The following is a 72,089-nucleotide window of genomic DNA, read 5'->3' as shown; positions in this document are numbered from 1 at the left end:
AACACTGGATGACTGACAGCTGTCCTTCATCACAACAGAAGCCACAGAAATCCTCCTCATCAAAAACATGACTTTGATCTGCGTCCTCATCTGGACTCTCCTCTGCTGCTGCTTCACAGGTAAAGTCCAGAGAATCAAACTCCTCTCCTCTATCAACATCTGTCCCTCTGAAATGAAGCCCACAAAACCATGAAGCTGCTTTATGTTTTTGTCTCTGTGTCCTCAGAGTCCAGAGGACAGATCACAGTGACTCAGCCTGGAGCAGTGAGCTCTGCTGTGGGAGGATCTGTGAACATCAAGTGTACGACCAGTCAGGATGTTCGTGTTTGGAACAACAACCATCTTTTAGCCTGGTACCAACAGAAAGATGGAGGAGTTCCTAAACTGCTCATTTACTTTGCTAGCACTCGATATTCAGGGATTCCAGCTCGTTTTACAGGCAGTGGATCAAACTCTGACTTCACTCTGACCATCAGTGGAGTCCAGGCTGAAGATGCAGCAGTTTATTACTGTCAGAGTCAGCACTACATTAACAGCCAGTATGTGTTCACACAGTGAAAAGCCATCATACAAAAACCTCTCTCAAGTGCAGAGACTGATACAGTTGACTGAGTACACACACTCAAAGAAATACACTGGGTTTCATATCTTAGTGAGGACATTTAATTGACTTAATGCTTTCCCCAGCCTCTTACCCTAACCTTAAAAATGAATCCTGAACTCTAACACCTAGCTTAAATCTTAAATTAACTGTATACCTGACACTAAACCCACATTTTGAGCCTTGTGGCTATTTAATAATAGGAGACCAAAAAAAAAAAGGTGACTTGACCATTTCTTCACCTGAGAAAGTCTTGGGTTGTCAGTGTTCTTTGGGTCATTATCTATTTGCACTGTGAAGTGCTGTCCAATGACTTTCCAACTACTCCAATGAGTAACATTGGCTACAACATCTTTGACAGATGATGTGATATGCTTCAGATCAGTTTTCCTTCTTCATCATTTTCTTTTCCAATTATGCTGATAAAACTTCATCTTGGAACTGTTCCTGATTTTTCTGTGTTTTTCTGGCAAAGTCTAATCCAGTCTTCCAGTTCTTGAGTGTAACCAGCAGTTTGTAACTGGTAAGAGTTTCCTTTCATGAAGATGACTCTTGATCTCTTGGTAGTAGACTTAGACTATGATACAGCCACCTGGGGCTACTGTAGCTCAGAAGCATCCATCTGATGCATCCATCTCAGTCTAAATGTGTTTGAATGTTGTATAGAAAGCATTCCAGTAGGAAAAGCATACAAATTGTTCTTGTATTTCTTTATGGATGAATGAGCAGAAAAGCACTATAGAAAAACCAGTCCATTTCCCCCTTAGAGAGTATTTTAGACTAATGAATATGACGTGTAAAGTACTCAAAATTAAGCTGTGGTAGAGTTTTTTTCCTTAAACTATGAATTCTGTCCTCATTCGTTTCAGCTTTCTTCTGTGGTCTTTTAGGCCTTATTTGTGTTGTGCTGGCCAATACAATCATTCCTTTTAAAAATGAACCAGGTTGTTGATTTTGATAGTTCATTTGACTTCATATGCAGGGCTCTAATTAACAACCAATAAATGCAATCACATAATTTGAAATCAAGTCATCTGTTTAATTTGTCTTGGAAAAATGACGGGACAGGCTTTATCTGTTGATGAAATGGCTTGAAGACAATTGCTCAGTTATTTTTGAGCCTCTGAAAAAAATAAGTAAAAAAAGGAGTATCCTTGTGGCAAAGACGTCCACATGTTATCTGCTCCAATACAGGACCAAATTTAGAGAACTTACTTTGAATTTCAGTAAAATGTTAATTTGATTGATCCATTACTAAACAGCATTATTTGACTGATACAAGTCTGTGCTGACTTAGAGTCACAGCAACCAAAACAAAACTAGACCAGGGGATGTTAAAATATACTTTTCTGAATAAATATGAATCATATCATTTAGATGATTTTACAAATGACTCTCAAACAATGTTGACTGATCGAAATGACACCTGTGAATTCACAATGTGATGACTGCTTGTGATGAAATCCTGTTGAAGTCAGTCAGATGATTTCCATAGAGAGGCACTTTGCATCAGCAGCACCATGCTCCAGTGCTCTGGGAGAGTTTATAGTCCTGAGAGTTGAACACTGGATGACTGACAGCTGTCCTTCATCACAACAGAAGCCACAGAAATCCTCCTCATCAAAAACATGACTTTGATCTGCGTCCTCATCTGGACTCTCCTCTGCTGCTGCTTCACAGGTAAAGTCCAGAGAATCAAACTCCTCTCCTCTATCAACATCTGTCCCTCTGAAATGAAGCCCACAAAACCATGAAGCTGCTTTATGTTTTTGTCTCTGTATCCTCAGAGTCCAGAGGACAGATCACAGTGACTCAGCCTGGAGCAGTGAGCTCTGCTGTGGGAGCAACTGTGAGCATCAAGTGTAGGACCAGTCAGAATGTTTATGTTTATAGCAACAATCACTGTTTAGCCTGGTACCAACAGAAAGATGGAGGAGTTCCTAAACTGCTCATTTACTGGTCTAGCACTCAACAATCAGGGATTCCAGCTCGTTTTACAGGCAGTGGATCAAACTCTGACTTTACTCTGACCATCATTGGAGTCCAGGCTGAAGATGCAGCAGTTTATTACTGTCAGAGTTTTCACTATCCTTTGTTCACACAGCGAAAAAAAGTCGTACAAAAACCTCCCTCAGTCAGACTGAACAGAAACTGAAGTGACTGCTGCAGCTGGAAGATACTGCAGAGACTGATACAGTTCACTGAGGACACACACACACACACACCCACCCACACACACACACACCTATACGGGTTTCTATGTATTGTAAGGACACTTTTCCCAAACCAGCCCAGGTGGTGGTCTATGGGGACACCACTTTCCGCTTGTCCCTGAGAGATGCTGAATACGTCAAAAAATCAGTTTTGAGCCACAGAGCACAGATCTCACTTCAAAGTTCCTATACACGCAACACAACTAGAGATATAAGAACCTGTTTTTTTGCAACCTTATGAGGACATAGATAATTAGGTGAGAAGCCCCGCCTATGAAAATATTAGACATTTTAACACCCAACACACACACACACACACTGAAAATGTCATTGTTGCTAAAGGAAAAAAAAGTTGGAAATATATCATTTTTTTTAACAAATCATTTGTGACCTTTGACTTCTGCTTCATACCAGCTCAAATAAATCTCAATTTCTAAATATCGATCATTATCAAAAATCATATTTCTTTAAGAAAAAAAATCTAACACTAAATGAACTCACCAAAAGTCAGTGAGTCATAATTATCTGCACAATTTAGCAAATACTTCAAATAGAAACTTTAAGTCCAAATCAGTCAAATGATCAAATTTCCATCTTTTCTTTCTCAGGTTTTTAGATTTTCTCTTTTTTACTCTTCAACACTGCCATGGTCCAAAGACCTGTTGACTTCCTATTCATGTTTTTGATTATTAATATAATTCGTTTCATTTATTTTCTGTTTTCCAGTCGCATCTCTTCGTCCCTCTGTTCCTTATGTTCTGTCAACCCGTGTCTCAGAGCTATTCTCTGGTTCCCTGTTTTATTTGGATTCTGCGTTCTGTGTGAGTGTATTCGTCATGTCTGATGAGGTTCAGCTGTGTCTGCCTTCTGTGGTGTATTCCCTCGTTACCCTCTGTGTATATTAGTATGTGTTCTAATAATAGCACTGACACATGTTCACATTCCTCAAATTGAGTTATTAATATTTAAACAGGTTATAGTCAAAGGTCAGCTGCCAATCTCAGAGTTAACCAACTCTGACTTTAAACTTAGGAGTTAAAACTGCTTTGTTCCTGAAAGCAGTTGAACAAATTGAGTTGAGCTGGAATCTTGAGCTCTCAGTTTGAGAACAGATGAAGGTAAATTTATTGAACCGTTTACCTCGACTTAAGCACATACCTGTGTACTGAACAGCCCTCGTCAGTGGATCCCAACACCAGTATTTGACAGTAACAGGTGAGCCTCAACTTTAATTGGTAAAGAGACACCATGAGAACTGACAGTACAATACTTTTATTTTACAAAAGTCAGCGTCTTTCAGTTCAAAGTTTGTTAGGCAGCTATTGTACATTTAAAACAACAACACAAACACAACGCAGCAACAAGAAACTATGCAGTATATTATAACCGAATACTTAAACATGACTGCACAACAACCTTTCAAAAGAACATTTCTAGATGAATTGTTATTTTCCTTCCAATACTTGAAGCATTTTCTGAGCATCACTTTTTGGTGCATGGCTTGTTGCATGCATACCCCACCTGTCTTAACGGGACTATAAATACAACTATATACAGTCACATTTGTAAAAACAAACAACTTTTATACTAAACACTTTTAAAATGTACAATTTTGAAGAAGCCCAGGAGCAATCCCATTTCAGAACACTTAGAATAGCACAACTTCCTCCCAAAAGGCCACAGGTTTCAACCACAGCATTCCAGCATCAGTTCATGTAAATGCAGCTACAGCTTTCCAAATCACAGGAATCCTTTTAATGCAGTGTTCATAAGATCTTTAAATTGATCCTCGTATGCAACACGTCTCGGAAGATACAGGGATAAGCTGCACATCAATGCGTATCCCCGACTCCTGATCATAAAAGTCTATGTTGCAGGACCCCAGTGGTGGAAGTAAGTCAGCCCCAGTTATAAAGACCAGCAGCTCTTCAAACGTGTGGTCCACCTCTTGCTCTGTTAAAATACATACAACTAGTAAATAAAGCGTAATGTGTAGGTTCATGAATAAAAGATTTCTAATCAGTTACACTGACTGTTATGTAGAGCGGTTGCATTAATGACAATTTAGGAGTCAAAAACAGGTTGTTAGGCAAAACGAATACTGCGAAGCATCGTATAAAGAAAAAGCAAAGCAATCCTGCCCTCCTAAGACACAGGACATTAATTTTTGTCCTCCGAGTCGGAGACCTGTATGTCAAGGACCCTTGACAGGTATTCATATACCTAAATGCCAAGAGAAAGAAAATATGTGTGTCGTCATTAGGATAGGGATTTATGTTGGTGTGAGAGACTGTAGCCTACAAGTTCATATTGTTCAATGACAGTTATGACATGTTGTGTTTCAGGTGATTTTACAGAAAAAAAAACACACCAAAATAACGTACTGAATACTTTTAACAAAAAAACTCTGTATATTAAATTACTTCTTAAAATACCTGCCCCAACACTGATCACGAGAATAGACTCATTCTTATACAGCGCTTTTCTGCTCCACCTGCGCAGTCAGTGTTTCATACAACAAACTGCAACATGCTGAAACATTTCATTACTTTGCTTTACTTCATGTATTGAAAGTGGCTTAATTCTACTGACTCATATTGACTACAGATAGCACACTGGTTTCCAATTAGAACCCTGGAAATCATTATTTAGAGTTTAATATTGACATCACCACAAAAGTAAGAGAAACACTCGATTCTTATTTAATGTAGATATTTTTTTATTCTTTAAAACTTTAAACAAACTTTAAACTTTAAACAAAGCAATGAAAAATGAGAGAAGAAATTCGATTTTTTTTTTTTAAAGCTACAGAGTGCAGACTGAAAGTAAGACCAGCATGAAAGTCACAGTTAGTCAGGTCAGGACTGGGAACACTGGTCTCTCATCAGTGGCTCTGAGACCAGAGTGTGGGAGCCCCTCGTGGCCTCACAGGTCACAGAGCCCACCTTCATCCAGTGGTCTGCAGGGAGCCTCAGGGTGCTGCTCCAGCTGTAGAGGCCGTCGTTCTCCTGCACCACGGGGCTCCTGCTCTCCTCCCAGCTGATGCTGCCACTGCCATCCACCTTCCAGGACAGACTCCAGTCTGAGGGGAAGCCCTTGTTGGCCACACACATGAGCGTGGCCTTCCCCTGTTTCAGCTCCTCACTGGAGGGACCCAGCACCTTCAGGGCGGGGCGGGCATCACCTAGGAAACACCAATCAGCTTAGAGGACAGGAACCACAATTTGATTTTCTCCGTTAAGAAGTTTCTGTCAGGTGTTTTTTCTGCTCCACCAGTCATTCACTCACACATTGTTTCACTTCCCTTTCAGAAACCTCTCATGCATATCAGCACAGAGAGAATCATCACACAGTTTGAGCTGAAATATGTTCAAACTACACTGGAAATAAAAACAAAACAAAACAAAGATGTGTCAACACTTTTAAAAGATGTTAAGCTTCCACATCATCAGTTCTTCATAATAAACAGCTTGTTCTGGATAAGAAAGTCAATACCACTACTTACCTAATGTGGTTTTTTTATTGCTTACATTGTTTTAAATGATATGATACAATAAGAACACCAGATATCTTTATCTTCACTCTGTGCAGTTTAACTTTTTTCAGTGGAAATTGTCCTGAGTGTCTGAATATTCATTTCCAAAGCTGACTTTGTTTCTTAGGACAAAATTTATGAATAAAATAATTAATCAGTTACACAAAAAGTTTCCTAGCCTTTCATATTAAATGAAATTAAAGAAAAGAGAAGAAAATTACATTAAAAAAAAAAAGCTCTAAGTCTGACTTACTTCCAAATTCCAGTCTGGTTCCTCCACCAAAAGTCCACCACAGTGATACAAACTCATTGAGGCGCCGTACAAAAACCTCTGACTGTAGAGAGACACGGCTCTCTGACTCTGTCAGACTGGATTAAAAGTAAAAGCTCTCGAGACTTAACCAGATGTATGTATATGTAATATATCTTCAAGTCCACTCTGATGTTTCATATTGTGTTTAATATTCATTTTAACATTTATTCTGAAGCTAACTTTGTTTCTTCATGAAAATTTATCTAAAAACTATTTTCCTGAGGTTTCTTCTGGCACACTGAACAGAAAAGTTAAGATAACCACAAGAAAGAAATTTGCTAAAGTAAATGAGGTTTAAGTTCGACTTACTTCCAACATCCAGTCTGGTTCCTCCACCAAAAGTCCACCACAGTGATACAAACTCATTGAGCCGCCGTACAAAAACCTCTGACTGTAGAGAGACACGGCTCTCTGACTCTGTTAGACTGAACTAAACCTACAAGCCCTCAAAATACAACTTTATCATCAGAACTAGAAATAATAATTAATAATATGAAACATCCCACAATTTCATTGGAAATTGTCCTGAGTGTCTGAATATTCATTTCCAAAGCTGACTTTGTTTCTTAGGACAAAATTTATGAATAAAATAATTATTCAGTTACACAAAAAGTTTCCTAGCCTTTCATATTAAATGAAATTAAAGAAAAGAGAAGAAAATTACATTAAACAAAAAAGCTCTAAGGCTGACTTACTTCCAAATTCCAGTCTGGTTCCTCCACCGAACGTGTACCACAGTGATACAAACTCATTGAGCCACCTTACAAAAACCTCTGACTGTAGAGAGACACAGCTCTCTGACTCTGAAACAAACAAACTCCATCCATCCAACCATCCATCTTCATCCGCTTTATCCGAGGCCGAGTCGCGGGGGCAGCAGCCTAAGCAAAGAGGCCCAGACCTCCCTCTCCCCAGCCACCTCCTCCAGCTTATCCAGGGGAATACCAAGGCGTTCCCAGGCCAGCCGAGAGATATAATCTCTCCAGCGTGTCCTGGGTCTGCCCCGGGGCCTCCTCCCGGTGGGACATGCCTGGAACACCTCACCCAGGAGGCACCCAGGGGGCATCCTTGTCAGATGCCCGAACCACCTCAGCTGGCTCCTTTCGATGTGGAGCAGCAGCGGCTCTACTCTGAGCCCCTCCCGGATGGCCGAACTTCTCACCCTATCTCTAAGGGAGAGGCCAGCCACCCTTCGGAGGAAGCTCATTTCTGCCACTTGTATCCGCGATCTCGTTCTTTCGGTCACTACCCACAGCTCGTGGCCATAGGCGAGGGTAGGGACGTAGATCGACCGGTAAATTGAGAGCTTTGCTTTTACACTCAGCTCCCTCTTCACCACGACGGACCGGTGCAGCGTCTGCATTACTGCAGCTGCAGCCCCAATCCGTCTGTCGATCTCCGGCTCCCTTCTCCCATCACTCGCGAACAAGACCCCGAGATACTTGAACTCCTCCACTTGGGGCAGGAACTCATGCCCGACCCGGAGTGGGCACTCCACCCTTTTCCGGCTGAGAACCATGGCCTCAGATTTGGAGGTGCTGATCCTCATTCCCGCTGCTTCACACTCGGCTGCGAACTGTTCCAGTGCGAGCTGGAGGCCCTCACCCGATGAAGCCAACAGAACCACATCATCCGCAAAAATCAGAGATGAGATTCTGAGGCCACCAAAGCAAAAGCCCTCCGCCACTTGGCTGCGCCTAGAAATCCTGTCCATAAAAATTATGAACAGAACCAGAGACAAAGGGCAGCCCTGGCGGAGCCCATCACCCACCGGGAACGAGTCCGACTTATTGCCGGCAATGCGAACCAAGCTCTTGCAACGGTTGTATAGGGATCAAATGGCCCGTAGCAATGGGCCAGACACCCCATACTCCCGCAACACCTCCCACAGGACACCCCTAGGGACACGGTTGAATGCCTTCTCCAAGTCCACAAAACACATGTAGACTGGTTGGGCAAACTCCCATGCACCCTCAAGTATCCTGGAGAGGATAAAGAGCTGGTCCAGTGTTCCGCGACCAGGACGAAAACCGCATTGTTTCTCCTGTATCCGAGGTTCGACTAACGGACGAACTCTCCTTTCCAGCACCCTGGCATAGACTTTCCCAGGGTGGCTGAGGAGTGTGATCCCCCTGTAGTTGGAACACACCCTCCGGTCCCCCTTCTTAAAGATGGGGACCACCACCCCGGTCTGCCAGTCCACAGGTACTGCCCCTGATCTCCACGCAACATTGCAGAGGCGTGTCAACCAGGACAGCCCTACAACGTCCAGAGCCTTCAGGAACTCGGGGCGGACCTCATCAACACCAGGGGCTCTGCCACCAAGGAGTTGTTTAACTGCCTCAGTGACCTCGCCCCCGGAAATTGGCGGGTCATTCCCCTCATCCCCAGACTCTGCTTCCTCCGTATCAGTGGGATTAAGGAGGTCCTCGAAGTATTCCTTCCACCGCCTGACAATTTTCTCAGTCGACGTAATATTTAAAACTAATATTTATTAATAAACACAGTTTAATTAACTTACTTCCAACATCCAGTCTGGTTCCGCCACCAAAAGTCCACCACAGTGATACAAACTCATTGAGCCGCCGTACAAAAACCTCTGACTGTAGAGAGACACGGCTCTCTGACTCTGAAACAAACAAACTCAACTAAATAATTCACTGTTTGCACAGCAGCAATGACTCAGCTGATATGACTTCTTCAAAAACCATCATACAAATATGAGTTTAAATACAGTTAGATCCAAACATGTTTGGATGATGACACATTTTTACAATTTTACTTTGTACATCAACAGAGTGAAATCTGACTTGCAGTTTTTTACAGACGCTAGGACACATTTCTCAATACTTAGGTCACGTTTGCAAAACTCCTCACACAGTGAGCACAACAGAAGTCTATGTGGGCTAAACTGAGGACCAGTTATCATTGTTTTGGCACAAAATGCATTCAATGACTACATCTCTCAAATTTCATGAATTATCTTCTCACTCAGACACAACAACTGCCAAAAATCTTTGTACATACAGGACATTTTGCATGTGCTAACATACTGTTTTCAAAACTGTTAAACTTATGGCCAAAACAATAACACAATGCAAAACTTGAAAAGACAGCAAAATCCAACAGCAATATTTTATTGAAACATATTTTAAATCTAAAAATGCAGTTTAACCAGCCACAGCTTATTCTCATTGTAGATGAACATCTACACAGGTGTTACTCCTTCAATTGTTCAACTCCTTCAATTCTGGCATGCCAGAAGATTCTTTCCTAGGTGTATTGCCCTAGATGACATAAGATGTGATGTGGATGATAACCTGTGGCCAAATAGAGAAGACCGAGTAGAATAGCATTACTATTGTATGTGTATCAGTGGATGGTGTGTATACAAATTCTTGTATTTTGGGATTACTTAGTGCAAAAAAATAAAAATACAGAAACAAATATTAACGAATTCTGCATGATGTCTGATTCATTCCAGTAACATATATTGAAATTATAAACAGAGATGTGTCCTTGTTTTACACAAGAAAACACTGTGTAATGCTACATGTTGTTAGTGTTTTTTAGGTCTTTGTTTTGTGGGTGACAAAGTGTGTTTGTCGGTTGTCAACCTTTGCTAGTGTTCTGGAAGAATGAGTTTATTTGAGACCTGAATGAAGTGTTTTGGTAGTTGTAGTGCATTTTGAATGTGAAATGAGCTGCTTTGCCAAGCTGACGGTCAGTTAGGAGGATTGTGTGAAGAGTTTTGCAAAAGTGACCTAAGTATTGAGAAATGTGTCCTAGCGTCTGTAAAAAACTGTAAACAATTCAGACTTGACTGAAATCCAGACCTTCAAGGCCCATAAAGCTCCTTATCCACGTCGAGTTTTGTATCAGCTGTTTAGGAATCTCAGCCATATTTAGACATTGTCCCACATTTTCAGAGGCACACAATTAATTGGACAAACCGAGATAATTGTTAATAAAACAGTTTTTAATATTTGGATGAAAATCCTCTGTAGACATCACTACCTAATGCCTTGAATACATGGAGATCACCAAATGCTGTGTCCTTCTTTGAGATGCTCTACCAGGCCTTTGCTGAAGCCATCTTCAATTTCAATTTCTGCTTCAGTTTCAATTTCTGACTTGACCATTGAAGAATATCCTATTTCTTTGCCAGAGTAAGTCGTGGGTGTTTTTTTACAGTTTTCTTTGAGCCATTATCCATTTGCACTGTGAAGGGTTGTCCAGTGATTGTGCAGCACTTGGTTGAATGTGAGCAGAGAGTAAAGATGTGTACACTTCATCCTGCTACCTGTATCAGCATTCACATCATCAATAAACACTAGTGCCCCAGCTACACTGGCAGCCATACACATCAGTGCCAGAACATTGGCTCCACCATCTTTGACAGGCGATGTGATTTGCTTCAGATCAGTTTTTCTCCTTTGTAATCCAATCGTGCTGAAAAATCTTCATCTTGGAACTGTTCCTGCTCTTTCAAATGTTTAACTGGCAAAGTCTAATCCAGTCTTCCAGTTCTTGAGGGTAACCACTGGTTTGCAACCAGTAACAGTTTCCTTTCATGAACATGACTCTTGATCTCTTGACAGTAGACTTTGAGTATGATACAACTACCTGGGTTGGCTGTAGCTCAGAAGCATCTGTCCAGTGCATCTGTCTGAGTCTGAATGTTTGTAAGAGTTATATAGAAAGCACCTACATAAGAAAAGCAAAGAAACAATTCTTGTATTTCTTTGTGGGTGAATGAGACAAGTTGTGTAAAGTGTAGCCCAAAGCTCAGATAGAGGTCTGAGTGCTCAGACTACAACACAAAAGCACTGTAAAAGAACCAGTCCATTTCCCTCCCAAAGAGTGTTTTAGACCCATCAATGGGCTCCATAGTTTGTACATCAGGAGAAGACTTAACGTCGACCCCACCCCCGAATTTTTTTTTTTGCAAAACACGTTGGCCGATTGAAATGACACCTATGAATTTACATTGTGATGACTGCTTATGTAATCCTGTTAGAGTTGGTGTGAAAAAACACAAACAAAGGGATGAACTGAAAAAAGGAGCTTTATTTGCTAAAACACAAAACTCTGAAAATAGGAACAAGGAGTAAAGTGGGTGTAGTGTGGGCCTCAAGGAAACACGGCTACAAGCAGAAATAAACTGAGGATTTAAATCAGGATAACGAGGGGATGGGCAACAGATGGGAACACAGGACGAACAAATGAGACATAAGCTGTGTCCCAAAACATCGGCTGCATCCTTCGGAGGACCCGGCCTTCGCGGTCTACGTGGGCCGGGTCCTTCAAAGACCGAGAAGGCCGGAAGTGCGGGGCTGTGAAATGGGACGATCTAGCCTTCAGATTTGCGTCACCGCTGTGTCGGTGGTGTTTAATAAACCAGAAAGATTAATAAGAGTAATTTTAAAACTTAGTGCCATTGTTGGCAGCTGAAATTTGGCTGGGCTGCGCTATGAATTCTGGGATATGGCGGGCCACGAAGGACACACCCGACCCATCCTTCAAATTTGGGGAAATGAAGGACGCATTTGAAGGAGTTGATGAATTGGGACAGCCTTTGTCGCCTGGCTGTGACGTAATCGGCCTTCAAATGCGGCCTCCGGAGGATGCAGCTGACGTTTTGGGACACAGCTATAATGAGATGAGGGGGAAGCAAAACTATACACAATACCCGTTGAGACAAGGACTACCAAAATAAAACAAGAAACACAACATAGAGACAGAGAGCGAGGGACAGCGAGGGGGTAACATGTTGGGCTGGAGAGAAGACACAGATGAGACCAAGACAACCAGGACACGAAAGAGAACAGACTAAATAAATAGAAATATAAACAATTAAAGTAGGAAGCACAAATCAAGACTAAGAAACAAAATCACCACAATAATAAATGACCAAGTCCAAAATAACACAAAAACACTGGGTCAAAGACACATGACACTCCTGAATAGTGGCGCTTGACAAGACCATCAGGCAAGTGTGTGATTGCCAGCAGGTGTTTGTGGCCCAGAAGTGGAAACTCTTCTCAAAGTCCTGATGCTGCACAAAGACGAGAACACCAGAACACACACACACAGTGATAGTGGAGGCAGAGAGAGAGCTGGTGGAGGAGAGAATGGCAGAAATAGCAGGTCAGACTGACTAGGACAGAAGGACCATGACAGTCTGCACGGAAAATCTACAGGGGTGTCGACCTGCAGGCCTCGAGGGCCGGTGTCCTGCAGGTTTTAGATCTCACCCTGGGTCAACACACCTGAATCAAATGATTAGTTCATTGCCAAGAATCTGGAGAACTTCAAGACAAGTTGAGGAGGTCATTTAGTTATTTAAATCAGCTGTGTTGGATCAAGGATACATCTAAACCCAGTAGGACACCGGCCCTCAAGGCCTGGAGTTTGACACCTGTGATCTAGACCTTCAACTTTCTTCAGATGTTAAACAGGAACCAAACCAAAACTTTAATTAGAAAAGTGAGAAGAATAAACTACGTAACAGAGCAGATAAGAGAAATGGAAACACTGGGGAGGCTATAATACTACTACTACTAATAATAATAAAAATAACAAAATCACCACAAGGTCCAACGTGAACAAGACCTGAAACATATCACGAGGATAACTAAAGTCAAAACAGGAATCTAAAAACAAACACAAGACTCCAACAAAGTTCATAAGCACTAGCACAGTAATAAAATCAAAGCAGGATTAAAAGTGCAACTCTGGGAACATGAAAAACTCAACATTGATCATCTCCTCTCATCACAAGAAACGACCAAGGTCCAAAAAACATAACCAGTATTCCTGTTCCTTTAAATCAGGGGTCTCAAACTTAATTGAGCTGTGAGCCACTGCTGGCACTGTCATCTCATTGAAGGGCCAATTTAGTGTTCAAGCAGTGAAAAAACACCAACCAAACAAGAAAACAAATATTTCTGAAAATGTAGTGTTTTTTTATTTTTTATTTTTTTTTATGTCTAATAATGTTTAACAAGACAAAACTGCAAACGTGAGAGCAGTACTTCACACTCTTAATGAACTGAAGCCTTTCATTGAACTACAAAGTAAACACATTGGTGCTGTCTTTCTGGTTGTTTTAAAGAACTTATTGTAACATTGCACTCAACAGCACACAAACCCTCCCTAACAAAAAAGGAGGAGCTTCAAGGGCCAAATTGTGTTGTAATTCTTCATGTTAGTAAACGGGCCGCAAGGTTGAGACCCCTGCTTTAAACCATCACCTGATGAAGAATTGAAGGTGATTTTTTTGGTTGGTTCTACTCCACTTTTAAATGCACAGAATTCAAGGGCCCTTTGCACATCTCGTTAAAAATGATAATAAAATTTTCTTTGTACCTGAAAAATGCATCACTGACAAAGAATTATTTAAGGATTTATAATTAAATATTCAAGGACCTGTTTTCACAGTGATGAAAGGGCTCTATTCTGTTTATTTGTACTGAAAAACTAAACTTTTTAATTTCAGAAGCTGAAGAAAGCAAAACTGTACAAAGAACAAATAATTACATGTCCTTGATTCAGATGATTTCCATAGAGAGGCACGTTGCATCAGCAGCACCATGCTCCAGTGCTCTGGGAGAGTTTATAGTCCTGAGAGTTGAACACTGGATGACTGACAGCTGTCCTTCATCACAACAGAAGCCACAGAAATCCTCCTCATCAAAAACATGACTTTGATCTGCGTCCTCATCTGGACTCTCCTCTGCTGCTGCTTCACAGGTAAAGTCCAGAGAATCAAACTCCTCTCCTCTATCAACATCTGTCCCTCTGAAATGAAGCCCACAAAACCATGAAGCTGCTTTATGTTTTTGTCTCTGTGTCCTCAGAGTCCAGAGGACAGATCACAGTGACTCAGCCTGGAGCAGTGAGCTCTGCTGTGGGAGGATCTGTGACCATCAAGTGTACGACCAGTCAGGATGTTCATGGCAACCACTATTTAGCCTGGTACCAACAGAAAGATGGAGGAGTTCCTAAACTGCTCATTTACCTTGCTAGCACTCGACAACAATGGTGGGCCTGATCTCTGATAACAACGAGACGGCCTACCTGAAGGAGATTAGGAATCTGGAGAACTGGTGCCAGAGGAACAACCTCCTTCTAAACGTCAGTAAGACAAAGGAGCTGATAGTGGACTTCAGCACTAAGCAGGAGAGGAACTACCAGACCCCCGTCATCAACGAGTGCCCAGTGGAGAGAGTGGACAGCTTCAAATACCTCGGAGTTCACATCACGCAGGACCTGTCATGGTCCTGTCACATCAACACCGTGGTGAAAAAGGCCCGACAGCGTCTCTACCACCTCAGACGCTTGAGAGACTTCCAACTGCCCTCCAAGGTGCTCAGGAACTTTTACTCGTGCACCATAGAGAGCATCCTGGCGGGAAACATCTTAACCTGGTTCGGGAACAGCACCATGCAGGACAGACGAGCTCTACAGAGGGTTGTGCTGTCAGCTGAGCGCACCATCCGCTCCAAGCTCCCTGACCTGCACTCAATCAGCAGGCGGTGCTGGACCAAGGCCAGGAAGATCGTGAAGGACCTCAGCCATCCCAACAACAGACTGTTCTCTCTGTTGAGGTCAGGAAAGCGATTCCGCTCCCTGAAGACCAACACAGAGAGACTGAGGAGGAGCTTCTTCCCGCAGGCGATACGGTCTCTCAATCACACCCCCACACAGTACTGACCCACACATGCAGTTCTTACACACACACTGGACTTTCTGGACTTTGGTTTTGCACAACACTGGTCACTATATTCTTCATTTCCAGTTAATACTTGTACAGCTGCTGTTATTGTGTATATATTTATTTATATTTAGATTTCTTCATACATTCTTATATAGTTCTATATTGTGTATTTTGTTGTACAGTTATTTTATTTTCAACTTTAATTTATATATTTTATCTTATTCTTCACAGTTAAATTTACCCTTCATTCTAATTTGTGTTGTACAGTTATTTCATTTTTAACCTTAATTTATATTTTATTCCTTCCTAGTTAAATTTACCCTTTTTAATTTTTCATATTTATTTCCTATCTTATTCATAGCCTTTCCTTTTTTTGTTTTCTTTAGGTCACGAGCAGTTGTCCAAGCATATCGTACTGTGTATGACTGTGTACGTGACAAATAAAATTTGAATTTGAATTTTGACAATCAGGGATTCCAGCTCGTTTTACAGGCAGTGGATCAAACTCTGACTTCACTCTGACCATCAGTGGAGTCCAGGCTGAAGATGCAGCAGTTTATTACTGTCAGAGTCTCCATAACATTAACAGTCAGTGGGTGTTCACACAGTGAAAAACAGTTGTACAAAAACCTCCCTCAGTCAGACTGAACAGAAACTGAAGTGACTGCTGCAGCTGGAAGATACTGCAGAGACTGGTACAGTTCACTGAGGACACACACACACACACACACACACACACACACACACACACACACACACACACACACACACACACTGTAATGAGAGATAATATAACTTGAAATAATTGAAATACAGACACAATTGAATACACAAACAAAAGGTATCAAGCTGTGTTGACTTTATCCCCAAAATTTGAATCTGTTCATCTGGTCATAGCGTCACTCATCCAAGTGGCTTCTTCAGTCTCAGCTGACTGCAGGTTTCCCCAACCTTATAAACAGGACATTTCCACAATGACTGAAACCAGCACCACTGAGTGAAAAATGGGCTGTGAGGTCAGTTCCTTGATCATTAATATGCAAATTTTCATGGCCATTGATCAGTGGTCTTTGATTATACTATAGTGTGGATGGAGGAACCAGGAGTTACACAGAGTCAACATGAAAAACACACTAACTTCATTTTCTTTTCTTTCTTTCTTGAGGTGAAACGTCTTCAAGCAACTCAAAGAAGTCCAGACGCTTTTCTTTCCAAGCTCCTTAGACCACGATGACCTTCACAGACATATTTTCTTTCTTTTCCATTTCTAACACAGGTTTACAGGCCCGGAGCGAGGCTCCTCCAGAGGAGAAATCCTGAAATTATTTAAGAGACTTAGCTTTGTCCCTTTTCTTGTTCTGCTAATTAAGTTAAATTGATGCATGGCAAGGACCTTTAACACCAGAGAGTGTTACAGCAAGAAGTCATCCCAAGGTGGAAACTCCAGACTGAGACTGGATGAGAAGTCATGAAAGAACCAGTGAGAAGCAGGGACCATTCCAGTCACAGCTGACAACCCAGACAGAGGTTAAGGTGGAAAGTTGTGCCACTTGAGTTCCTAGCAGTTGTCACAAGAAGTTTTCAGAACCACAATAATAATCCAAAGGTCAAATTCAAATTCAAATTCAAATTTTATTTGTCACGTACACAGTCATACACAGTACGATATGTAGTGAAATGCTTGGACAACTGCTCGTGACCTAAAGAGAACAAAAAAGGAAAAGGCTATGAATAAGAAAGGAAATAAATATGAAAAATTAAAAAGGGTAAATTTAACTAGGAAGGAATAAAATATAAATTAAGGTTAAAAATGAAATAACTGTACAACACAAATTAGAATGAAGGGTAAATTTAACTGGGAAGAATAAGATAAAATATATAAATTAAAGTTGAAAATAAAATAACTGTACAACAAAATACACAATATAGAACTATATAAGAATGTATGAAGAAATCTAAATATAAATAAATATATACACAATAACAGCAGCTGTACAAGTATTAACCGGAAATGAAGAATATAGTGACCAGTGTTGTGCAAAACCAAAGTCCAGAAAGTCCAGTGTGTGTGTAAGAACTGTATGTGTGGGTCAGTACTGTGTGGTGGTGTGATTGAGAGACCGTATCGCCTGCGGGAAGAAGCTCCTCCTCAGTCTCTCTGTGTTGGTCTTCAGGGAGCGGAATCGCTTTCCTGACCTCAGCAGAGAGAACAGTCTGTTGTTGGGATGGCTGAGGTCCTTCACGATCTTCCTGGCCTTGGTCCAGCACCGCCTGCTGTAGATTGAGTGCAGGTCAGGGAGCTCGGAGCGGATGGTGCGCTCAGCTGACCGCACAACCCTCTGTAGAGCTCGTCTGTCCTGCATGGTGCTGTTCCCGAACCAGGTTAAGATGTTTCCCGCCAGGATGCTCTCTATGGTGCACGAGTAAAAGTTCCTGAGCACCTTGGAGGGCAGTTGGAAGTCTCTCAAGCGTCTGAGGTGGTAGAGACGCTGTCGGGCCTTTTTCACCACGGTGTTGATGTGACAGGACCATGACAGGTCCTGCGTGATGTGAACTCCGAGGTATTTGAAGCTGTCCACTCTCTCCACTGGGCACTCGTTGATGACGGGGGTCTGGTAGTTCCTCTCCTGCTTAGTGCTGAAGTCCACTATCAGCTCCTTTGTCTTACTGACGTTTAGAAGGAGGTTGTTCCTCTGGCACCAGTTCTCCAGATTCCTAATCTCCTTCAGGTAGGCCGTCTCGTTGTTATCAGAGATCAGGCCCACCACGACGGTGTCGTCAGCAAATTTGATGATGGTGGTGGAGCTGGTAGTGGCCACACAGTCATATGTGTACAAAGAGTACAGCAGGGGGCTCAGAACACACCCCTGGGGGGCTCCAGTGCTGAGAGTGGTGGAGGCTGAGACATGTCCGCCCATCCTTACTGCCTGTGGTCTGCCAGTTAGGAAGTTGGAGATCCACTGACACATAGATGAGCTGAGTCCCAGATGCTCCAGCTTGGTGGTGAGTGTGGAGGGAATTATGGTGTTAAATGCAGAGCTGTAGTCTATGAAGAGCATTTTAACATAATTCCCCCTTCTAGTGTCCAAGTGAGTGAGTGATGTGTGGAGGAGATGAGAGATGGCATCGTCTGTGGAACGATTTGGACGGTAAGCGAACTGTAGTGGGTCCAGTGTGTCTGGTAGTGAAGAAATGATGAAGTCTCTGACCAGGCGTTCAAAGCACTTCATCACTACTGAGGTGAGGGCTACAGGGCGATAGTCATTGAGAGAAGCAGGGTGGGGTTTCTTCGGGACAGGAACAATGATGGACTCTTTGAAGCATGTGGGGATCACCGACTGAGATAAAGAGATGTTGAATATCTCAGTGAACACAGGAGCTAGCTGGTATGCGCAGTCTCTTAGGATACGACCTGGGATGCCGTCTGGTCCTGCTGCTTTCCTGGTGTTCACTCTCTTGAAGGCTCTCCTTACTTCATGCTCGGAGATGACGAGCACGTTTCCGGTGCTGGCAGTATCTTCCTGTCTGCAGCCGTTAGCGCCGCTAACACTAGCATTGTTGGAGACCTTAGCTGCAGCCTCGAAGCGAGCATAGAAAGTGTTCAGCTCGTCTGCCAGAGTCACGGCCGCGTTCGTCATACCGGTTGTTGGTGCTTTATAGTCCGTTATTGTCCTTAGTCCCCGCCACAGGCTCCTAGAGTCACTCTGTTGGAGTTGTGACTCTAGTTTCCTCCCGTAGCGCTGCTTCGCCTCTTTCACCGCCCTCCGCACGTTATATGACGCGGCTTTGTACGGGTCCATGTCCCCCGTCTTGAGTCCCGTGTTGTAGGCAGCGGTGCGGGATCTCAGAGCGTCGCGGATGGTTTTATCCACCCACGGCTTCTGGTTGGGAAACGTTGTGATAGTCTTTGTCTCCACGGTATCATCCGTTAGTTTCCCGATGAATCCCACAACCGCTTCCGTAAACACGTTGACGTCATCGTCGGAGCTGTTTCTGAACATGCCCCAGTCTGCGTCATCGAGTGCGTGCTGTAACGCGGCCACCGATTGATCCGTCCAGCGCGCGACCTTCCTCTGAACCGGAACTTCCTGTTTCAGCCTTTGTTTGTATTTTGGCATGAGGAAGATGGCGGCGTGATCAGATTTGCCAAACGGGGGGCGGGATTGTGCCTTGTAGCCGTCCTTGACCGTAGTGTAGCAGTGGTCCAGTGTCCTTTCACCTCTGGTGGGGCAGGTGATGTGTTGATAAAAGTTCGGCGCTGCGCGTTTGAGGTTGGCGCTATTAAAGTCCCCCGTCACAATAAGCGCAGCGTCCCGGTGTTGTGTCTGGTGCTGTGTGAGTGCCTCATGCAGCTCGCATAAGGCGGTGACCGTGTCCGCTTGTGGTGGAATATAAACGGCACTTACAATGACCGATGTAAATTCCCGAGGTAGATAAAAAGGACGACACATGATGGACAGTAGTTCCAGATTTGGTGTGCAGGAGCGTGTGAGAGGAACAACGTTCGCACTGTTGCACCAGTTGTCGTTCACCATTAAACACACGCCGCCTCCCCTTGACTTCCCCGAGTCCCGTGTCCTGTCCATGCGGTGAACCGAGAAGAACTCGGCTGGCTGGATGGCGTGGTCCGGCACCGCTGGGTTCAGCCATGTCTCGGTGAAGCAGAGGAGATTGCAGTCCCGAATGTCTCTCTGGAACTTTATCCTGGCCCTGAGGTCGTCAAGCTTGTTCTCCAGTGACTGAACGTTGGCGAGCAGGATGCTAGGCAGAGGTCGAAAGGATTTCTGTGTTGATGTTGAGGAAGACAACAAGGGTCTATGTATTTTGCCCTTTCAACCTAAAGCTGCATTGGAACAGAGTGAGGGGTGAAAGAGCGCCCTCCTCCAACGAGAGAGTGCCAAGCTCCAACTGAGTAACGTGCAGAGAGGGATCAGCGATGGAATGTGGATAACACCTGATTAAACAGTCAGGCTGGTCTTGCCTGAAAGGTTCAGTGTGTTTTTAAGTTCTGGTGGTCACTGGAGTGACTTTTCTAGTCATTTTACAAATGATATGCATTTACATGATTCTCCACACATCACAAATACAGGGAGTCGTGATCCTGATTAAAAGTGACCGACAAATTACTTGTGCACATTTTGTATGACAGCTAGACTGTTTCTCTAGTACGCCAGTTATCTTAGCCACAGTTTCTCATGAATGAACATCATGTTTCCATGTGTAATTTGATATTTTTGGAAGTTTTTTCTTTTTATCATTATTGTTATCTTTTGCATATGGAAGTTTAGGCTATGATGACGATTGGAGATGAACAAAAGGGTGGAGAGGAGAATAGTGAAGTGAGGATGCACATAGTGAAATCTCTTTGAGTGTACAATGTAGTTGATGTGATATACAGAATGTCAGAAAAGAAAAGTCTGTTATTGATGTGATTAGCAGAGTAATCCAAAGAGTGGGAATGTGCTGGAAATTTCACATTTGTCACATGTTTTAGTAATATCACTTTTGGGTCACTTCAAGGTTCACATGTGAAGAAGCGTTCAGCTTTAACTCTATTACACAAAGTTAGGCGAGTTAACTTTCGTGAGAAAGTTGGTGACACCCAGAGGGGGAGGATCCAACAGGTGGTGAAGTCTTTTGTTAATCAGGTCTTTGAGGATGGGGTGAAGAGGCAAGGAGCAGTCTCTATGTGACACTGGAAGAGGAGACAAGGTTGTAAACTCTCTCTCTGAGGGTTCAAGGGTGTGAACAACAACTGTGGAAATGCCTTCTTCTTGACTGTATTTAAAGAGGGCTGCTATTCATCTTTAGGCTACGTCCACACTAGCCCGGATAGATTTGAAAACGCTCTGCGTCCACACTAGGGTTTTCAGTCGTTTTCACAGAGTTGTGCATCCACATTGAAACGCTTACATTCCAGTACTGTGCATGGGCTGAAGGAAGGACAATACTCGGTGTATAAATGCTCAATCAACAATCCTGTATTCCATACAATTCAACACTTTAAGAGCACAAACCATCCGGATGGGGAGACATGCATGAAGAGGGTCACAGCAAGTCTCAAAATGGTGGAGCGTTACCCAAAGCTTTTATAGCCTCTGTTGACCCCACCTAGTCGTAAAAAGCTCAAACTTACCCTCTAACTCTCAGTGAGCCTGTGTTATGACCTTGGCTCCCTGCCTATCTGCTTCCAACAAGGGGGTGAGCTCCTGTGGAATGTGCTCTGTGCTCTCTGCACACAGTATTCTCTTCTTAACTCAGCAGTATGAAATGCCATGAAACAGTGTAACTCATACAAACCTATCTAATGAATCTAATGATTTTCTAATGATTCTTTTGTAATTCAGAAGCATAGTGCAAACTAGAACTACAACTACATACTAATTATACTCTCTATAATAAGGAGTATGGTGTGGCTTACAGCAGTACAATGATTCACTCATTTCGATTATAGACACATGATAAAATAATAATCTCACAGCACACACACAAAGGAACCCTCAGACCAAACATACTTCAAAACAAACATCACATTGGGAAGACAGGTCAGAGAGGTAGGCTGATAAGAAAAACAACAAAAATACACAACATGAGGCGAGAGGAGGAAAAAAAAGCTCCACCCAGACTGAGCTTCTGATGGGAGAACAACAAAAAACACCTCAGCACAAAAGCACATGAATCTTAATACACCATAGAAGCACATGACAAGCAACAGGTGTGAGTAAGGGGTGAGAGTAAGTCGGTGTAGACAGCACATCCGGTCCTGCAGCATGCGCTGGGACTAGACCCGCCGTCTGACCTCAGCCTTGGAGATAAGCGTTCAAAGGTGTTTGGAATCCAGGATGGGGGACACAGGATGGGAACGAAGAGTTTACAGAGTCTGTCTTCAGAAACAGAGTTTTTTGTTGGTCATCTCCAGCCTTGAGACCACAGGTGGCGCCGATATGGTGGCCACATGAAATGATGGTGGTTTCCTTTAGTGCGAACAAGTGCATGTCAATTTTACAGTCGATCTAAATGTCCATCACGGGTCTCTCAATCTCCCATTGGAGATTTTGCGCTCAAAGACCATTTGTTAACTGTCTATAAATTCTACAGGGTTCATGTGTGTCACATGCTAAATATGCTGTGAAAAACTTTTTTTTAAACAAGTCCTGCTGGAGTCAGTTCATTTCCATAGAGAGGCACTTTGCATCAGCAGCACCATGCTCCAGTGCTCTGGGAGAGTTTATAGTCCTGAGAGTTGAACACTGGATGACTGACAGCTGTCCTTCATCACAACAGAAGCCACAGAAATCCTCCTCATCAAAAACATGACTTTGATCTGCGTCCTCATCTGGACTCTCCTCTGCTGCTGCTTCACAGGTAAAGTCCAGAGAATCAAACTCCTCTCCTCTATCAACATCTGTCCCTCTGAAATGAAGCCCACAAAACCATGAAGCTGCTTTATGTTTTTGTCTCTGTGTCCTCAGAGTCCAGAGGACAGATCACAGTGACTCAGCCTGGAGCAGTGAGCTCTGCTGTGGGAGGAACTGTGAGCATCAAGTGTACGACCAGTCAGAATGTTTATAGTAATTGGTTATCCTGGTACCAACAGACAGATGGAGGAGTTCCTAAACTGCTCATTTACTATATTAGCAGTCGACAATCAGGGATTCCAGCTCGTTTTACAGGCAGTGGATCAAACTCTGACTTCACTCTGACCATCAGTGGAGTCCAGGCTGAAGATGCAGCAGTTTATTACTGTATGGGAGAATTCTATGTTAACAGTCAGTGGGTGTTCACACAGTGAAAAACAGTCGTACAAAAACCTCCCTCAGTCAGACTGAACAGAAACTGAAGTGACTGCTGCAGCTGGAAGATACTGCAGAGACTGATACAGTTCACTGAGGACACACACACACACACACACACACACACACACACACACACACACACACACACGAGGTGATAGAGTGAAAATGTTATTGTTGCTAAACAAAAAAGAAGTTGGAAATTTGTAACTCAGTCAATCAAATTTTGACCTTTGACCTCTGCTTCATAGCAGCTCAAATACATGTGAACCAGTTCCTGAATATTGCTCATTATGTAAACATTTCTTAAAGAAAGAGAAAAAAACACAATAAATCACCAAAATCAGTGAGTCACAATTGTCTGCATAACTTATAAAAATACTTCCAATAGAAACTTTAAGTCCAATTTTCTCAGGTTTGTAGATTTTTTTCTTTTTTGCTGTTCAATACTAGTCTGATAACTTTGTCTTTGACATTATGTTACAAATACCTATCTATATTACACCTGGCAAAATAGCACAATTAATATACAATGTGAAAACTACCACAGTACATACCAAAGTTCACTATCAGTCCATTTACTGCACTCTTCATGTAATAATGCAAATATTTATTGTGATGCTTTCAGCAAGAAGGGAGAAACAAGTTAAACCTGACAGACAGTTTATGTTATGATTAGAGATGGACCGATCCGATATTATGTATCAGTATCGGTCTGATACTGACCTAAATTACTGGATCGGATATCGCCTTTATATACGTATGTATAAATATGATACAATAGTACATATATATATAAATATGATATATGTACCTGTTAATAAAAAGCAGAAGAAAAAACAGAAATTATATGCCACACACACACACACACACACACACACACACACACACACACACACACACAATGAAAATGTCATTGTTGCTAAAGGAAAAGAAAGTTGGAAATATATCATTTATTTTTAACAAATCATTTATGACCTTTGACTTCTGCTTCATACCAGCTCAAATAAATCTCAATTTCTAAATATCGATCATTATCAAAAATCATATTTCTGTAAGAAAAAAAATCTAACACTAAATGAACTCAGCAAAAGTCAGTGAGTCATAATTATCTGCACAATTTAGCAAATACTTCAAATAGAAACTTTAAGTCCAAATCAGTCAAATGATCAAATTTCCATCTTTTCTTTCTCAGGTTTTTAGATTTTCTCTTTTTTGCTCTTCAACACTGCCATGGTCCAAAGACCTGTTGACTTCCTATTCATGTTTTTTGATTATTAATATGATTCGTTTCATTTATTTTCTGTTTTCCAGTCGCATTTCTTCATCCCTCTGTTCCTTATGTTCTGTCAACCCGTGTCTCAGAGCTATTCTCTGGTTCCCTGTTTTATTTGGATTCTGCCTTCTGTGTGAGTGTATTCGTCATGTCTGATGAGGTTCAGCTGTGTCTGCCTTCTGTGGTGTATTCCCTCGTTACCCTGTCTTAACAGGACTATAAATACAACTATATACAGTCACATTTGTAAAAACAAAAAACTTTTATACTAAACACTTTTAAAATGTACAATTTTGAAGAAGCCCAGGAGCAATCCCATTTCAGAACACTTAGAATAGCACAACTTCCTCCCAAAAGGCCACAGGTTTTAACCACAGCATTCCAGCATCAGTTCATGTAAATGCAGCTACAGCTTTCCAAATCCCAGGAATCCTTTTAATGCAGTGTTCATAAGATCTTTAAATTGATCCTTGTATGCAACACGTCTCGGAAGATACAGGGATAAGCTGCACATCGATGCGTATCCCTGACTCCTGATCATAAAAGTCTATGTTGCAGGACCCCAGTGGTGGAAGTAAGTCAGCCCCAGTTATAAAGACCAGCAGCTCTTCAAACGTGTGGTCCACCTCTTGCTCTGTTAAAATACATACAACTAGTAAATAAAGCGTAATGTGTAGGTTCATGAATAAAAGATTTATAATCAGTTACACTGACTGTTATGTAGAGCGGTTGCATTAATGACAATTTAGGAGTCAAAAACAGGTTGTCAGGCAAAACTAATACTGCGAAGCATCGTATAATGAAAAAGCAAAGCAATCCTGCCCTCCTAAGACACAGGACATTAATTTTTGTCCTCCGATTCGGAGACCTGTATGTCAAGGACCCTTGACAGGTATTCATATACCTAAATGCCAAGAGAAAGAAAATATGTGTGTCGTCATTAGGATAGGGATTTATGTTGGTGTGAGAGACTGTAGCCTACAAGTTCATATTGTTCAATGACAGTTATGACATGTTGTGTTTCAGGTGATTTTACAGAAAAAAAAACACCAAAATAACGTACTGAATACTTTTAATGAAAAAACTCTGTATATTAAATTACTTCTTAAAATACCTACCCCAACACTGATCACGAGAATAGACTCATTCTTGTACAGCGCTTTTCTGCTCCACCTGCTATTAGATTATTCTGTTATTATATGTTACCTTATATATGTAATCAAAGTAGTTGAATTAGAATACTGCTGTAGATCACATTATACCCTTTAATATAGAGTGTGTGAGCTGTATGTAGTTTAGTTCTCATTATACTTTTGAGTTAACAGAACATATTCACATATTAGTTCATTAGATAAATGTGCATCACTCTGTATCCTTGATCTGCTGGGAATGTGTTACACTGTTTTCTTGACATGCTTAATTGTTGAATCATGAAGAGAAGGTTGTAAGCAGGAGACTCTGTGTCTAAAGACAGGGGAGATAGATAGACCACATTCCACACCCCCACCTTACAGAAAGCAGAGAAACAACTGCCGAGGTCATAACTTAGGCGCTGTAAGAGAGAAAAAATGTGATGTTTTGGCTTTTACGACTAGCTGGGGGCCACTAGAGACTATAAAAAGCTGAGCAACCCGTCACCATTTTGAGACATGCTGTCGAACCTCTGCAAGCATCTCTCCCGTCCGGACGTTGTAATGCTCTGACTGTTGAATTGTATGGAAATAAATGATTGTTGATTGAGCATTTATACACCGAGTATTGTCCCTCCTTCAGCCCAAAGATTCAAAGAATTGGGAGAATTCAACACTGCTCAGTGTTTTATACAACAAACTGCAACATGCTGAAACATTTCATTACACAGCATGCAATGAATTTGCATAAATGTAATGTCTTTAATATCCTGCTTAGTAATGGCAGTGTCTCTCAATTCCCCTTCGCACTTACTCTTTAACATAAACTTTGCTTTACTTCATGTATTGAAAGTGGCTTAATTCTACTGACTCATATTGACTACAGATAGCACACTGGTTTCCAATTAGAACCCTGGAAATCATTATTTAGAGTTTAATATTGACATCACCACAAAAGTAAGACAAAGACTCGGTCCTTATTTAATATAGATATTTTTTTATTCTTTAAAACTTTAAACAAACTTTAAACAAAGCAATGAGAAATGAGAGAAGAAATTCGATTTTTTTTTTTAAAGCTACAGAGTGCAGACTGAAAGTAAGACCAGCATGAAAGTCACAGTTAGTCAGGTCAGGACTGGGGACACTGGTCTCTCATCAGTGGCTCTGAGACCAGAGTGTGGGAGCCCCTCGTGGCCTCACAGGTCACAGAGCCCACCTTCATCCAGTGGTCTGCAGGGAGCCTCAGGGTGCTGCTCCAGCTGTAGAGGCCGTCGTTCTGCAGCACCACGGGGCTCCTGCTCTCCTCCCAGCTGATGCTGCCACTGCCATCCACCTTCCAGGACAGACTCCAGTCTGAGGGGAAGCCCTTGTTGGCCACACACATGACTGTAGCCTTCCCCTGTTTCAGCTCCTCACTGGAGGGACCCAGCACCTTCAGGGCGGGGCGGGCATCACCTAGGAAACACCAATCAGCTTAGAGGACAGGAACCACAATTTGATTTTCTCCGTTAAGAAGTTTCTGTCAGGTGTTTTTTCTGCTCCACCAGTCATTCACTCACACATTGTTTCACTTCCCTTTAAGAAACCTCTCATGCATATCAGCACAGAGAGAATCATCACACAGTTTGAGCTGAAATATGTTCAAACTACACTGGAAATAAAAAACAACAAAACGAAACAAAGATGTGTCAACAATTTTAAAAGATGTTAAGCTTCAACATCATCAGTTCTTCATAATAAACAGCTTGTTCTGGATAAGAAACTCAATACCACTACTTACCTCATGTGTGTTTTTTTTATTGCTTACATTGTTGTAAATGATATGATACAATAAGAACACCAGAGATCTTTATCTTCACTCTGTGCGGTTTAACTTTTTTCAGTGGAAATTGTCCTGAGTGTCTGAATATTCATTTCCAAAGCTGACTTTGTTTCTTAGGACAGAATTTATGAATAAAATAATTAATCAGTTACACAAAAAGTATCCTAACCTTTCATATTAAATGAAATTAAAGAAAAGAAAATTACATTAAAAAAAAAAAAAGCTCTAAGGCTGACTTACTTCCAACATCCAGTCTGGTTCCTCCACCGAACGTGTACCACAGTGATACAAACTCATTGAGGCGCCGTACAAAAACCTCTGACTGTAGAGAGACACGGCTCTCTGACTCTGTCAGACTGGATTAAAACTAAAAGCTCTCGAGACTTAACCAGATGTATGTATATGTAAAATATCCTCAAGTCCACTCTGATGTTTTATATTGTGTTTAATATTCATTTTAACATTTATTCTGAAGCTAACTTTGTTTCTTCATGAAAATTTATCTAAAAACTATTTTCCTGAGGTTTTTTTAGGCGCATTGAACAGAAAAGTTAAGATAATCAAAAGAAAGAAATTTGCTAAAGTAAATGAGGTTTAAGTTTGACTTACTTCCAACTTGCAGTCTGGTTCCTCCACCAAAAGTCCACCACAGTGATACAAACTCATTGAGGCGCCGTACAAAAACCTCTGACTGTAGAGAGACACGGCTCTCTGACTGTCAGACTGGATTAAAACTAAAAGCTCTCGAGACTTAACCAGATATATTTATATGTAAAATATCCTCAAGTCCACTCTGATGTTTTATATTGTGTTTAATATTGATTTTAACATTTATTCTGAAGCTAACTTTGTTTCTTCATGAAAATTTATCTAAAAACTATTTTCCTGAGGTTTTTTCTGGCACACTGAACAGAAAAGTTAAGATAACCACAAGAAAGAAATTTGCTAAAGTAAATGAGGTTTAAGTTTGACTTACTTCCAACTTGCAGTCTGGTTCCTCCACCGAACGTGTACCACAGTGATACAAACTCATTGAGGCGCCGTACAAAAACCTCTGACTGTAGAGAGACACGGCTCTCTGACTCTGAAACAAACAATCTCAACAATATGAATTCTTTAAATCATAATTTCATAACATATTAATATTATAATTTTTACATAAAAAACAACGAAACACAATAAAACTATATTCCAATAATCCAATTTGGTCATTTACATTTTACAACTGTTAAGATACATCACTTTAATGCTTCCACCTTCTTTCTCATAACTCTAAACATTAAATTTAATTTTCAAGCTACAATCACAAAACTTAAAACTCATCAGGTAAATCCTCACAAATGCATCAAAACAGTTTTATGTTCTCTCACAAACACTTAGTGTCTTCAGATCGCGCACAGAACCAGTTAAAATGATAATACTGCTGAGCATTGCACACTACGTCACAAAACAGAGCACGAAACTCAGGTCTTTCCAGTCTCACAGTTTGTCCTGTTATTCTACAAAACATATAAAATGTCAACCTAAAACAGATGAATGATTCTGAGCAGGGCCGTGCAGAGATGCTGGAAGGGACGGGTGCTCAAAGTTCAAAAGGGGCACATGGAACCAGGCTGAATAACAACAACACTGTTGCTGTAGAGGGGTTGCTGCTGCTCCTGCTGCAGATAGTGATGGAGGTCTGTGTTGCTTTGAGACTGTAGACAGTAAAAAGTCCACAGCAGAGATGGTAGCTGATTAAAGAAGTGTTATGAGATGATAATAAAATGCAAAGATTGGTGAAAGTGCTCGGAAGCATTAAACAACAAAACTGTGGGAAATAAACTCGGCTCTGCCTGTGAGTCACTCTTCCATCTCCTCATCTCATCTGTCACTCTCCACTTGCTGTACATCTCAGAACAGGGCACACTCTGGTGTTTCATTAATCTATTATTTAATTATCCATACTTAAAAGCTCATGCACCTAATCCAAAATAAAGTAATGATAGAAAAATGTTATAGAACCAAAGCATTGTGTTTATTATTGCTATGCAACAACTGGTACAGGCGTTATTGTTACTTGTTGTGACGGAGTTACACCGTCCCGGGCCGCAGACAGCTGATCTGGGCGAATACACGCACCACCACCATTAGTTTCTACAATTACTGCGCGTCTTTTCGTCGACCGGGCAGATAAACAAAAAGGGGTGAGAGGTATATTTTGAGCAGCGCAGAGGGTGGCCAACATATTTTCCCACTTACCTTTAATAAAGCCGGTCGCGGAGACTCGCTGTGATCGCCGATTATACGGGGGTTATGCAAGTCGATGGTATGGTGTTCTCGGGTTCAAATAGTGGGTTCGCGCGCGCTTGAAAGGTCACGTGAACGGCATTATTTTTTTTGTTTGTTTTTTTGTTATTGTGAAACACTGTAGGCTGCCTGGAATTGGCCATAAATGTCTGTATATACATATATGTATTGTAGGAATACAGCTGGAAATAAGCTGAGGGGGAAAGATTGTTTGGTGAAAGAAATAATAAAGAGATGACTATTATGCCTAGTGGGAGGGGTCATGGGGTATAAAAGAAGGCTGTCAGGGCCTACTTGGGTTCTTTCAGTGAGATGTTACAGAGAGGGTAACATGCAGACTGTGTTTTGTATATAGATATTTGTTTTGTGTTGACTTAAGTTAGTTTCCTATTTTCTTTGTAAATAATCTTTTGTGCACCTGGGAGGCCGGCAGAATAAATTATCCACACTGAATGCTTCCTGACTACGCCTGCATTTGTTCGGGAGAAGTTTAGGAGAGGACCCCGCGACATATGGTGTCAGAAGTGGGATTGCTAGTCGGAAGAGGAAAACGCGCCTCCCAGTTAAGCGCACAGGGCTGCGGTCCCAGCAGCATGAGCTTCCAGTGGAGAAGACAGCAGAGGAGCTGGCATGGGACACAGTGCCGGCGTCATCTTCTTCAGCAGAGGAGGAGGAGGTTGTTTCCGGCAGGATTTTTCCAGAATTGCCTACAGCTTCGACCTCAGCACGTGACCCAAATGGAGAGCTGATTGCGATGATGAGGGACTTCCTGGCGGGACAGCAAAGGAGAGAGGAGGTTTTTTTGACAGAACTCAGGGGGCTGAGGACTGTTTCCCCTCCCAACGCTCAGCTGCATTCAGATTTTGCTGGTCAGCAAAGTCCAGCCCAAGCACCAGCCGGAGCAAGCACCACAGCAGCAACGGCCACGCCAAGCACCGCAACAGCAAGCAGCCCCAGAATGGTACTGCCTACACCTGCACGTCAAAGAGGATACCGGGATCCCCCAGAGGAGGTTCCCTCTCGTCAGTCACAAGCAGTGATCAACAGCCTCAACCAGTCAGTCTCAGAGTGGATGCGATCTGCTGGGCCAAAAATTCCACCCTATCAGATGGGGGAAGACATTGAGAACTATTTGTTGCGTTTTGAGCGAGTTGCCAAAACCTGGAGATGGCCAGAGAGTGAATGGGCCTGTCGTCTGGTTCCACTGCTATCGGGGAAGGCGTTGGAGGCCTACACTGCAATGGATGAAGAAAGAGCCCATCGTTATGAAGATTTAAAAGCGGCGTTGCTAACCAAATTTGACATTTCCCCTGAGACGTATCGGCAGACGTTCCGGTCCAATACAGTTCCACCTGGTGAGAGCCCCACTGAGACCTATTATCGCCTGAAGGGCCTCTATCGGCGCTGGATCCGACCAGAGCAGCATACTAAAGAAGAGATGGGAGAAGCTATCATCTTGGAGCAGTTAATCCGGGTACTTCCAGGGGAGGTGAGCCCCACTGAGACCTATTATCGCCTGAAGGGCCTCTATCGGCGCTGGATCCGACCAGAGCAGCATACTAAAGAAGAGATGGGAGAAGCTATCATCTTGGAGCAGTTAATCCGGGTACTTCCAGGGGAGGTGAGGACCTGGGTGAGGGAGCATGAGCCAGCAGATGGACTGACCGCTACTAAGCTGGTGTCACAGTACTTCAATGCGCGTAAAGGAGCACCACCTGCATGCTCATCTGGGACGCCACAGCGACCACCACTCCCATCATCGGGTCTTCTGAAAAGGGAGAGCAACCCAGAGCCACCAGAAAACCCCAAGGCATCAAACTTACGAGGAGCGGGTAAGGACTTTCTTTGTTATTATTGCGGCTGGAGATGGAGCCCACAAGGGTCCAGCCAGTGGATGTGCAACGCTATAAAAAAGTAAAGGTCAATGGTCAATGGTCTGCAGGCTACTGCTTCTCTGGACACTGGTAGTTTTATGTCTTTAATTAAGCATAGTTTGGTACCAGTGAACAGTGTGGACTATAGCAGACAGGAAGAAGTTTTAAGGGCGATCGTGGCTCAAGAGTTGGGAGTTCGCCTTGTAATCGGAAGGTTGCCGGTTCGAGCCCCGGCTTGGACAGTCTCGGTCGTTGTGTCCTTGGGCAAGACACTTCACCCGTTGCCTACTGGTGGTGGTCAGAGGGCCCGGTGGCACCAGTGTCTGGCAGCCTCGCCTCTGTCAGTGCGCCCCAGGGTGGCTGTGGCTACAATGTAGCTTACCATCACCAGTGTGTGAATGGGTGGATGACTGGATATGTAAAGCGCTTTGGGGTCCTTAGGGACTAGTAAAGCGCTATATAAATACAGACCATTTACCATTTACCATGTGTGCATGGTGATAAACATCCATACCCAAAAGTGGAGGTAACAGTGACTATTAATGAACAGCCATACCTGTTGTCAGTTGGGGTGGTACAGAACTTGCCTGTAGAGGTTATTCTGGGGATGGACTTGCCTGTACTCATGGACTTGCTGCAAGAAAAAGAAGAACAGTGGACAGAGACTGATGTGGGGGATAAGGGGAATACTAAATTAAACGTGTCTGGCCCAGTGGTCACTAGAGCCCAAATGAAGGCTGGATTCCAACCCTTGCCAGACGTTGACAGTACTCTGTGCGAGGGTGGCACTAATGGGACAAGAAAATCCCGCCGCCAACGCCGCATTGAGAAGTAGCTATGGTCAAAGGGGCCGGACACTAAGAGCATGAAATGGGATGTACCAGAAAATATCACTTTGTTGCAAAGGGAGGATGAAACGTTGAAAGTTTTCTTTGCTAATGTGACTGAAGGGGGAACTGGGAAATGGGGAGGGAAAGAGAAGTTCATTGTTGACAAAAATGTGTTGTATGTGTAACCCATGTGAAATACAGGGCTGCAAAATCCCTTTTTGTAATCTAAGGCTATAGCCTGTTATTGTCACAAGGGGGCGCTGTGATGCAGTCTTGTGTTCTGACGACCTTGCGTCTAGTGCGCAGGAAGTATTACCTCTCTCTTCCTGTGAGATCTTCCCTCTGATGGCGGTCAAGTACGTGTCGGAGCGCATGGAAAAAGTATCTTGGCCCCGAACTCTGACCACAAAGGGAATAACGTCTGTCAAGTTATTTGTGTCTGAAAATCCCGATTGGTTTTTTTGAACTACTAGAAGGATTCTGGAGAACCACTGACGGCGAGAACAGCCCAAATGAGATCCTGGATGATCGTGAAATGGTGTGGCCAGCCATGCGATCGGATTGTGGGATTTGCCTGAGAAACTGATTCAAGCAACCCTGGATTACAGATAAGCCCTATGCACTACTTTTCCTACCCGGATAATAGGGTTTGCACACTGACAATTCCCCTACAGTACACCTGTTTGGGTTTTCAACGACTTTAAAGGACAATTCAGACTGGACAATTCAAACTTCGCAACAGGAACACTTTAATCTGTTTCATTCATTCCCAAGAGCTCTGATACTGTTCAGTATAAATCTTCCATTTAAATGTCTTTATTTTGTTTTGTTTTACATGTATTCACCTTTAAAAATGCACTATTAGCGTGCAATTTGGGTTATTGTGTTGTATATGTGTATAAATGGTACTGAGGCAATAAAGGTCCCAGTTATTCACTTCCAAGCCAACTCCTTTTGTGAGTCTCCAAAACAAAACCTCCTCCTGAACCTAGAAAGATGTCTAGGGTCTCTATTTGAAGTGAGAGTGTACTGGTCCTGAGTAGAGGCGCTACATATGCAGTTGACGGTGACCACCAATGGCTTGTGATACCTTCTAGTTGTAGACCCCTCATTATGCAATTAGCACATACCCTCCCCTGGGCAGGTCATCTGGGTCGCCAAAAAACCTATATGTGAGTTAGCTCACGTTTCTTTTGGCCATCAATGTACACAGACATACAAAAATATTGCCGTACATGCCCTACCTGCCAGAAAACTTGTCCAGCTCGCAAGTCAGACAGGGCCCTGCCACAGCCACTTCCGGTCATCTCCACCCCCTTCCGTAGGATAGCTATGGACATTGTGGGTCCTCTGGTAAAAAGTAGTCGGGGTCATCAGTACATTTTGGTGGTGTGTGATTATGCGACTCGTTTCCCAGAAGCGTTCCCCCTGCGTGCGTTCATGGCACCCAATGTTCTGCGTGCACTAGTACAGCTGTTCTCCCGGGTGGGGATACCAGATGAGATTTTGACCGACCAAGGGACTAACTTTACCTCTAGGTTGATGCAGCTCTTCCACAACCAGCTAGGCATCTCTGCCATCAGGACGTCACCCTACCATACACAGACAGATGGGTTAGTGGAGAGGTTCAACCAAAATCTGAAGAGGATGCTGCAGAAGTTTGTGTCAGACACTGGGAAAGACTGCGACCAGTGGCTACCCTTCCTGCTGTTTGCGTACAGAGAAGTTCCCCAGGCTTCCACTGGTTTCTCACCATTCGAGCTACTCTATGGTTGGGATGTGCAGGGGCCATTGGATCTCCTCCGGAAGGGTTGGGAGTCTCCTGCTTCTGCTCCAAATGATAAAGGAGTGGTGCAATTTGTGCTGGAAATGAGAGATCGGTTGGGGAGATACCATGGAGAGGTCAACCTGCGAGACGCTCAACGAAGCCAGAAGACCTGGTATGACCAACAGGCCCGGCAACGTGAATTTCAACCTGGTCAAAAGGTGTTGTTACTTCTCCCGTCAGCCAACAGTAAACTTCTGGCGAAATGGCAAGGGCCATACACAGTTCTTCGCAGAATGGGGCCAGTGACCTATGAGATTCATCATCCTGAAAAGAGGAAACCGAAGCAGACTTACCATGTGAATCTCCTGAAAGAATGGGAAGAGCGTGCCCACCAGGCCCCTGCGAAAGCTCTGATGGCAAGAGAAGTGCCAAGAGAAGGGAAGACAGAACCCGAGCAGGGAGCCGATCCGATGTCTCCGGTGCTGACTCATCTTACCCCACAGCAGGCTGCTGAGCTATTCCAAGTCCTTTGGGAGACTCCATCTCTGTGTTCAGTTAACCCCGGCAGGACCACCCTTGTCGAACATGTGATACGCCTAAAGGATGGACATCCCATCCTCCAACGTCCATACCGGGTTCCACAGCACCTAGTGGATAAACTGCGACAGGAGGTGGAGAAGATGCTGGCTATCACTTGGGGTGATAGAGCCGTCCTGCTCAGAGTGGTGTAGCCCGGTGGTCATCATCTTCAAAGATGGCTCCCTACGCATCTGCATTGATTTCCGGAAGCTTAATTCCATTTCAGAGTTTGATGCCTACCCCATGCCTCGAACCGAGGATTTGCTGGAGAAGATCGGAGCGGCCAGGTACATCACCACCTTGGATCTTTGCAAAGGTTACTGGCAAGTGCCACTGTAGGAGTCTTCTCGACCGTACACCGCCTTCAGGACACCTGCCGGCCTGTTCCAGTTCACGGTGATGCCATTTGGCCTACATGGGGCACCGGCCACCTTCCAAAGGCTGATGGACAAATTACTACAGGGGTGTGACCCCTATAGTGCCGCCTACCTGGATGATGTAATGATCTTCAGCAACACCTAGGAAGAGCATCTGCAGCACCTGTCCGAAGTCCTGAGAAGAATCCATAAGGCAGGGTTGACCCTCAACCCCTCTAAATTCGAGTGGGCACGGCAGGAGACCCGCTACCTTGGCTACCAAGTGGGCAGAGGTGAGGTGCGCCCGCAGATGGATAAAATGGAAGCTATCCAGAACTGCCCTCGGCCTCGCACCAAAAAGGAAGTCCGGTCTTTCCTGGGGCTGGTTGGCTGGTACCGAAGATTTGTGCCCCAGTTTGCAACTATTGCGGCCCCTCTTACTGCTTTGACCAGCAAGGACCAACGGAATCCTGTCACATGGACAGCGGAATGTGAACAAGCCTTCAAAGGGCTGAAAACCTGCCTGTGTACGACCCCAGTTCTCAGGAGCCCAGACTTCAGGAAGAGATTTCTGGTCCAGGTGGATGCCTCCAAAAGTGGCCTGGGAGCAGTGCTGGCCCAAGGGGACCCTGGAGAAGAGCATCTGGTCCTATACCTAAGCCGCAAGCTGCTACCACGGGAGACCAACTACTCAACGGTGGAGAAGGAGGCCTTGGCCATTAAGTGGGCACTGGAGAAACTCAGGTATTATTTACTTGGAAGGGAGTTTGAGTTGGAAACTGATCATCGAGCGCTCACCTGGATCCATTCCATGAAGGACCATAACAGCCGACTGACACGCTGGTACCTTTCACTGCAGACTTTCAGATTCACCATCAGTCACAGACCAGGCAAGCTCAGTGTAGTGGCAGATTATCTCTCCAGGTTGCCGCACAACGCCAACCTCTGGGTGGAAGGGGATGATGTGACGGAGTTACACCATCCCGGGCCGCAGACAGCTGATCTGGGCGAATACACGCACCACCACCATTAGTTTCTACAATTACTGCGCGTCTTTTCGTCGACCGGGCAGATAAACAAAAAGGGGTGAGAGGTATATTTTGAGCAGCGCAGAGGGTGGCCAACATATTTTCCCACTTACCTTTAATAAAGCCGGTCGCGGAGACTCGCTGTGATCGCCGATTATACGGGGGTTATGCAAGCCGATGGTATGGTGTTCCGGGGTTCAAATAGTGGGTTCGCGCGCGCTTGAAAGGTCACGTGAACTGCATTATTTTTTTTGTTATTGTGAAACACTGTAGGCTGCCTGGAATTGGCCATAAATGTCTGTATATACATATATGTATTGTAGGAATACAGCTGGAAATAAGCTGAGGGGGAAAGATTGTTTGGTGAAAGAAATAATAAAGAGATGACTATTATGCCTAGTGGGAGGGGCCATGGGGTATAAAAGAAGGCTGTCAGGGCCTACCTGGGTTCTTTCAGTGAGATGTTACAGAGAGGGTAACATGCAGACTGTGTTTTGTATATAGATGTTTGTTTTGTGTTGACTTAAGTTAGTTTCCTATTTTCTTTGTAAATAATCTTTTGTGCACCTGGGAGGCCGGCAGAATAAATTATCCACACTGAATGCTTCCTGACTATGCCTGCATTTGTTCGGGAGAAGTTTAGGAGAGGACCCCGCGACACCTGTGCTCTTTTTAATCCAGCTGCTGAGGGATCCATTGCCTTTAATAACCTCACACAGCTCCCTTTGTCACTGTTTCCTCCTCATGTCCTTACAAGACATGTTTGGACATGTTGCAGAATAAATATATGTTATTAGTGCTTATTTTCTGATTATATTGTTTTTTGTACTTTTTAATAAAGTCTTTTATAAAGCAAGGCCAGCTGTGAGAGAGAATTAGGTCAGAGGGTGACAGGTCGCCTTAGCAACCGAGGCTTCAGTAAGGGGAAGTTACGAAACAGGAAGTTTAGTGCAGAGCTGCAGAGGCATATTAATAAAATACAGGAAACCAGACAGAAAAAGCAGAACTAGTAACACAGAAGGAGTTGTTTTTATCGAAACTATGTGTGACGTGGAAAGGACCAAAATAACACCTATATGAGACACATTGTTGGCTTCTAGAGATTTTGCAACTGGCTTTTGGGCTTTGTGGGGTCTCTCTCTTCTGGAAGATGATTGAATAAAGAATTATAAATGTTTGGACCACTCCTGAGTTGGGTTTTCTCTGTTCTATCATGGGGATGAAAAAATCAGGTTTAATAGACAGTAATATATGATGCGTAATAATTTAAAAAATCCATACGCATAAAACACACACACACATACGGTGACATTTTATACCTTCTCCAGAATACTGTATATACTACGGCCACAAGTTTTCATCATGATGCTGATCCAGAATCCTTCCCTTATTATTTAATTCTAGTGCTATAAGTGTCATGGTCCTGGGTCATGTGACCCAGTGCTTTGTGTTAATTATTATTATCTTATGCTTTAGGTTATTCTGGTTATGTCTTTTGCTATGATTTCTAGTTCCTAGGTTTGGTTCCCATGCTCCCTCTATTCCAGTTCAGTCAGGTCTCTGTGTAAAGCCCGTGGCTGTGTCCCAATTCAGGGTCTGCACGCTTGAAGTACGTGCACTACGGTGCGTACTATGAGTACGAGAAGTGCGGAAGTGAGAGGCTTGTGAAATGGGATGGTCTAGCCTGCGTCGCGCTGTTCAGGTTGCCTAGCAACCATGATACTAACCGCGAGAAACATTTCATACAGCTTTGTGTGACAGAAATGAAGGAGAAAAAATGTCTTGTTGGTCATTCATTTTTGTCATGACATCACTTTGATTAGTTGAGTATCTGAGGACTGGAAATATATATATATATATATATATATATATATATATATATATATATATATATATATATATATATATATATGTGTGTGTGTGTGTGTGTATATATATATATACATATATTACAGCAGTGAGCTTGAACTTCAAGTTCAAGTTGCAGTTATTTATATTTCCTATCACCTTAAATCTTCACTCAAAAGTGTATATACAGATGTATTATACATAAGAGACAAATATTGTTCGTTTAATATGTTGGCATTATTACATTTGGCTCAATGCTTACATAAAAGAAAATGTACGAGCTGTGAAAACTGTGTCTGATAGAATGAAGAGTAGACTGATATATGAAATATTCCTTTATTGGGTGAGAAAATCAGACCATGTCATAACTGCTTTAAGTCATACAGAATAGATATCAGAGCCTTAAACAGGCTGACGTCTGCTAAATGGGTCAAACTGGGCAGAAAGTAAACAAACACATAACATCCTTATAGAATATGATGTAACACTATAGATCAACTTAGCTCAGAATATATAGAGCATATAAACAAGTACAGCAATATGATGCAACAAACACAGCAGCTACTGATCCAAAATACTCTGTCATGGTCCTGGGCCATGTGGGCCCAGTATTCTTAGTTTTCATGTATTTTTGTATTTTGTTCTTTATTTAGGCCATGCTTCCTGGGTTGATCTGTTACGTTGTTCCTTATGTGTTTTCTCTTCGTGACTCTTACCCCCTGTGTGCCCCTCTGTGTATTTATGAGCCCTCGTCTCTCTTTGTGCTTTATTCTATGTTTTCCCCAGCCCGTTATGTCTGCGTTCTTCCCGTGCTCTCTCTCCTCCTGTCTGAACCTCTGTGCCTGTACCCGTCAGCGTTATGTTCACCCCGCCCTGTCTCGTTATGGTTATCTGTGTCACCTGTGTTCCCCGTGTGTTCCCACTTTCCTCGTTAACCCTCTGTGTATTTCTGTCTGCGTCTTCCTCTGTTCGGCGTCGCGTTCTCCCTCATGTTGTGTGGAGCTTCCTGTGTCTCCCTGCGAGTGTTAGTTTACTTTTCCCAGTTAGTTCTGTATGTCCTGTATTCTACCGTGCCAGCATTAAAGCTGTGTTCTTTAAGTTTATCCCCGTGTCTGTGAGTCTGCATCTTGGGTCCTTCTCCTGCCTGCCACACAACGAACCATGACAGAAGAACGCGACCACAACATGGACCCAGCAGTTCACAACCCCTCCGCGGACCGACAGTACGACGCGACCATGCCGGACCCAGCGACACAAAGACTGGAGATAGTCCGGACAGTGGAGTCGCTATGCGACAAGTGGCTGCACTGTTCCAGTGAGGAGGAACGGGAGGAGTTCGCCCGCCAGGTAGGGGTGTGCGTGTCTGTGTTCCCCTGGTTATGGGAGACGCTGCACCCCCTCGTCAGCGACCTTCTCGTCTCCGCTCTCCGACTCCGTCCGCAGCAGCAGCGGCCCGGTGGGCGTGCACCTTCACCAGAGCCGTGCCATCGCGCCGTTGCCCCGCCGCCTCATGAGCCAGTGGCGGTCAGAGTCGGAACGGTGAGGCTCACCACGGACACACCATTGGCTCACACTTCATCAGCTTCCGCATCTTCGCCACCGCCTGCCTGCACGGAGATGCCCGAGGCTGTTGACTTCGGTGAGGAGGAGCGGCAGCTGGTGTTGCGGGCTTATCGGGAGGACGAGCTCCGGTGGAAGCCCTGGCTCATCTCGGAGCAGGACCTCTCACCTGCTGCACAGCCTACCAGCCGCTCGCCGTCTCCAATCCACTTAGACTTTACTTCGCCTGCCTCATTTCTGGCAAGGATGTGGGCGGACGACCGGGAGGTCGCCGCTACATCACCCCCTGCATTTGTGCCATCAGCGCCCATCGCGCCAGCTACCAGAAGGGGGCGGCGCCGGCGCCGCCGTGGCACCGCATTAACTCCGGAAATCATGGAGCCCGGTCTCAGTGAGCAGCAGCAAGCAGCTTGCACCCACGTAGAGGAGGAGCTCCGGAGAAAGCCGTGGCCTACCCCCGATTGTCAGCACATCTTTCAGGGAACACGCCTGGCTCTCGGGGGCCCTCGGAGCCGCCAGGGTTCGCAGCCACCCTCAGTTCAGTCAGCTCCCTCGCAGCCACCCTCAGTTCAGTCAGCTCCCTCGCAGCCACCCTCAGTTCAGTCAGCTCCCTCGCAGCCACCCTCAGTTCAGTCAGCTCCCTCGCAGCCACCCTCAGTCCAGTCAGCTCCCTCGCAGCCACCCTCAGTCCAGTCAGCTCCCTCGCTGCCACCCTCAGTTCAGTCAGCTACCCTCCTGGAAGCCCCCGCTGCCTGGTATTCTCAGCATCGACATCTTTTCCCGTCAAGGTTTATCGCTAAATCATTCGATCCTCCCTTAAGAGAGAGACTGCGTCCTCGCTGCCTTCACCCCAGTACACCAGTGTCACCCGGGTCTCCAGTAGCTCAGCTCCCAGTGTCACCTACCCCACAGCCACTTTTAGCTCAGTTTCCAGAGCCACCTGCTTCAGTTCAGGCCCCAGTAGCTCCAGTGCCGCCTGTAGCGCAGGCCCCGATAGCAGTACGGTCCGCTGGTCAGCCTAACATTCAGCCAGGGGTCCCTAATCTCTCTGGCTCTGCATCAGCTCCTGCTGGGAGCTCGGATGAGCTCATCCAAGACTCCGCGGCTCCCACGCCGCCTTCTACCTCGTCAGCTGGAGGGTCCGAGGGGCCCGTTCAGCCTCCTGTCTCCGCTGGAGGGTCCGAGGGGCCCGTTCAGCCTCCTGTCTCCGCTGGAGGGTCCGAGGGGCCCGTTCAGCCTCCTGTCTCCGCTGGAGGGTCCGAGGGGCCCGTTCAGCCTTCTGTCTCCGCTGGAGGGTCCGAGGGGCCCGTTCAGCTCCCTTCCACGTCGGCTGTACAGGCTGCTCCTCAGTCTTCTAGGAATGGCGTGAGCTTTCTCTCCGCCTCAGACTGCCTTCTGCTTCAGCCGTCTCTTCCAGCTGGAGAGCCCGAGGGGCCCGTTCAGCTCCCTTCCACGTCGGCTGTACAGGCTGCTCCTCAGTCTTCTAGGAATGGCGTGAGCTTTCTCTCCGCCTCAGACTGCCTTCTGCTTCAGCCATCTCTTCCAGCTGGAGAGCCCGAGGAGCCCGTTCAGCTTCCTTCCACGTCAGCTGTACAGGCTGCTTCTCAGCCTTCTAGGAATGGCGTGAGCTTTCTCTCCGCCTCAGACTGCCTTCTGCTTCAGCCGTCTCTTCCAGCTGGAGGGCCCGAGGGGTCCGTTCAGCCTCCTGTCTCCGCTGGAGGGCCCGAGGGGCCCGTTCGGCCACCTGTCTCCGCTGGAGGGTCCGAGGGGCCCGTTCGGCCTCAAGCCTCGTCAGCTGGAGGGCCCGAGGAGCCCATCCAGCCACCTTCTGCTACGCCTGGTCCAGCCTGTGCTTCGTCCGCTGCAGCCTCAGAGCCTTCGTCCGCTGCAGCCTCAGAGCCTTCGTCCGCTGCAGCCTCAGAGCCTTCGTCCGCTGCAGCCTCAGAGCCTTCGTCCGCTGCAGCCTCAGAGCCTTCGTCCGCTGCAGCCTCAGAGCCTTCGTCCGCTGCAGCAGCCTCAGAGCCTTCGTCCGCTGCAGCAGCCTCAGAGCCTTCGTCCGCTGCAGCAGCCTCAGAGCCTTCGTCCGCTGCAGCAGCCTCAGAGCCTTCGTCCGCTGCAGCAGCCTCAGAGCCTTCGTCCGCTGCAGCAGCCTCAGAGCCTTCGTCCGCTGCAGCAGCCTCCGAGCCTTCGCCAGCTGCAGCAGCCTCCGAGCCTTCGCCAGCTGCAGCAGCCTCCGAGCCTTCGCCAGCTGCAGCAGCCTCCGAGCCTCCAGCCTCGTCTGTCGCGGCTTCGGCCTGTGCTTCGTCTGGTCCTGTGCCCACCAGGCCATGGCCAGCACGCCTGACACTGGAGAGCCGCCGCTGCCTTCCGCGCGGCCGGCCTCCGGAACTGCTCCGTCGTCTCCTTCGCCGCCGCCGCTGCCTTCCGCGCGGCCGGCCTCCTGAACTGCTCCGTCTCCTTCGCCGCCGCCGCTGCCTTCCGCACGGCCGGCCTCCGGACCAGCTCTGCCACCTGTGCCACCCGCCTGGTCGGCCCCCCGACCGTGTGACCCGTGAACTCTTGTGCCTGTGGGCTCTGGGTCGGCCCCCTGAACTTTATTTTGACTACCGTCATGTGCTCCTGTGTTTTCTGTTGTTTGTTTTGTTTCCCGTTCTGGTCCCTCCGTCCTGGTCCCCCGCCTCCCGCCCTGGGTGGGTTGTTTTCTGTTTTTGTTTTTGTTTCTCGGGTTTGGGCTGTCAGGAGCCAGCCCTTTAGGGGGGGGTGGTGTCATGGTCCTGGGCCATGTGGGCCCAGTATTCTTAGTTTTCATGTATTTTTGTATTTTGTTCTTTATTTAGGCCATGCTTCCTGGGTTGATCTGTTACGTTGTTCCTTATGTGTTTTCCCTTCGTGACTCTTACCCCCTGTGTGCCCCTCTGTGTATTTATGAGCCCTCGTCTCTCTTTGTGCTTTATTCTATGTTTTCCCCAGCCCGTTATGTCTGCGTTCTTCCCGTGCTCTCTCTCCTCCTGTCTGAACCTCTGTGCCTGTACCCGTCAGCGTTATGTTCACCCCGCCCTGTCTCGTTATGGTTATCTGTGTCACCTGTGTTCCCCGTGTGTTCCCACTTTCCTCGTTAACCCTCTGTGTATTTCTGTCTGCGTCTTCCTCTGTTCGGCGTCGCGTTCTCCCTCATGTTGTGTGGAGCTTCCTGTGTCTCCCTGCGAGTGTTAGTTTACTTTTCCCAGTTAGTTCTGTATGTCCTGTATTCTACCGTGCCAGCATTAAAGCTGTGTTCTTTAAGTTTATCCCCGTGTCTGTGAGTCTGCATCTTGGGTCCTTCTCCTGCCTGCCACACAACGAACCATGACATACTCAAAGCTTCATAGAACTGAAACAAACATTTATTTTTACAGACTTTAGGTTTCTGAACATTAAACTTGTTGCTGCCTTTCACAGTGTGTAACTTGAAGGCCTGAGTACTTTCTCCCACACTGAAAACACTGGGATGATCACATTATTTGAACATTACCTAATAAGACTGATTCAGGACAGACAGTTAGTTATGTTAAACTTTCCTAGCAGTCCTTCACAAACAGGGAACAGTCTGACTATTCTCTCCATCTGTCAGCAGACAGGGTCAAAAAAATCGGATTTGATGAGCTTTCGCCTGCAGTGTGAACGTAGCCTTAGTTCTATCTTCGCCATCCTCACTTTTTTTGTGTGTTTTCACCTGTTGGAATAAAAGCTCACTCGCATCACAGCCTGTGCCTGAATCTTGGGTCCTTCATTCATAACACCATGCAGCTTGCCTCAGAAACCGTGACAATGAGAATAAAATGAGACTAAAAAGTAAGTAATAGTAATAAATATAAAATAATGTATTTGTGATGATTCAATTTTTTTGACTATCCACTCTGTGCATAATAAATGTTGAAACTGTAGAGATACAAACATTTTGCTGCTGTAAGATCAGCATTTTGTCATGTTTGAAATATTAATCTAATATAATGTGTTTCTGGCACTTTTCCCCCTGCAACTTTGTGTCTTTGTCTCATTTTCTCTGTATCTCTTTGTACAACTTTATAGTGACAAAAAAAGGCTTTCTATTCTATTCTAACTTGCATGTTTCTGTCAGTCAGATGATTTCCATAGAGAGGCACTTTGCATCAGCAGCACCATGCTCCAGTGCTCTGGGAGAGTTTATAGTCCTGAGAGTTGAACACTGGATGACTGACAGCTGTCCTTCATCACAACAGAAGCCACAGAAATCCTCCTCATCAAAAACATGACTTTGATCTGCGTCCTCATCTGGACTCTCCTCTGCTGCTGCTTCACAGGTAAAGTCCAGAGAATCAAACTCCTCTCCTCTATCAACATCTGTCCCTCTGAAATGAAGCCCACAAAACCATGAAGCTGCTTTATGTTTTTGTCTCTGTGTCCTCAGAGTCCAGAGGACAGATCACAGTGACTCAGCCTGGAGCAGTGAGCTCTGCTGTGGGAGCAACTGTGAGCATCAAGTGTAGGACCAGTCAGAATGTTTATAACTCCAACTATTTAGCCTGGTACCAACAGAAAGATGGAGGAGTGACTGTTGTTCTCCACAGTATAGTGGCATGCCACACGTGTAACGCACATTACAAAAAAAAAATCAAAAAAACAAAAAACAAAACATGTGGGGAACCTCCTCCAGATGTCACTGTTGGTGTTTCTGGAGTCAACAAACATAGTATATATTATTTCATCAAAAGAAGTTAATTGGTCTCCATCACCCTCAGATTTACAACCAATCATGGGGTAGATGAAGGTAATGACATGTTCTGTTACCAACAGAAAAATGGTGAAACTCCTAAAAAGCTAACTTACAATGCTGACACTTGAGCTTCATGACCTTTGACCTCACTCACACTTCACAGAGGTTTTAAGTTTCTTGGAACCTTATCCCAACTTCACATAAATAGGATTGTTAGAAAGGTGTAAAAGTACACAACACACACGATGATTGTGCTCACTATTATTGCGTTTTACTGACAGTTATGAACTCAAGGAACACAGTCTGTTCCAGTCCAGCTCTCCCCGTCCCCGCTCGACTCTGTCTTCACTATATAGAGAAACAGAAAGAGACAGCGTCATCAGTCAGTCGCCACCACCTGTGGCTCACCTGCCTCCCGGCACCGCCCCCTTGAGCTCACTGTACCACTCCTCCCCTGCAGATGAGCCAAGGACCACACCTCCGCCACAGAAGGCAAATCAAACATACCCATTTTGTCTCTCTCTGTTATGGACACAGATGTACAGATTTGTATACAGAGTAGCATGAAAGACTCAAATGTAAGCACTCAGTAAGGTGCAGAAAAGTGCTGAACAATCATAAATTCTAAACAATCAGTTGTTTGTTTCTACTCATTAAATTCTGTAAGAATTAGAAATGTGAAGGTCCCAAGTTCAGTCTGAGGATTTTACCTCCAACAGCAGCTTTTATCCAGGTACATGTTCTTGAACTTAAAGTGTCCGTGATGATAACAGAGATTCTATCATGATGGGTTTTATTACTTAATTTTATTCATTTGAATAAAGCTGGAATTCAGTTGTGTAATTGTTTGTAATTGGTGATTAAAAAAACATCAATAGCAGTGAACAACGATGCTTGATCTGCCCCACTGTTACATGTCACATGGTTGTGATCATAGCTACAGAAAGAGGTGTTATAGGTATTGCTGTCAGAGATAACAGCCTCGTTTAAAAGATACTGATTGTGTCTTTTTGTGTTTTATAAGAAGTCCTTTGAAGCAAAGAGCAGTGACTGTACCTCCACATGTCTGAGCTCCTCACTCTCTGAGACTAAGCTCAGCTACTCTACAGCATGAACCTGTGACCTCGTTAATTCATATTTTAAATTAATCCAGATATATCCTTACTAAATATTATGATAAACATGTGAATCCATCAATGAACCATAAAACAAAACATTTAAATAATAGAAAAAATTTTGGAATAAGAATATTCTGAAGAACAAACTGATATATCTGCTCAATACTACGATGGATTGAATCATTCCTGATAAACAGCATCGTCAGATTGATTCAAGTCAGTCAGATGATTTCCATAGAGAGGCAATTTGCATCAGCAGCACCATGCTCCAGTGCTCTGGGAGAGTTTATAGTCCTGAGAGTTGAACACTGGATGACTGACAGCTGTCCTTCATCACAACAGAAGCCACAGAAATCCTCCTCATCAAAAACATGACTTTGATCTGCGTCCTCATCTGGACTCTCCTCTGCTGCTGCTTCACAGGTAAAGTCCAGAGAATCAAACTCCTCTCCTCTATCAACATCTGTCCCTCTGAAATGAAGCCCACAAAACCATGAAGCTGCTTTATGTTTTTGTCTCTGTATCCTCAGAGTCCAGAGGACAGATCACAGTGACTCAGCCTGGAGCAGTGAGCTCTGCTGTGGGAGCAACTGTGAGCATCAAGTGTACGACCAGTCAGAATGTTCATGTTTGGAACAACAACCATCTTTTAGCCTGGTACCAACAGAAAGATGGAGGAGTTCCCAAACGTCTCATTTACTATGCTACCACTCGAGATTCAGGGATTCCAGATCGTTTTACAGGCAGTGGATCAAACTCTGACTTCACTCTGACCATCAGTGGAGTCCAGGCTGAAGATGCAGCAGTTTATTACTGTCAGAGTTTTCATGTTATCAACGGTCAGTATGTGTTCACACAGTGAAAAACAGTCGTACAAAAACCTCCCTCAGTCAGACTGAACAGAAACTGAAGTGACTGCTGCAGCTGGAAGATACTGCAGAGACTGATACAGTTCACTGAGGACACACACACACACACACACACACACACACACACACACACACACACACACACACACACACACACACACACAGAGTGAAAATGTCATTGTTGCTAAAGGAAAAGAAAGTTGGAAATATATCATTTATTTTTAACAAATCATTTATGACCTTTGACTTCTGCTTCATACCAGCTCAAATAAATCTCAATTTCTAAATATCGATCATTATCAAAAATCATATTTCTGTAAGAAAAAAAATCTAACACTAAATGAACTCACCAAAAGTCAGTGAGTCATAATTATCTGCACAATTTAGCAAATACTTCAAATAGAAACTTTATGTCCAAATCAGTCAAATGATCAAATTTCCATCTTTTCTTTCTCAGGTTTTTAGATTTTCTCTTTTTTGCTGTTCAACACTGCCATGGTCCAAAGACCTGTTGACTTCCTATTCATGTTTTTGATTATTAATATGATTCGTTTCATTTATTTTCTGTTTTCCAGTCGCATTTCTTCGTCCCTCTGTTCCTTATGTTCTGTCAACCCGTGTCTCAGAGCTATTCTCTGGTTCCCTGTTTTATTTGGATTCTGCGTTCTGTGTGAGTGTATTCGTCATGTCTGATGAGGTTCAGCTGTGTCTGCCTTCTGTGGTGTATTCCCTCGTTACCCTCTGTGTATATTAGTATGTGTTCTAATAATAGCACTGACACATGTTCACATTCCTCAAATTGAGTTATTAATATTTAAACAGGTTATAGTCAAAGGTCAGCTGCCAATCTCAGAGTTAACCAACTCTGACTTTAAACTTAGGAGTTAAAATTGCTTTGTTCCTGAAAGCAGTTGAACAAATTGAGTTGAGCTGGAATCTTGAGCTCTCAGTTTGAGAACAGATGAAGGAAAATTTATTGAACTGTTTACCTCGACTTAAGCACATACCTGTGTACTGAACAGCCCTCGTCAGTGGATCCCAACACCAGTATTTGACAGTAACAGGTGAGCCTCAACTTTAATTGGTAAAGAGACACCATGAGAACTGACATTACAATACTTTTATTTTACAAAAGTCAGCGTCTTTCAGTTCAAAGTTTGTTAGGCAGCTATTGCACATTTAAAACAACAACACAAACACAACGCAGCAACAAGAAACTATGCAGTATATTATAACCGAATACTTAAACATGACTGCACAACAACCTTTCAAAAGAACATTTGTAGATGAATTGTTATTTTCCTTCCAATACTTGAAGCATTTTCTGAGCATCACTTTTTGGTGCATGGCTTGTTGCATGCATACCCCACCTGTCTTAACGGGACTATAAATACAACTATATACAGTCACATTTGTAAGAACAAACAACTTTTATACTAAACACTTTTAAAATGTACAATTTTGAAGAAGCCCAGGAGCAATCCCATTTCAGAACACTTAGAATAACACAACTTCATCCCAAAAGGCCACAGGTTTTAACCACAGCTTTCCAGCATCAGTTCATGTAAATGCAGCTACAGCTTTCCAAATCCCAGGAATCCTTTTAATGCAGTGTTCATAAGATCTTTAAATTGATCCTCGTATGCAACTCCTGATCATAAAAGTCTATGTTGCAGGACCCCAGTGGTGGAAGTAAGTCAGCCCCAGTTATAAAGACCAGCAGCTCTTCAAACGTGTGGTCCACCTCTTGCTCTGTTAAAATACATACACCTAGTAAATAAAGCGTAATGTGTAGGTTCATGAATAAAAGATTTATAATCAGTTACACTGACTGTTATGTAGAGCGGTTGCATTAATGACAATTTAGGAGTCAAAAACAGGTTGTTAGGCAAAACTAATACTGCGAAGCATCGTATAAAGAAAAAGCAAAGCAATCCTGCCCTCCTAAGACACAGGACATTAATTTTTGTCCTCCGAGTCGGAGACCTGTATGTCAAGGACCCTTGACAGGTATTCATATACCTAAATGCCAAGAGAAAGAAAATATGTGTGTCGTCGTTAGGATAGGGATTTATGTTGGTGTGAGAGACTGTAGCCTACAAGTTCATATTGTTCAATGACAGTTATGACATGTTGTGTTTCAGGTGATTTTACAGAAAAAAAAACACCAAAATAACGTACTGAATACTTTTAACAAAAAAACTCTGTATATTAAATTACTTCCTAAAATACCTACCCCAACACTGATCACGAGAATAGACTCATTCTTATAGCGCTTTTCTGCTCCACCTGCACAGTGTTTTATACAACAAACTGCAACATGCTGAAACATTTCATTACACAGCATGCAATGAATTTGCATAAATGTAATGTCTTTAATATCCTGCTTAGTAATGGCAGTGTCTCTCAATTCCCCTTCGCACTTACTCTTTAACATAAACTTTGCTTTACTTCATGTATTGAAAGTGGCTTAATTCTACTGACTCATATTGACTACAGATAGCACACTGGCTTCCAATTAGAACCCTGGAAATCATTATTTAGAGTTTAATATTGACATCACCACAAAAGTAAGACAAAGACTCAGTTCTTATTTAATGTAGATATTTTTTTATTCTTTAAAACTTTAAACAAACTTTAAACTTTAAACAAAGCAATGAAAAATGAGAGAAGAAATTGGAAAAAAAAAAGCTACAGAATGCAGTGTGAAAGTAAGACCAGCATAAAAGCCACATATAGTTCAGGACTGGGAACACTGGTCTCTCATCAGTGGCTCTGAGACCAGAGTGTGGGAGCCCCTCGTGGCCTCACAGGTCACAGAGCCCACCTTCATCCAGTGGTCTGCAGGGAGCCTCAGGGTGCTGCTCCAGCTGTAGAGGCCGTCGTTCTCCTGCACCACGGGGCTCCTGCTCTCCTCCCAGCTGATGCTGCCACTGCCATCCACCTTCCAGGACAGACTCCAGTCTGAGGGGAAGCCCTTGTTGGCCACACACATGACTGTAGCCTCCCCTTGTTTCAGCTCCTCACTGGAGGGACCCAGCACCTTCAGGGCGGGGCGGGCATCACCTAGGAAACACCAATCAGGTTAGAGGACAAGAACCACAATTTGAATTTCTCCGTTAAGAAGTTTCTGTCAGGTGTTTTTTCTGCTCCACCAGTCATTCACTCACACATTGTTTCACTTCCCTTTAAGAAACCTCTCATGCATATCAGCACAGAGAGAATCATCACACAGTTTGAGCTGAAATATGTTCAAACTACACTGGAAATAAAAAAAAAACAAAACAAAACAAAGATGTGTCAACAATTTTAAAAGATGTTAAGCTTCCACATCATCAGTTCTTCATAATAAACAGCTTGTTCTGGATAAGAAACTCAATACCAATACTTACCTCATGTGTGTTTTTTTTATTGCTTACATTGTTGTAAATGATATGATACAATAAGAACACCAGAGATCTTTATCTTCACTCTGTGCAGTTTAACTTTTTTCAGTGGAAATTGTCCTGAGTGTCTGAATAATCATTTCCAAAGCTGACTTTGTTTCTTAGGACAGAATTTATGAATAAAATAATTAATCAGTTACACAAAAAGTTTCCTAACCTTTCATATTAAATGAAATTAAAGAAAAGAAAATTACATTTAAAAAAAAAAGCTCTAAGGCTGACTTACTTCCAACATCCAGTCTGGTTCCTCCACCAAAAGTCCACCACAGTGATACAAACTCATTGAGGCGCCGTACAAAAACCTCTGACTGTAGAGAGACACGGCTCTCTGACTCTAACAGACTGGATTAAAACTAAAAGCTCTCAAGACTTAACCAGATGTATGTATATGTAAAATATCCTCAAGTCCACTCTGATGTTTTATATTGTGTTTAATATTCATTTTAACATTTATTCTGAAGCTAACTTTGTTTCTTCATGAAAATTTATCTAAAAACTATTTTCCTGAGGTTTTTTTTAGGCGCATTGAACAGAAAAGTTAAGATAACCACAAGAAAGAAATTTGCTAAAGTAAATGAGGTTTAAGTTTGACTTACTTCCAACTTGCAGTCTGGTTCCTCCACCGAACGTGTACCACAGTGATACAAACTCATTGAGGCGCCGTACAAAAACCTCTGACTGTAGAGAGACACGGCTCTCTGACTCTGTGTGACTGAACTAAACCTACAAGCCCTCAAAATACAACTTTACCATCAGAACTAGAAATAATAATTAATACTATGAAACATCCCAGATTTTCATTGGAAATTGTCCTGAGTGTCTGAATATTCATTTCCAAAGCTGACTTTGTTTCTTAGGACAGAATTTATGAATAAAATAATTAATCAGTTACATAAAAAGTTTCCTAGCCTTTCATATTAAATGAAATTAAAGAAAAGAAAATTACATTTAAAAAAAAAAAGCTCTACGGCTGACTTACTTCCAACTTGCAGTCTGGTTCCTCCACCGAACGTGTACCACAGTGATACAAACTCATTGAGCCGCCGTACAAAAACCTCTGACTGTAGAGAGACACGGCTCTCTGACTCTGAGACAAACAAACTCAACAATATGAATTCTTTAAATCATAATTTCATAACATATTAAAATTATAATTTTTACATAAAAACAACGAAACACAATAAAACTATATTCCAATAATCCAATTTGGTCATTTACATTTAACAACTGTTAAGATACATCACTTTAATGCTTCCACCTTCTTTCTCATAACTCTAAACATTAAAATTAATTTTCAAGCTACAATCACAAAACTTAAAACTCATCAGGTAAAACCTCACAAATGCATCAAAACAGTTTTATGTTCTCTCACAAACACTTAGTGTCTTCAGATCGCGCACAGAACCAGTTAAAATGATAATACTGCTGAGCATTACACACTACGTCACAAAACAGAGCATGAAACTCAAGTCTTTCCAGTCTCACAGTTTGTCCTGTTATTCTACAAAACATATAAAATGTCAACCTAAAACAGATGAATGATTCTGAGCAGGGCCGTGCAGAGATGCTGGAAGGGACGGGTGCTCAAAGTTCAAAAGGGGCACATGGAACCAGGCTGAATAACAACAACACTGTTGCTGTTGAGGGGTTGCTGCTGCTCCTGCTGCAGATAGTGATGGAGGTCTGTGTTGCTTTGAGACTGTAGACAGTAAAAAGTCCACAGCAGAGATGGTAGCTGATTAAAGAAGTGTTATGAGATGATAATAAAATGCAAAGATTGGTGACAGCGCTCAGAAGCATTAAACCACAAAACTGTGGGAAATAAACTCGGCTCTGCCTGTGAGTCACTCTTCCATCTCCTCATCTCATCTGTCACTCTCCACTTGCTGTACATCTCAGAACAGGGCACACTCTGGTGTTTCATTAATCTATTATTTAATTATCCATACTTAAAAGCTCATGCACCTAATCCAAAATAAAGTAATGATAGAAAAATGTTATAGAACCAAAGCATTGTGTTTATTATTGCTATACAACAACTGGTACAGGCGTTATTGTTACCTGTTGTGACGGAGTTACACCGTCCCGAGACACATTTTTGGCTTCTAAGCCAGAGATCTTGCAACTGGCTTTTGGGCTGTGTGGGGTCTCTCTCTTCTGGAAGATGATTGAATAAAGAATTATAAATGTTTGGACCACTCCTGAGTTGGGTTTTCTCTGTTCTATCATGGGGATGAAAAAATCAGGTTTAATAGACAGTAATATATGATGCGTAATAATTTAAAAAATCCATACACATAAAACACACACACACACATACGGTGACATTTTATACCTTCTACAGAATACTGTATATACTACGGCCACAAGTTTTCATCATGATGCTGATCCAGAATCCTTCCCTTATTATTTAATTCTAGTGCTATAAGTGTCATGGTCCTGGGTCATGTGACCCAGTGTTTTGTGTTAATTATTATTATCTTATGCTTTAGGTTATTCTGGTTATGTCTTTTGCTATGATTTCTAGTTCCTAGGTTTGGTTCCCATGCTCCCTCTGTTCCAGTTCAGTCAGGTCTCTGTGTAAAGCCCGTGGCTGTGTCCCAATTCAGGGTCTGCACGCTTGAACTACGCGCACTACGGTGCGTACTATGAGTACGAGAAGTGCAGAAGTGAGAGGCTTGTGAAATGGGACGGTCTAGCCTGCGTCGCGCTGTTCAGGTTGCCTAGCAACCATGATACTAACCACGAGAAACGTTTCATACAGCTTTGTGTGACAGAAATGAAGGAGGAAAAATGTCTTGTTGGTCATTCATTTCTTCACTCAAAGACAAGTATGACAGTGTGACAGTGTATATATAGATGTATTATATACAAGAGACAAATATTGTTCATTTAATATGTTGGCATTATTACATTTGGCTCAATGCTTACATATATGTGTAAAAAGAAAATGTACGAGTTGTGATAACTGTGTCTGATAGAATGAAGAGTCGACTGATATAGTAAATATGACTATCCACTCTGTGCATAAGAAATGTTTAAACTGTAGAGATACAATCATTTTGCTGCTGTAAGATCAGCATTTTGTCATGTTTGAAATATTAATCTAATATAATGTGTTTCTGGCACTTCTCCCCCTGCAACTTTGTGTCTTTGTCTCATTTTCTCTGTATCTCTTTGTACAACTTTATAGTGACAAAAAAAGGCTTTCTATTCTATTCTAACTTGCATGTTTCTGTCAGTCAGATGATTTCCATAGAGAGGCACTTTGCATCAGCAGCACCATGCTCCAGTGCTCTGGGAGAGTTTATAGTCCTGAGAGTTGAACACTGGATGACTGACAGCTGTCCTTCATCACAACAGAAGCCACAGAAATCCTCCTCATCAAAAACATGACTTTGATCTGCGTCCTCATCTGGACTCTCCTCTGCTGCTGCTTCACAGGTAAAGTCCAGAGAATCAAACTCCTCTCCTCTATCAACATCTGTCCCTCTGAAATGAAGCCCACAAAACCATGAAGCTGCTTTATGTTTTTGTCTCTGTGTCCTCAGAGTCCAGAGGACAATATACAGTGACTCAGCCTGGAGCAGTGAGCTCTGCTGTGGGAGGATCTGTGAGCATCAAGTGTCGGACCAGTCAGGATGTTTATAACAACAACCGTTTATCCTGGTACCAACAGAAAGATGGAGGAGTTCCTAAACTGCTCATTTATGTTGCTAGCACTCGAGTATCAGGGATTCCAGCTCGTTTTACAGGCAGTGGATAAAACTCTGACTTCACTCTGACCATCAGTGGAGTCCAGGCTGAAGATGCAGCAGTTTATTACTGTATGTGTTGGCACTATCCTAACAGTCTGTGGGTGAGCACACAGTGAAAAACAGTTGTACAAAAACCTCCCTCAGTCAGACTGAACAGAAACTGAAGTGACTGCTGCAGCTGGAAGATACTGCAGAGACTGATACAGTTCACTGAGCACACACACACACACACACACACTGTAGATCTCTTAAACAAATACCATCATTTTTTGCACAGCAAGGAAAAGTTGGAGAAAGTCTCGAGAAACAATCTCTCATCTTGCAAAAATCATTTCTCTGAAACGAAGCTCCCAAAACCATGATGTGTACGATTATGATAAAGAAAGCTGAGCAGTGTATTGAAAAAAGCTTGGCTTTGACCTTTGAGCTCAGCTTGAAAATAGATCTGTGAAGGCTCTCAGTCATCCAGGTGCTCGTACTCTAAGGAGCCAGCAAACCTACAAAATGTCTTTGGGGCAAGACTTCGTTCCCTCTCACCTACTCGAGGATGACAGTGTGGAAATAAGTGTGCAGTCAGTTATTAATACTAGTCTTCTATCTGGGTGTTGTTGGGTCTGTGTTTCCACAAGCCCCGCTGGTTTAGAGACTTATTCATCATGAAGAAAACGAGACAGTCAGCGATCGATCGATTTATTTGCAATGGAGGCCTCGTCGGTGTCTACCACAAAATGACCCCAACGATGGCCTCCGCTTGCTATTGGGAAAACAATTCACACAATACAATAGTACCTCCCCTCGTAAACCCCCCTTGGTTACAAAGACAAGGCACTGTATGTATGTGTGTGTGTGTGTGTGTGTGTGTGTGTGTGTGTGTGTGTGTGTGTGTGTGTGTGTAAGCTGGTGCCAGGAGTCCAGCGGTCCACCTAAACAAAAGGCTCTTATACTTAAACAGATACAGAGTAGGTGTCCTCCCATACTATTTAAAGAAGGTACGACCTCACTCATGACCTTAGGATGTGTGTGCATGCCAGAACACTCTGGAAGAGTCTTTGCAGACTACCAAGGATCAGACCTCTATCATTATACAATTGATACCTCTAAGCATATATGATTACATGATAGAGCCCTTTTTATGGCCTCTATCAACCCTCATCGCCTCACTTCAGGCATTCTTCCTGTGGGGGGAATACTTAGGACTCCTCTATTGTCCTTTTTATCTCTGCAGAAAACCTTTCTCGGAAAGGGTATTGGATCCAGTTGTTTTACTGCTGTTATGATCCCACCTGTTGAATCACTTTAGCAGTCTTGTAGAAGTGGTCATGATGCAAATGACAACAACAATGACACAAAGGAAGACCCTCTTCAGATTGTCAAAGTATGCTTAGCACAGTGACACAGCATTAGGTGATGTTCATAGGAAATTGCCGTCGGTCATTCCCCATCACCACCCTAGCTTCTGGTTTATGTGCTGCTCACAGAATCACGATGCCATCATTGAACTCGACTGTGCTGTCGATTGGAGCTTGGCACGCTCCCCTCACCCTCAGATGCCCGTCTGTAGTATTTTTTCTCTCTTACTTTCTTTGCTAAATGTACCTGTATATTGTTTATATGATCTAAATATATTAACAATGAACAATTTCTTTTTGTTCTCAGATCAAATAAAACAATTCCATCTCAAATACCTTTTTTCCACATAATGAAAGTATTTGTGTAGAAATTAAAACTCTTTGCAAGTAAATTATTGTTTTATCATATATCCTGCGTAATTTAAAATACGAAAATATTAAAACCATACTAAATATAGAAGAATGTATTAAAACTATCAGAGTAAAGCTCCTGTTAAGTAAAGGTGGTATGAATAATTTGTTTTACAGAGACGAGTAAAACTTTGAGTTTCAAGTCCTTTCACTCTAATTACCACTGGAGCAAAGCTAAGTTAGAAAAATTTAATGTAATGCAGGGCTGTAGAGTGCAACCAATTTGGTCGCAAGTGCGATTAAAAATAATCTCAGGTCGCAGCGGTACGACCAACTATTCGAGTAAAAAATAAATAAATAAAACACTCTCTGCAACTCTGAAACTCTCCCTGTGGTCAACAACCGACACACATTATGCTCCTATCGTGGTCTAAACCAATCAGAGATAATCAGGGGTGGGACCTCTCTGATTGGTCGTAGTTCAGATATTCATGTAGTCCGTCTGTACGTTTGAAAGTACAGGCAGATAGAGAGAGGTGAGTAGCTTGAATAAAGCGACATTGATTCATTAAATCCTAAATCGAGTTTTAAACATAAATATATTTTCCCAGAAACGCCGGAATCTCAGGTTAAAGATCACAAAAGTATTTTATCAACCACCAAACAGTAAATGAGAGCAGGTAAACGGATTCCACACAAAGACACACAGTGTAAACACACAGAGCGGACCCAACGCATCAGAATCAGCTTTCTCTGCTTTCTCACACGACGGCACGTAGACGGACACGCCATCGGGCTGAAAGCCGACAGCTCACTGATTCTGATGCGTCGGGTCCGCGCTGTTTACGTCTTTTTTGTGCTGATTCTGAGCTGCAAGTTTTGTCTCTCTCCAAGCAAAATTGACTGAACCAGCAGCAAAAGAAGCAACAAACTATTCACATCTGATAAACATCGTCATGAATTCCCTCTTACTTTACTGTTTTGTTTCCACCAAGATAAAAATCACACTTCATGCACAGCTCTCTCTCTCTCTCTCTCTCTGTACTTCAAGAACAGTTTCCCGTCTCAAATCTCTGTTTTCTGCGTTATTTCTTCGCTTATTACCCACCAGTCTACCGTTGTTTGCAGCTCTGTCAGCCTCTGTGTTTTTTTCTTTTTTTCTTTTACTTCAATGACCTCGGACAAGAAAGCCTATTTTCTGCTGTTCAATACTGAAGAAATGTAAACTTTTTAAAAATTATGCAAAATTGCAGAATATTTTTAAGATTGTCTGCTATAAAAAGCCAGGCCAGGAATATCTCCTTCATGTTTTCTGTTTTTTATTCTCAGTTACTTTGACACATGGGCATTGTTAGGATTGATATTTTTTATATTGTCATTTGTGCTAAAATATATAGATATATAACCATTGCCTTTATGTGTCCTAATATGGCTATCATTATGAAGAAAAAGCCAGACAGTCAAAGGGGCTTTCTTTTGTTTACATTTACATCATGTACACTTATATAAGTTGGTTGGAGTTTTGAGCCATGGGTGGACATGACTCAAAAAGGGGGGAGAAGATCATAAACAACTTGATCCAATTTCCTTTAAAAAACTTTTTCTGCAGTGACAACAGGAAAGGAGAGGAGTTGTAAATGCAGATGATTCACCAGGTGACTCGATCACCCCACAGGGTGTCTACAGTGAGAAGATTTGGGGGTTTGAAAGGGGTCATAAAGAGGAGTGTTGACCAGGCTACAGCTTTGAAGATAGCTGGAAGCCACATGGACAAACCAAAAACCAACGGATGTGTTTGAATGCCTATGTCTGCATACATTTGGATTGTAGTGCATATTCTTTTGAGAACGTTGATTCTTGTTTTTGACTGTTGACATTCATTTGTTTCCTTGCAGGATGTAGTTTACTGTGTGTGAGATGAATGAGAAGTAGGATAATTGCTAAGCACGTTTCGTACATGTATGAACTGTGAACTTTTGCAGCAGTAGGAAGTGAATGATGTGAGGAGCTGTGTGTGAATGAAGCCTATACTGAACTGTCAAACACAAGGGTGCATAAGTGGAAATTTATGTACAAAGTTGACAAAAAGGGGGGACTGTTGGAGTCAAATTGTTAAATGTTGTCATTGTGTTACTTAAATATGTAAGACTTAGTTCAAGCAGCATGGTCAAAGACATTCCTTTGTCTCTGACCACCTCTCCAGCCTGTTTGTTGGTGGGGGAGGCTGTAGTGTTTCATTATAGGGACATCCTCTGTGAGGGTTCTGTTTTCTTGGTTAGTAAGCTTCCTGCTTTTATGACCCTTTTGATAAGCAGGAGGTCACACAAACGCACCACCAAACAAACATACACACTCACATACACACAAACACACACACACACACACACACACACACACACACACACACACACACACACGCAGTGTTTTAACCTTTTGTGACCATAGGGGGGTTTTACAACGAGTGGTGTTTGTGTTCTCAGAATAAAAAGCTGCAAGGAAGGCTGTTTACTTGATGCTGGCTAGCAGACAGGTGAGGAGCGTTTAGCTCCAAGAGCCTGGTTCCAACCAGCCTCCCTTGCTAGCAAGTAAAATTGCTGTTCATCTTGCTTCCTTGTCGTTAACAGGAATAAGTTTCTAAACCAGCGGGGCCTGTGGAAGCGCAGAGCAGCGATCACGGCGAAGCTGCTCCTCCGGCACCGATGCTAGAGGCGGCGGGATTCCTCCAGGTCGCTCGCTAACACTGTGGAGCATCAGCAGTGAGTCACGGATGTTAAAAAGCGTCTGTCGCTCATACACCAACAGGGAGTGGGTTTTCAAAGCTAGCAGGGACACCACTAAGAACATAATACACAAACATTGCAGAACCGAGAGAAAGACGGCGTGCCATAACACCCGGTGCCATCTCTGCATTCTTATGGCCAAAGAGTGCCAAAGCACTTTAAGCACAAGAACAAGATTGTTAGTTAATCATTTACAAATCAATATTGTCTGTATGGACAGCAATTTCCCCCCAAAAAAGGGCACATGTAAAACCACGGTGTTAAGCGATGCGGTTGAAAAAGTGGCGCACCAGTGCAACCAAGGCAAAAAGTTATTCTAGAGCCCTGTAATGTTAAAGATAATTAGAACATGAAGCCACTGCTTAGCTTAACTGAAAACAATTCTGGGATTTGTTTTTTGAACTTTAGCATCACAGTTGAACAAATGAAAGACCAGGAGAATAACAAAGTGAAAGATGAAACATCGACCAAATCATTTTAACAATGTTCAAGTTTGAAAATATACAGCTTAATAAAAACAGGATGACTTTATTTGCACAACAATGTGAGTTGCTAAGAAGGTTCGTTTTGGTATAGAGGAGTTTATTTGTTTTGGATGTGAGCAATGCCAAAACAAGAAAACAGGTCCTTATGTTCCCCAATCTTCCCAAACAGAAAAGTAAAAGTAAACCAAACACGAGTTTCTAAGCAATGCTCTTAACCAGGAAACAAGTGTTTCAACAAAAATGGCCTTTCACTCCTTAACTGCTGCAATGTTTACATTTTACTGTTTACACTGCACAAGTTTACTCTCACAAATTAAACCCTTTTTGGGTGAAAGAAAGATGGAGGACCTGTACTAGTGTGTGTGTGTGTGTGTGTGTGTGTGTGTGTGTGTGTGTGTGTGTGTCCTCAGTGAACTGTATCAGTCTCTGCAGTATCTTCCAGCTGCAGCAGTCACTTCAGTTTCTGTTCAGTCTGACTGAGGGAGGTTTTTGTACGACTGTTTTTCACTGTGTGCTCACCCACAGACTGTTAGGATAGTGCCAACACATACAGTAATAAACTGCTGCATCTTCAGCCTGGACTCCACTGATGGTCAGAGTGAAGTCAGAGTTTGATCCACTGCCTGTAAAACGAGCTGGAATCCCTGATACTCGATTGTTAACATAGTAAATGAGCAGTTTAGGAACTCCTCCATCTTTCTGTTGGTACCAGGATAAATAGTGATAGTTGCCAGAAACATAAACATTCTGACTGGTCGTACACTTGATGCTCACAGATCCTCCCACAGCAGAGCTCACTGCTCCAGGCTGAGTCACTGTGATCTGTCCTCTGGACTCTGAGGACACAGAGACAAAAACATAAAGCAGCTTCATGGTTTTGTGGGCTTCATTTCAGAGGGACAGATGTTGATAGAGGAGAGGAGTTTGATTCTCTGGACTTTACCTGTGAAGCAGCAGCAGAGGAGAGTCCAGATGAGGACGCAGATCAAAGTCATGTTTTTGATGAGGAGGATTTCTGTGGCTTCTGTTGTGATGAAGGACAGCTGTCAGTCATCCAGTGTTCAACTCTCAGGACTATAAACTCTCCCAGAGCACTGGAGCATGGTGCTGCTGATGCAAAGTGCCTCTCTATGGAAATCATCTGACTGACTCCAGCACGACTCGTTTAAAAAGAATTTTTCACAGCATATTTGGAATGTGACTCAACTGAACACTGTAGATTCATAGACAGGTAACAAATAAAGAAAAAGTCGACCCCTACAATGAAGTGATGGGAAAGCTGTGTAAATTTGAGCAGATGTGTTAGAGCTCACGTTTATCCTCCAGTATCATCACCATCATTGACACCGAATGTGGGGACATAATCAAAATCGTAATTATAATACTTTTAAATAAAAGAAACCTGGAGAATCTGTACCAAAGAGCACTGAAGCTTTTATATTCGGTGTTAACTCAACAATGTAAACAAACACTTTTTCAGTTTTCGCTCCTTTGTTGTGACATATCTCACTTTGTCACTGCAGAATAATGTCATGGAAATATAATCAACAAAGTCTGCAGACACGATGAGCCAACACCTTTTTAATTCCCAAGCAGTTGAGGGAGAGACGACATTCAGTGGGGCACTGATGCGTGTCTCTAAAGATGAATAGCAGCCCTCTTTAAATACAGTCAAACAGAAGGCATTTCCACAGCTGTTGTCACACCCTTGACCCCTCCAAGAGAGGGAGAGAGTTTACAACCTTGTCTCCTCTTCCAGTGTCACATAGAGACTGCTCCTTGCCTCTTCTCCACATCCTCAAAGACCTGATTAACAAAAGACTTCACCACCTGTTGAATTCTCCCCCTCAGGGTGTCACCAACTTTCTCATGATGCCTGACTTTGTGCAATAGAGTAAAAGCTGAATGCTTCCCCACATGTGAACCTTGAAGTGACCCAAAAGTGATATTACTAAAACATGTGACAAATTCATAAAATAAAAGAAATTTCCAGCACATTCCCACTCTTTGGATTACTCTGCTAATCACATCAATTCAGATTACAATTACTTTGTTGAAATAAATGGATTACACGTCTTCTCCTGTTTCATATGTTAGGCTGTGCACTCTCTATGGTAATTCCACGCTGATTGAAACTCAAAGAAAACATTAAGAGGCTCTAATGTCTGTGTCTCAATCTTGCGGCCCATGTCATCTCTACTTGCTGCCAGCATTATGACGTGAAGAAATATTTAAAAATATTTAAAAATTATTATTCAAAAAATGATTTAACATGAAGGCAACAGGCAGAGTGTTACAGGCATCGCCCTAAAGAATGCAGCCTGATGGGCAGTGTAGTCCGTGCTGCAGGGAGAATGGACTGCTGTACCTGTTATGTGTCTGTGAGCGCGAAGAGGGAGAAAAAGTACGAGCTGTCATCGAGCAGAAACGGGAGCTGGAAGCATGTAAATATAATAATAACCACAGCAGCCAAGAAGAGAGCCTGACGAGCCCAGCTGTAAGTAAGCTGTTAAGACTCGACTGGACACTGTGTTCGTGTTTTCCTCCGAAACAATAAGTTCTGCTGGAGCAGCCTTTCAACGCCTCTCTCTGTCTCTTACAAACTTGACCCAGACAACAAAGTAAAGCTAGTTTTCAGCTACGAGCCGACACTAACCCAACAGATTAGCCAGAGGTCCCTTTACTACGGTTTGGAGCCGCGGACCTGTTTTATATACGCGTTTGCAGATCACTGCAAAAAGTGCAGCCTTACCTAATGTCCACCTACTGTTACTCATTTATATTAAGATGTAAAAATCGAGTTGTTATTGGTACGGCAAGTAGGCTTCAGTAACAGTAATAAATCACACAGCAATAGTGCATTCATGTAGTTGTAAAAAGCATGATCATATATTAAGTAATCCAAAGTATTCAGAATACGTTACAAAATACATTTTGGGGCATGTAATCTGTAATCTGTAGTGGAATACATTTTAAAAGTAACCTTCCCAACACTGCAGACACTACATCACAAAACAGAAAGTGACCTGTTCAGGGCATGAAACCGAAGTCTTTCCAGCCTCACAGGTTGTCCTGTTATAAAAATATCAAATTAAAACAGAGATGAATGATTCTGCGCTGTGGTCATGTTTAACTTTTGCATCCTGTGGTCAGCATCATGCATCAATGTGAATCACTGCAAGTTTTTTTGTACTGAGTTTTACAAAACTCTAAAATAGGTTTTGCAAATTGTACCTTTCCTCTGATTTTTTTTAATGTCTTTCATTTTTGACGCCATGTTCAAATGTGCAGGTTCTTTTTTGGGGGAAATCTTTTCTATTCTGTCCTGTTGCTTACGCGGTTCTTTGATTTGCTGACAGGTAAGTTTCTAAAACTTCTTTCAGGGTGAAGATTCTCTGAAACTCTGTTCATGTGTTTGAGTAGACAAGTACAACATTTCTTTTCTTCTTCTTTTTTAAGTGAACAAGAGGAAATCAGATTTTGTCTTACAAGGACGAATGTCTGAGCCTTTATCTTCAGACATTGTTTGCATGTTTTGTTGGCATTTGGCAACACTTGGGGTTATATCACAAAGTACTGCTCTGGTTTGATCATGAAACATTTTCTTGCCTCTCTCAGTCAATGAACATGTTTTTGTAAAAGATTGCAGAAAATACGCAAATTTAAAAATCCCACACATCCATCAATGTCTGGATGTGTCCTAAAACACAAGAAAGAAAACATTTTCATAAACTGACTGATTAACTGATAAACAGCATCGACTATTTGATCCAACTACTTGTTGTTTTCAGTCAGATGATTTCCATAGAGAGGCACTTTGCATCAGCAGCACCATGCTCCAGTGCTCTGGGAGAGTTTATAGTCCTGAGAGTTGAACACTGGATGACTGACAGCTGTCCTTCATCACAACAGAAGCCACAGAAATCCTCCTCATCAAAAACATGACTTTGATCTGCGTCCTCATCTGGACTCTCCTCTGCTGCTGCTTCACAGGTAAAGTCCAGAGAATCAAACTCCTCTCCTCTATCAACATCTGTCCCTCTGAAATGAAGCCCACAAAACCATGAAGCTGCTTTATGTTTTTGTCTCTGTGTCCTCAGAGTCCAGAGGACAGATCACAGTGACTCAGCCTGGAGCAGTGAGCTCTGCTGTGGGAGGAACTGTGAGCATCAAGTGTAGGACCAGTCAGGATGTTTATAACAACAACTTTTTAGCTTGGTACCAACAAAAAGATGGGGAATCTCCCAAACGTCTCATTTACTATGCTAGTACTCGAGAATCAGGGATTCCAGCTCGTTTTACAGGCAGTGGATCAAACTCTGACTTCACTCTGACCATCAGTGGAGTCCAGGCTGAAGATGCAGCAGTTTATTACTGTCAGAGTTATCACTATCCTAACAGTCTGTATGTGTTCACACAGTGAAAAACAGTCGTACAAAAACCTCCCTCAGTCAGACTGAACAGAAACTGAAGTGACTGCTGCAGCTGGAAGATACTGCAGAGACTGATACAGTTCACTGAGGACACACACACACACACACACACACACACACACACACACACACACACACACACACACACACACACACACACACACACACACACACACAGAGTGAAAATGTCATTGTTGCTAAAGGAAAAAAAAGTTGGAAATATATCATTTATTTTTAACAAATCATTTGTGACCTTTGACTTCTGCTTCATACCAGCTCAAATAAATCTCAATTTCTAAATATCGATCATTATCAAAAATCATATTTCTGTAAGAAAAAAAAATCTAACACTAAATGAAGTCAGCAAAAGTCAGTGAGTCATAATTATCTGCACAATTTAGCAAATACTTCAAATAGAAACTTTAAGTGCAAATCAGTCAAATGATCAAATTTCCATCTTTTCTTTCTCAGGTTTTTAGATTTTCTCTTTTTTGCTGTTCAACACTGCCATGGTACAAAGACCTGTTGACTTCCTATTCATGTTTTTGATTATTAATATGATTCTTTTCATTTATTTTCTGTTTTCCAGTCGCATCTCTTCGTCCCTCTGTTCCTTATGTTCTGTCAACCCGTGTCTCAGAGCTATTCTCTGGTTCCCTGTTTTATTTGGATTCTGCGTTCTGTGTGAGTGTATTCGTCATGTCTGATGAGGTTCAGCTGTGTCTGCCTTCTGTGGTGTATTCCCTCGTTACCCTCTGTGTATATTAGTATGTGTTCTAATAATAGCACTGACACATGTTCACATTCCTCAAATTGAGTTATTAATATTTAAACAGGTTATAGTCAAAGGTCAGCTGCCAATCTCAGAGTTAACCAACTCTGACTTTAAACTTAGGAGTTAAAACTGCTTTGTTCCTGAAAGCAGTTGAACAAATTGAGTTGAGATGGAATCTTGAGCTCTCAGTTTGAGAACAGATGAAGGTAAATTTATTGAACTGTTTACCTCGACTTAAGCACTTACCTGTGTACTGAACAGCCCTCGTCAGTGGATCCCAACACCAGTATTTGACAGTAACAGGTGAGCCTCAACTTTAATTGGTAAAGAGACACCATGAGAACTGACATTACAATACTTTTATTTTACAAAAGTCAGCGTCTTTCAGTTCAAAGTTTGTTAGGCAGCTATTGCACATTTAAAACAACAACACAAACACAACGCAGCAACAAGAAACTATGCAGTATATTATAACCGAATACTTAAACATGACTGCACAACAACCTTTCAAAAGAGCATTTGTAGATGAATTGTTATTTTCCTTCCAATACTTGAAACATTTTCTGAACATCACTTTTTGGTGCATGGCTTGTTGCATGCATACCCCACCTGTCTCAACGGGACTATAAATATAACTATATACAGTCACATTTGTAAGAACAAACAACTTTTATACTAAACACTTTTAAAATGTACAATTTTGAAGAAGCCCAGGAGCAATCCCATTTCAGAACACTTAGAATAACACACTTCCTCCCAAAAGGCCACAGGTTTTAACCACAGCTTTCCAGCATCAGTTCATGTAAATGCAGCTACAGCTTTCCAAATCCCAGGAATCCTTTTAATGCAGTGTTCATAAGATCTTTAAATTGATCCTCGTATGCAACACGTCTCGGAAGATACAGGGATAAGCTGCACATCGATGCGTATCCCCGACTCCTGATCATAAAAGTCTATGTTGCAGGACCCCAGTGGTGGAAGTAAGTCAGCCCCAGTTATAAAGACCAGCAGCTCTTCAAACGTGTGGTCCACCTCTTGCTCTGTTAAAATACATACAACTAGTAAATAAAGCGTAATGTGTAGGTTCATGAATAAAAGATTTATAATCAGTTACACTGACTGTTATGTAGAGCGGTTGCATTAATGACAATTTAGGAGTCAAAAACAGGTTGTTAGGCAAAACTAATACTGCAAAGCATCGTATAAAGAAAAAGCAAAGCAATCCTGCCCTCCTAAGACACAGGACATTAATTTTTGTCCTCCGAGTCGGAGACCTGTATGTCAAGGACCCTTGACAGGTATTCATATACCTAAATGCCAAGAGAAAGAAAATATGTGTGTCGTCGTTAGGATAGGGATTTATGTTGGTGTGAGAGACTGTAGCCTACAAGTTCATATTGTTCAATGACAGTTATGACATGTTGTGTTTCAGGTGATTTTACAGAAAAAAAAACACCAAAATAACGTACTGAATACTTTTAACAAAAAAACTCTGTATATTAAATTACTTCTTAAAATACCTACCCCAACACTGATCACGAGAATAGACTCATTCTTATACAGCGCTTTTCTGCTCCACCTGCACAGTGTTTCATACAACAAACTGCAACATGCTGAAACATTTCATTACACAGCATGCAATGAATTTGCATAAATGTAATGTCTTTAATATCCTGCTTAGTAATGGCAGTGTCTCTCAATTCCCTTTCGCACTTACTCTTTAACATAAACTTTGCTTTACTTCATGTATTGAAAGTGGCTTAATTCTACCGACTCATATAGACTACAGATAGCACACTGGCTTCCAATTAGAACCCTGGAAATCATTATTTAGAGTTTAAAATTCACATCACCACAAAAGTAAGACAAACACTCGGTCCTTATTTAATGTAGATATTTTTTTATTCTTTAAAACTTTAAACAAACTTTAAACTTTAAACAAAGCAATGAAAAATGAGAGAAGAAATTGGAAAAAAAAAAAAGCAGTGTGAAAGTCACAGTTAGTCAGGTCAGGACTGGGGACACTGGTCTCTCATCAGTGGCTCTGAGACCAGAGTGTGGGAGCCCCTCGTGGCCTCACAGGTCACAGAGCCCACCTTCATCCAGTGGTCTGCAGGGAGCCTCAGGGTGCTGCTCCAGCTGTAGAGGCCGTCGTTCTCCTGCACCACGGGGCTCCTGCTCTCCTCCCAGCTGATGCTGCCACTGCCATCCACCTTCCAGGACAGACTCCAGTCTGAGGGGAAGCCCTTGTTGGCCAGACACATGACTGTAGCCTCCCCTTGTTTCAGCTCCTCACTGGAGGGACCCAGCACCTTCAGGGCGGGGCGGGCATCACCTAGGAAACACCAATCAGCTTAGAGGACAAGAACCACAATTTGATTTTCTCCGTTAAGAAGTTTCTGTCAGGTGTTTTTTCTGCTCCACCAGTTATTCACTCACACATTGTTTCACTTCCCTTTAAGAAACCTCTCATGCATATCAGCACAGAGAGAATCATCACACAGTTTGAGCTGAAATATGTTCAAACTACACTGGAAATAAAAAAACAAAACAAAACAAAGATGTGTCAACACTTTTAAAAGATGTTAAGCTTCCACATCATCAGTTCTTCATAATAAACAGCTTGTTCTGGATAAGAAACTCAATACCACTACTTACCTCATGTGTGTTTTTTTTATTGCTTACATTGTTGTAAATGATATGATACAATAAGAACACCAGAGATCTTTATCTTCACTCTGTGCAGTTTAACTTTTTTCATTGGAAATTGTCCTGAGTGTCTGAATAATCATTTCCAAAGCTGACTTTGTTTCTTAGGGCAAAATTTATGAATAAAATATGTAATCAGTTACACAAAAAGTTTCCTAACCTTTCATATTAAATGAAATTAAAGAAAAGAAAAGAAAATTACATTTAAAAAAAAAAAGCTCTAAGTCTGACTTACTTCCAACATCCAGTCTGGTTCCTCCACCAAAAGTCCACCACAGTGATACAAACTCATTGAGGCGCCGTACAAAAACCTCTGACTGTAGAGAGACACGGCTCTCTGACTCTGTCAGACTGGATTAAAACTAAAAGCTCTCGAGACTTAACCAGTTGTATGTATATGTAAAATATCCTCAAGTCCACTCTGATGTTTTATATTGTGTTTAATATTCATTTTAACATTTATTCTGAAGCTAACTTTGTTTCTTCATGAAGATTTATCTAAAAACTATTTTCCTGAGGTTTTTTTAGGCGCATTGAACAGAAAAGTTAAGATAATCAAAAGAAAGAAATTTGCTAAAGTAAATGAGGTTTAAGTTTGACTTACTTCCAACTTGCAGTCTGGTTCCTCCACCGAACGTGTACCACAGTGATACAAACTCATTGAGGCGCCGTACAAAAACCTCTGACTGTAGAGAGACACGGCTCTCTGACTCTGAAACAAACAAACTCAACAATATGAATTCTTTAAATCATAATTTCATAACATATTAAAATTATAATTTTTACATAAAAACAACGAAACACAATAAAACTATATTCCAATAATCCAATTTGGTCATTTACATTTTACAACTGTTAAGATACATCACTTTAATGCTTCCACCTTCTTTCTCATAACTCTAAACATTAAATTTAATTTTCAAGCTACAATCACAAAACTTAAAACTCATCAGGTAAAACCTCACAAATGCATCAAAACAGTTTTATGTTCTCTCACAAACACTTAGTGTCTTCAGATCGCGCACAGAACCAGTTAAAATGATAATACTGCTGAGCATTACACACTACGTCACAAAACAGAGCATGAAACTCAAGTCTTTCTAGTCTCACAGTTTGTCCTGTTATTCTACAAAACATATAAAATGTCAACCTAAAACAGATGAATGATTCTGAGCAGGGCCGTGCAGAGATGCTGGAAGGGACGGGTGCTCAAAGTTCAAAAGGGGCACATGGAACCAGGCTGAATAACAACAACACTGTTGCTGTTGAGGGGTTGCTGCTGCTCCTGCTGCAGATAGTGATGGAGGTCTGTGTTGCTTTGAGACTGTAGATAGTAAAAAGTCCACAGCAGAGATGGTAGCTGATTAAAGAAGTGTTATGAGATGATAATAAAATGCAAAGATTGGTGACAGCGCTCAGAAGCATTAAACAACAAAACTGTGGGAAATGAACTCGGCTCTGCCTGTGAGTCACTCTTCCATCTCCTCATCTCATCTGTCACTCTCCACTTGCTGTACATCTCAGAACAGGGCACACTCTGGTGTTTCATTAATCTATTATTTAATTATCCATACTTAAAAGCTCATGCACCTAATCCAAAATAAAGTAATGATAGAAAAATGTTATAGAACCAAAGCATTGTGTTTATTATTGTTTTTATGCTTGAGCACCTCTGCTATACAACAACTGGTACAGGCGTTATTGTTCCCTGTGCTCTTTTTAATCCAGCTGCTGAGGGATCCATTGCCTTTAATAACCTCACACAGCTCCCTTTGTCACTGTTTCCTCCTCATGTCCTTACAAGACATGTTTGGACATGTTGCAGAATCAATATATGTTATTAGTGCTTATTTTCTGATTATATTGTTTTTTGTACTTTTTAATAAAGTCTTTTATAAAGCAAGGCCAGCTGTGAGAGAGAATTAGGTCAGAGGGTGACAGGTCGCCTTAGCAACCGAGGCTTCAGTAAGGGGAGGTTACGAAACAGGAAGTTTAGTGCAGAGCTGCAGAGGCATATTAATAAAATACAGGAAACCAGACAGAAAAAGCGGAACTAGTAACACAGAAGGAGTTGTTTTTATCGAAACTATGTGTGACGTGGAAAGGACCAAAATAACACCTATATGAGACACATTTTTGGCTTCTAGAGATTTTGCAACTGGCTTTTGGGCTGTGTGGGGTCTCTCTCTTCTGGAAGATGATTGAATAAAGAATTATAAATGTTTGGACCACTCCTGAGTTGGGTTTTCTCTGTTCTATCATGGGGATGAAAAAATCAGGTTTAATAGACAGTAATATATGATGAGTAATAATTTAAAAAATCCATACACATAAAACACACACACACATACGGTGACATTTTATACCTTCTCCAGAATACTGTATATACTACGGCCACAAGTTTTCATCATGATGCTGATCCAGAATCCTTCCCTTATTATTTAATTCTAGTGCTATAAGTGTCATGGTCCTGGGTCATGTGACCCAGTGTTTTGTGTTAATTATTATTATCTTATGCTTTAGGTTATTCTGGTTATGTCTTTTGCTGTGATTTCTAGTTCCTAGGTTTGGTTCCCATGCTCCCTCTGTTCCAGTTCAGTCAGGTCTCTGTGTAAAGCCCGTGGCTGTGTCCCAATTCAGGGTCTGCACGCTTGAAGTACGCGCACTACGGTGCGTACTATGAGTACGAGAAGTGCGGAAGTGAGAGGCTTGTGAAATGGGACGGTCTAGCCTGCGTCGCGCTGTTCAGGTTGCCTAGCAACCATGATACTAACCACGAGAAAGATTTCATACAGCTTTGTGTGACAGAAATGAAGGAGAAAAAATGTCTTGTTGGTCATTCATTTTTGTCATGACATCACTTTGATTAGTTGAGTATCTGAGGACTGGAAATATACATATATATATACACACACACATATATATATATATATATGTGTGTGTATATATATATATATATATATATATATATATATATATACACACACACATATATATATATATATATATATATATATATATATATATATATATATATATATATGTGTGTGTATATATGTATATTATATATCCCTCTGATGCATGAATTATGAAAGCCTTGGTCAAGATTTTTTTCTTAAGTGCTTTTATTCTTCTCAGGACATGAAAAAAAATGTTCAACTCTTTTTTTTCCAAAAATATGTTTTTTTATAAAGTTATAAACTTGTCCACTCCAGCGGACTACATGCGCCTGAGCACTTAGCATGAAATACTGTGAATTTACTGTAACAATTAATTACCTTGTGTTCTATTGTAAATATACAAACACTTGTTTGCTTGTATCCTTTGAAAAACATCTCAGCAATTTTTTTGGAACTTTCAACTCATAAGGCCCCAGTGTTTAGACGTAAATAACAAAACCAATCAACAGTCCTAAGCTGTGAATCCTACACCTGAATATGGCAAACAATCTCCAACAAGAGAAACATTTTTGAGTCTACACAGTTCTATAACGATGCAGGACAGTATTACCAAGCCCTTATTAGCATGCTGGAAGAAAACACAAACTGACATCTTAGTCTCTGCATCTCCAAACACTTATATGTTCATCACACCTAGGCTGTGCGAACGTTTGCAAAGCATCCAGGGCACAATGGCACACAGCATTGCATGCAGATGTATTTGGTCTTCCGTGTGCACGCAACATCATGGCACCTGTTTGCATTTTTTATCTCGGTCAGTTGGGGCCAGTGATATCCTGTGGCAAACCTGACCTCACAGGCTACTTTAGTGACTGCTCTCCGCTTCACGGGTTGTGGGGTCCCACTGGGTCTTCCTCTTTTGCATTGCTGGAAGGTGAATCTCTTCTCCTGTTACTGACAGTTCTTTCCCATACAAGTTGGTGTTGTATGTTATATTATCAATTAGATCTGCTGGAAACAGATGTCTGAAGAAATCTATGGGATCCTTCCCCTCCACATTCAATTTCCACTCTCCTAGAAAAGGAGGCAAGTCTCCATCAAAGTCATTGTCTTGGACTTTCCAAATATTTTTGCGGGCTTGAGTATGGTCAGGTGCCATGTACCCATCTCCCACAGCTCCCTGATCATACTGACCTTCCTCTTCATCCTGCCCCTCATCGTTCTCACTTTCTGCATCCTGACTGTCTGTGTCTTCATCATCCGTAGTTCCTATTTCTCTGTTCTGCTCTGGCAGCCACTCTCATCATCACTGGACTTATCACTGAACTCATCATCACTGCACTCATCAATGAAATCATCATCACTGGAGCTGGATGGAATTTCCTGGACTATTCTGTACGCTGCCTTATTCTTTGCTGCATTTGAAGTCTACAAAATATGATAAAATAATTATTATTATAGTAACTCAAACTACAGCTGATCTGCACAGAAATATATATTTTAAATGAGTAGCTTATAAATGTAACAATTATATGCTTACTTATAACCAAAACAGTCCCAAAAAACAGTGAGACAATTTATGACTTATGTTAAAAAAAATATAGTGGGTAATGCATGATGTCCACTACAGTGGACACATGGTTAATCGTAGTTTTCTACATATTAGACATAACAATTTCTAATTCCAAACAGATAATATCCTTCCCTAGATGTTCCTGCATATCATCATATTTTTTTTACCTGTTGGGCTCTTTTAGCATAGAAGGATTGACAGGATATGCCAGCAGTGGTCGGCACGGGTGACAGTTTGTCTGCCATCTTTGATTCAGAGGAAATTTACTTGCAGTTGCACTAACTGAACACTGAATTGACCTCAATGGAGCATGGCAGCAGAGAGCATTCTAGAGGCTAATATGCAGTTCCACCATAGAAACCAATGCATTAAAGAGATATGTACGTTTTAGTAGCTGTCCACTCCAGTGACCACTATGCATCAGAGGGATATATATATATATATGTATATATATATATATATATATATATATATATATATATATATATATATATATATATGTGTGTGTGTGTGTATATATATATATATATACACACACTATGGAATGCCCTTTAGGAAAATATCATATTTAAATATATCCCAACCAAAGTCTGGATATATAGAATGACACTTGAATATATAGAATGAAACTTGAATATATAGAATGATCTTTTGAATATATAGAATGAAACTTGAATATATAGAATGAAACTTGAATATATAGAATGATCTTTTGAATATATAGAATGAAGTTTGAATATATATGTTACGGCCGAGACCGTTTCAGACCAGTGACAGGACTCAAACGCAAGACGCCGAACAGCTCGTAAGTATATTTTAAGAATAATGTTTAATGTTTACACAAAAATATTCATAAACAAAAGGTGAGCGTAGACGTTAAACTAAATAACGATCTGGTCCGGGTCAGAAAGGACAGCTATTCCGGGGATTGGACTGGAAAGCAAGTCACAAAGGGTCCAGGAAAAAAGGTCGGGTCACTGTAACAGAAGGCAGATGTTCAAACATAGATAAGGAGGCATATGAATATGTTGTTTGGCTCAGAATCCTCCTTCGTACTGCGTACTTGCCAACGGAGGTCGGGGATGACATAGAGGGGTGAGTAGTCCGGGTGTGTAAATCCAAAAACTCCTGGCGTGGAGGCAGAGAGGCAGGTAGGTAATTTTGGTAATAGCCTGAGGGACTGCCAGAAGGTCCAGCATCCAAGTAGAAGCTCTTCGCCAGGGGTTGACAGTTAGGTGTAGCTGAAAAAGGAGGCGCACAAAAAACAAACATAC

The 72,089-nt window shown here is 42.5% G+C and overlaps 5 gene segments (V, D, J or C); 1 reads left to right on the top strand and 4 right to left on the bottom strand.

The window, feature by feature from the left end:
• Positions 1-5,581: 5,581 nt before the first annotated feature.
• Positions 5,582-7,448, bottom strand: LOC113015148 (Ig kappa-b4 chain C region-like; the record flags this gene model as incomplete). The annotated part of the segment is given in 2 exon segments: positions 5,582-5,998; positions 7,358-7,448. Coding segments are annotated over 2 exon segments (417 nt in total), but the record flags the coding sequence as incomplete, so codon positions are not given.
• Positions 7,449-14,365: 6,917 nt separating this feature from the next.
• On the top strand, positions 14,366-15,995 carry LOC113015147 (Ig kappa chain V region 3547-like). The segment is given in 3 exon segments: positions 14,366-14,417; positions 14,525-14,698; positions 15,847-15,995. Coding segments are annotated over 3 exon segments (375 nt in total).
• Positions 15,996-26,621: 10,626 nt separating this feature from the next.
• Positions 26,622-28,071, bottom strand: LOC113015146 (Ig kappa-b4 chain C region-like). The segment is given in 3 exon segments: positions 26,622-27,038; positions 27,646-27,761; positions 28,022-28,071. Coding segments are annotated over 3 exon segments (492 nt in total).
• A 20,843-nt stretch (positions 28,072-48,914) lies between these two features.
• On the bottom strand, positions 48,915-59,026 carry LOC113014271 (Ig kappa-b4 chain C region-like). The segment is given in 3 exon segments: positions 48,915-49,322; positions 50,682-50,716; positions 58,940-59,026. Coding segments are annotated over 3 exon segments (396 nt in total).
• Positions 59,027-65,591: 6,565 nt separating this feature from the next.
• On the bottom strand, positions 65,592-67,861 carry LOC113015145 (Ig kappa-b4 chain C region-like). The segment is given in 3 exon segments: positions 65,592-65,968; positions 66,947-67,084; positions 67,855-67,861. Coding segments are annotated over 3 exon segments (471 nt in total).
• Positions 67,862-72,089: the final 4,228 nt, after the last annotated feature.

The sequence above is a fragment of the Astatotilapia calliptera genome, chromosome 22 (assembly GCF_900246225.1).
Source record: "Astatotilapia calliptera chromosome 22, fAstCal1.2, whole genome shotgun sequence".
Classification (NCBI taxonomy): Eukaryota; Metazoa; Chordata; class Actinopteri; order Cichliformes; family Cichlidae; genus Astatotilapia; species Astatotilapia calliptera.
The sequence above is the reverse complement of the archived record's forward strand: the minus strand, read 5'-3'. Positions and strand labels throughout refer to the sequence as shown.